The following is a 68160-nucleotide window of genomic DNA, read 5'->3' as shown; positions in this document are numbered from 1 at the left end:
CCTGGCTGGCATCCTGATGACATCTGGAACCTGGTGACTGAAAAGAGAGTTAACATATGAAGCCAAACAAATTGTTGAGCAGTCGCTTTTTTCTTTCTTTCTTTCTTTCTTTCTTTCTTTCTTTCTTTCTTTCTTCCTTCCTTCCTTCCTTCCTTCCTTCCTTCCTTCCTTCCTTTATTTCTCTTTCTTTCTTTTTTCTTCTTTCCTTTTTGCCTCTAGGGTTATCACTGGGGTTTGGTGCTGGCATTAAGAATCCACTGCTCCTGGAGGTTCCCCCCCCCCCATTTTTATTTGTTAAGGCAGAGAGAAATTGAGAGAGAAGGGGAAAATTGAGAGGGAGAAAGAAAGATAGACTCCTGGTGGTCCAGGAAGTGGTGCAGAGGATAAAGCACTGGATTCTCAAGCATGAGGTCTTGAGTTCAATCCCTGGCAGCACATGTAGCAAAGTGATGTCTGGTTCTTTCTCTCTCTCTCACCTTCTATTTTCATGAACAAATAAAATTTTTTTAAAAGATTTTATTTATTTATTTATTAATGAGAAAGATAGGAGGAAGGAGAAAGAACCAGACATCACTCTGGCACATATGCTGCTGGGGATTGAACTCAGGACCTCTTGCTTGATAGTCCAAAGCCTTATCACTGCGCCACCTCCCAGACCACATAAATAAAATCTAAAAAATAAAAAGGGGAGTCAGGTGGTAGTGCAGTGGGTTAAGTGCAGGTGGTGCCAAGCACAAGGACTGGCGTAAGGATCCCGGTCGAGTCCTCGGCTCCCCACTTGCAGGGGAGTCACTTCACAGGAGGTAAAACAGGTCTGCAGATGTCTATCTTTTTCTCCCCCTCTCTGTCTTCCCCTCTTCTCTCCATTTCTCTGTCCTATCCAACAACGACATCAATGACAACAACAACTACAACAATAAAAAACAACAAGGGCAACAAAAGGGAAAATAAATATAAAAAAATTTTTTTAAAGTTATTTAGGTTTACTTTAAAAAAAAGAAAGACAACTCCAGGTCTGCTTCAATACTTGTGAAGTGACCTTCCCGCAGATGGAGAACCAGAGTCTCAGGATCCTTGCAAGGGTCCTTGAGCTTCATACTATGTGTGCCTAACCCGGTGCGCCACCTCCTGGCCCCCTCAGTTTCCCTTTCTTTTTTTTAATTTATTTTTATTTATTTATTTCCTTTTTTGTATCCCTTGTTTTATTGTTGTAGTTATTATTGTTATTGATGTCATTGTTGTTGGATAGGACAGAGAGAAATAGAGAGGAGGGGAAGACAGAGGGGGAGAGAAAGATAGACACATGCAGACCTGCTTCACCACCTGTGATGGGACTCCCTTTCAGGTGGGGAGCTGGTAGCTCGAACCAGGATCCTTCCGCCAGTCCTTGCGCTTTGCGCCACCTGCGCTTAACCTGCTGTGCTACTGCCTGACTCCCTCACTTTCCCTTTTTTTCTCTCTCTTTTTTTTTATTGGGGAATTAATGTTTTTACATTCAACAGTAAGTACACTAGTTTGTACATGCATAACATTCCCCAGTTGCCCATATAACAATACAACCCCCACTGGGTCCTCTGACTCCTTCTTGGACCCGTATTCTCCCCACCTACCCACCCCTCACTTTCCCTTTCTATCTCTCCCTCCATTCTCAGTTTCTCTCTGGCTCTATTCAATAATTAATTAATTAACAAAGGTTCATATAGAAAAGAGAAAGATATTTACAGCACTGCTTCCTTGCTTGTGAATCTTCCCCACTGCAGATGGGGACCAGGGGCTTGAACCCAGGTCCCTGCACACAGTAACATGTATACTCAACCAGATGTGCCACTGGCTGGCCTCTTGGCAATTATCTTGATCATTACATCTATCAAGGGTCATCAGGGACTGGGTGCTGGCATACATGGTAGAGCATGTGTTACTAGGCACAAAGAGCCAGAGACAAACCCCAGGTCTTCATATAAGGGGGCAAGCTTCAGAAGTGGTGAAGCACGGCTTCAGGCATCTCTCTCTCCCTCTCTATCTCCTCCTTTCCTCTCAATTTCTCTTTGTCTCTATCCAAAATCAATTTTAAAAAAATTGAAAGGATCATGAGATGATGATTCTCTCTCTCCTAACTTTATTGAAGTATAATCGACAAACATGCTGTGTTTCAATTATCTCTTTTCTTGTGTATTATAACTTTTTTTTTTTTTTTTGCCTCCAGGGTCATCGCTGGGGCTCACTACCTGCACCACAAATCCACTGCTCCTGGAGGCCATTTTTTCCCTTTTGTTACCCTTGTTGTTTATCGGTGTTGTTGTTACTATTATTGTTGTCATTGTTGTTGGATAGGATAGAGAGAAATTGAGATGGGAAGGGAAGACAGAGAGGGGGAGAGAAAGATAGACGCCTACAGACCTGCTTCACCGCTTATAAGTGAGAAGCTGGGGGCTTGAACCGGGATCCTTATGGTGGTCCTTGCGCTTTGAGCTACGTGCGCTTAACCCGCTGCCTTACCGCCTGGACCCCACAACTCTTTTTTAAAAAAATATTTACTGATTCGAGCCGGACCACAGACCCAGTCAGTCCCTGCCCACCCCACGCCCCCACCTCCATCACGCAAAAAAAAAAAAAAAGCCGAAAATTAAAAAAAAAAATTATTTCCTTTTGTTGCCCTTGTTTTATTGTTGTAGTTGTTATTGCTATTGTTACTGATGTCGTCGTTGTTGGATAGGACAAAGAGAAATGGAGAGAGGAGGGGAAGAGAAAGATAAGACACCTGCAGACCTGTCACGTGCGCTTAACCCACTGCGCTACCGCCGGACTCCCATTTATAACTCTTGATCCCAGCCTGGTACTTGCCATTGTTAAATGAAGGAACCCTCTAAGCCAGTGAAATAGCTCACTTGAATGATGCACTGCTTTGCCATGTGCACGACCCAGGTTCAAGCCAGACCTCCACTGCATTGAAGGACACTTTGGTACTGTAGGCTCTGTCACTTTTAAAAAATATATATTTATTTATTCTCTTTTGTTGCCCTTGCTGTATTGTAGTTATTACTGTTGTTGTTGATGATGTCATTGTTACTAGATAGGACAGAGAGAAATGGAAAGAGGAGGGGAAGACAGAGAGGGGGAGAGAAAGATAGACACCAACACACCTGCTTCACTACCTGCGAAGTGACTCCCCTGCAGGTGGGGAGCCGGGGGCTCGAACTGGGATTCTTACGCTGATCCTTGTGCTTTGCACCACAGGTGCTTAACCCACTGCACTACCGCCCGACTACCATCCCCCCCCCCCCGCTTTTTTAAAAAAATATATTTTATTTATTAGAAAGATAGTTGGAGGGAGTCCGCAGAGGGTTAAGCACCTGTGGCGCAAAGCACAAGGACCGCCTTAAGGATCCCGGTTTGAGTCCCCGGCTCCCCACCTTCAGTGGCCTCGCTTCACAGGCGGTGAAGCAGGTCTGTAGGTGTCTCTCTATCTCTCCCCCTCTCTGTATTCCCCTCCTCTCTCCATTTCTCTCTATCCTATCCAATAACAAGGACTGATGTTATTATGATCAATAACAGCTACAACAGTAAAACAACAAGGGCAACAAAAGGGAATAAATAAATAAATATTTTTTAAAAATAGGAGAAGAGCGAGAAAGAAGCAGACATCACTCTGGTAAATGTGTTGCCAAGGACTGAACTCAGGACCTCATGCTTAAGAGTCCAATACCTTATCTAATATGCCACTTCCCAGACCACGGCTCTATCACTCTCATTCTCTGTCTCACCGCCTTCTCTGTCTCTATCTAAAAATAAATAATTAAATAAGTAAATAAAATAATTTGAAAAGAAACTCTTATTTAAGATAGGAGGAAAATAAGATCCAAGGAGCAATTTGCTACAGGGCAACATACAACTGGGAGAACTGGGACTAGAACTCAGGTCTCTTCAATTTAACAATATTTCATTTTATTTTACTTTATTTTATTTACCTATTTTGTATAAAGACAGAGAGAAATTGAGAGGGGAGGGGAGAAAGAGAGGGAAAGAGACAAGCGGGGTGGTGGTGCACCTGGTTTTACGCCCATGTTACAATGTTCAAGGACCTAAGTTCTAGCCCCCCGTCCCCACCTACAGGTGTGCGCTTCAACCAGGCGTGCCACCACCTGGCCCCACACTTGCATTTTAAAAGTATCTGTGTATATGTTTGTGTCTGCACCAATCATTTTGGAGGATTTATTTGAGATAGCAACCATGGTGGTGCAGTGGATAAGGCTTTGGACTCTCACGCATGAGGTCATGAGTTCAATTCCTGGCACCACATGTACCAGAGTGATGTCTGGTTCCTTCTCTCTCTCCTATCATTTCTCATGAATAAATACAATCTTAAAAGACACACAGAGAGAGCAGCCATGTCTGGCAGTATTGTAATTAAAAAATAAAAGACTTCGGGTGAGGGTTGGTATGGGTTTAAGACAAATTGTAGATTTATTACATCGAGCGGTATCGAATAATGGTATCACTTAGGGACAGCAAAATAGGCAATGGGACTAATAAGACTAGGCTGGGCCCATGAGTCCAGGAGTTAGTTACTAGACTTTGGCTACACACGTTCAGTCTCCCAGGATAGTTAACAAGATGGGTCCTGGGGAGGGGAGCAGACTCCAAGAGAATGCAAGAAAAGACATGGACTTCTGCCTGGCTGGAGCTTAAAAGTTCATCAGCCTCAGCTATATGCTAATTACATCCTAAAATTCGATTTGTGTGCTGTGTCACAACAGGTAGGACTCCTAGGCAGATCAGAACACAAGTTCAGTGTACCTTCTTCTGTACCTTTGGAAATTTCATTTTCTTATTTATTACCTAGTTTAATATCTAACACTAAGCCTTATTTTGTTTATGGATGACAATGAAAGAACCAGAACATCACTCTGAGTTTAATTATATAATATGTTATATTTTATTATATATATAGTTTATTTTAAATTTTAAATTTTTAAAAAATATTTATTTATTTATTTACTCCCTTTTGTTGCCTTTGTTGTTTTATTGTTGTAGTTATTATTGTTGTTGTTATTGATGTTGCCATTGTTGGATAGGACAGAGAGAAATGGAGAGAGGAGGGGAAGACAGAGGGGGAGAGAAAGACAGACACCTGCAGACCTGCTTCACAGCTTGTGAAGTGACTCCCCTGCAGGTGGGGATAAATTTTAAATTTTTTAATCTTTATTTATTTGTTGGATAGAGACAGTCAGAAATTGAAGGGGGGGGAAGTCGGGCGGTAGTGCAGCAGGTTAAGCGCACATGGCACAAAGCGCCAAGGACTGCCATAAAGATCCTGGTTCAAGCACCTGCCTCCCCACCTGCAGGGGAGTCATTTCACAAGTGGTGAGGCAGGTCTGCAGGTGTCTATCTTTCTCTCCTCCTGTCTTCCTATATTCCCCTCCTCTCTCCATTTCTCTCTGTCCTATCTAACAACAAAGACATCAGTAACAACAACAATAGAGGAGGGTAGATAGCATAATGGTTATGCAAACAGACTCTCATGCCTGAGGCTCCAAAGTCCCAGGCTCCATCCCCCCTCACCACCATAAGCCAGAGCTGAACAGTGCTCTGGTAAAACAACAACAACAACAACAATAATAACTACAATAACAATGAAAAACAACAAGAGCAACAAAAGGGAAAATAAATAAATGTACAACAAATTGAGAGGGAAGGGGGTAATAGAGAGGGAGAGAGACACCTGCAGCACTGCTTCACCACTTGTGAAGCTTTCCCTCTACAGGTGGGGTCTGGGGGCTCGAACCTGGGTGCTTGCGCACTGTAACATGTGCGCTCAACCAGGTGCACCACCACCTGGACCCTATTTTAAATATTTTATATATTAATGAGAAAGATAGGAGGAGAGAAAGAACCAGATATCACTCCGGTACATGTTCTACTCAGAACTGAACTCGGGACCTCATGCTTGAGAGTCCTATACTTTGTCCACTGCACTACCTCCCAGATTACTAATTTATTTATTTATTTAAAAAAAATTTTTTTACATTTATTTTATTTATTTATTCCCTTTTGTTGCCCTTGTTGTTTTATTGTTGTAGTTATTATTGTTGTTGTTGTTGTTGGATAAGACAGAGAGAAATGGAGAGAGGAGGGGAAGACAGAGAGGAGGAGAGAAAGATAGACACCTGCAGACCTGCTTCACCGCCTGTGAAGCGACTCCCCTGCAGGTGGGGAGCCGGGGTACGAACCGGGATCCTTATGCCCGTCCTTGTGCTTTGCGCCACCTGCGCGCTTAACCCGCTGCGCTACAGCCCGACTCCCCTAATTTATTTATTTTTACCAGAACACAGCTCAGCTCTGTCTTATGATGGAACAGAGAACTGAACTTGGAACTTTGGAGCCTCAGGGATGAAAGCTTTTTTCTTAAAAAAAAATTTTTTTTTAATCTTTATTTATTGGATAGAGACAGCCTGAAATCGAGAGGGAAGGGGGCAAAAGAGAAGGTGAGAGACACTGACACCTGCAACCTTGCTTCACCACGAAGCTTTCCCCATGAAGGTGGGGACCAGGGGCTTGAACCCAGGTCCTTGCACATTGCAACACATGTGAGAAAACTTTTTTCTTTTCCTCCCCCTCCTCCTTCTTTTCTTCTCCTTTTTAAATAATCATTATGCCACCTCCCTCACCTTCACCCTTACCTTCAATTAAAAAAAAAGTTTTTTTATATATTTATTTTCCCCTTTTTGTCGGCCTTGTTTTTCGTTGTTGTTGTTGTCATTGTTAGATAAGACAGAGAGAAATGGAGAGAGGAGGGAAGACAGAGAGGGGGAGAGAAAGATAGACACCTGCAGACCTGCTTCACTGCAGGTGGAGAGCCGGGGGGCTCGAACCGGGATCCTTAAGCCAGTCCTTGCGCTTTGTGCCACCTGCACTTAACTCTCTGCACTACCGCCCAACTCCCTCACTATTTAGTGAAATAAGCAAAATAAATCTGTGGTCAGAAATGGCACTATGGCTAGAGCTTTGGAAATAGAAGCATGAGGTCCTGGGTCCAATCCCTAGCATAGCATGTGCCAGAATGATTCTCTGCTTTTTCCCCCAGAGTACTGCTCAGCTCTGATTTATGGTGGGGGTAGGGTGGGATTGAGCCTGGGACATTGGAGCCTCAGGTATGAGAGTCTTTATGCATAACCATTATGTTATCTACCCTGACATTCTTTTTTTATTTATTTACTTATTTATTTATTTTCCCTTTTTTGCCCTTGTTTTAGTTATTGTTGTTGTTGTCATCGTTGTTGGATAGGACAGAGAGAAATGGAGAGAGGAGGGAAAGACAGAGAGGGGAAGAGAAAGATAGAAACCTGCAGACCTGTTTCACTTCTGTCCTATCCAACAATGATGGTATCAATAACAACAACAATAGGGGAGTCGGGCGGCCTAAGGATCCCAGTTCGAGCCCCGGCTTCCCACCTGCAGGGGAGTCACTTCACAGGTAGTGAAGCAGGTCTGCAGGTGTCTTTCTCTCCCCCTCTCTGTCTTCCCCCTCTTTCTATTTCTCTCTGTCCTATCCAACAATGATGACATCAATAATAACTACAACAATAAAACAAGGACAACAAAAGGGAATAAATATAAAAAACCAACAACAATAAAACAAGAAGGGCAACAAAAGGGAATAAATAAATAAATATTAAAAAGAAATAGAGGGTGGGGGAGACAGCATAATGGTTATGCAAACAGATTCTTATGCCTGAGGCTCCTATGTCACAGGTTCAATCCCCCACACCACCATAAGCCAGAGCTGATCAGTGCTCTGGTGTTTCTCTCTCTGTGTGTGTCTCTCTCTTCATCTCTCTAAAAAATAATAAAATAAAAATAAAAAAATAATCTAACCTTAAAAAAAAAGAAATAAATAGAGAGTGATATGAGAGAGCTCAGAACAGCACTTGGAATATGCAGTGCTATGTATTGAACTCAGACTTTATGCTTAAAAGTTTAAAGCTCTACCACTGTGCCACCTTCTAGACTGTTATGGATAATATTTTACTTTATTATTATTATTATTGGACAGAGACAGAAATTGAGAGGGGTAGGTGGGGGAGATAAAGGACGAGACAGAGAGACACCTGTAGCCCTGCTTCACCATTTGTGAAGCTCTTTCCCCTGCAGGTGGGGACCAGAAGCTTGAACCTGGGTCCTTGTGCACTGTAGTGTGTACACCACCCCCCCTTTTTCTTTTTTGCCTCGAGTTATTGTTGGGGCTCAGTGCCGCTGCTCCTGGAGGTTATTTTTCCCCTTTGTTGCCCTTGTTGTTTATCGTTGTAGTCATTCTTCTTCTTGTTGTTGCTGTCATTGTTGTTGGATAGGACAAAGAGAAATTCAGAGAAGAGAGGAAGACAGAGAAGGGGAGAGAAAGATGGACACCTGCTTCACCGCTTGTGAAGCGACCCCCCACCCGTGCAGGTGTGAGGCCAGGGGCTCTAACCTGGATCCCTGGGCCAAGTCCTTACACTTTACCCACTGCGCTACTGCACCCCCCTTTATTATTTTTTTTACTAGAGTACTGATCGGCTCTGGTTTATGGTGGTGCAGGGGACTGAACCTGGGATTTCAAAGTCTCAGGCATGAAAGTCTCTTTACATAACCATTATGCTATCTACCCCTGCCCTCTAATATTTTATTCTTTTATATTTATTTATTTATTTATACTTTTACCAAAGTGTGCTCAGCTCTAGCTTATTGTGGTGTGGGGGACTAAACTTGAAGCCCTGAAACCTCAGGCATGAAAGTCTTTCAGGTAGTGCAGTGGATTAAGCACATGGGGCACAAAGTGCAAGGACCAGCAGGGGAGTCACTTCACAGCAGTGAAGCAGGTCTGCAGGTGCCTGTCCTTCTCTCTCCCCTGTCTTCCCCTCCTCTCTCCATTTCTCTGTCCTAACAGTGACGACAATAATAATAACTACAACTACAATGAAAACAACAAGGGCAACAAAAGGGAATATAAATAAAAAAATTAAAAAAAATTTTTTAAATGTTTATTTATTTTCCCTTTTGGTTGCCCTTGTTATTTACTGTTATTGTAGTTATTATTGTTGTTGTTATTGATGTCATCATTGTTAGATAGGAAAGAGAAATGGGGAGAGGAGGAGAAGACAGAGAGGGGGAGAGAAAGATAGACACCTGCAGATCTGCTTCACCTCTTGTGAAGTGACTCCCCTGCAGGTGGGGGGCTAGGGACTCCAACCGGGATCCTTACATTTGTCCTTGCGCTTTTCCCCACGTGCGCTTAACTCACTGGACTACCGACGGACTCCTATAAAAATTTTTTAAAGTCTTTTGAATAACTATTATGCTATCTCCTCCTGCTCAGTACTGTTTTAATATTTTGTGAGGAGGTTGTAGTTCCATTATTTGAATAATTTTTTTTAAAAAAAGGAGTGTATGTGGAAATCCATGTGAAGCATTTAATACACAGTAGATTCCTCATAGCTTCTCTTTCCTCCAGGAGACCAAAGGGTTGGCAGTCAGTCCCCAGAACCTTCAGGACTCTGAAGTCTGAGTGACTGGTTGCTATCCTAGTGGACTGGCCCCTCTCCCCCATATCAGGAAGGATTCTCAAGGACATGCTTCTTCTCCTCCTAATGAAAGGCCTTTTCTTTACAAGCTATGCTGAGGGACACGCAAGGTCTCTGAAATCAATTACTAGTTTGGTCAGGTTTGACTCATGTAGATGGAACAAGTTCATGAGTCAGTGTAGGAGTGATCCAGCCCTCTTCCACCCCAACTTCTAAATCAGTTGTTGCTAGAAGAGGAAACAATAAAATAAAACCTTTAATAAAGGTCTTCTCCATGTTGCCTACATCAGAATCACTGGCAGCTCTAGTTAGAAATTATCTTGGGCCTCTCCCATATCCTTTTTATTTATTTATTTTGATTATTTATTTACTAATGAGAATGACAGGAATGAGAGAAAGAACCAGACATGACTCTGGTACATGTGCTACCAGGGATCGAACTCAGGACCTCATGCTTGAGAGTCCAATGCTTTATCCACTACATCATCTTCCAGACCACCTCTCCCATATCATTTCAATTAGCCTTTTCAAGAAGGATCCAGAGATTCAGTTGCCATCCTCTAAAGCAGGTTAATGTCAGTATTGAGATTTTAGTTGTGTAAACATATTACTTTATTTTCCCTTAGTTCAATTTACATCCCTGTCTCCATTCTACTTGGTTACAGAAAACAATGTCTTAGCTCACTTCTCCTTAGTATAGTGGTGGAGACCGGGATTTGATTCCCCAATGGGGAGAAGCAGTAAACTTAGTGGTCACAGAGGAGGCACAGTGGATAAAGCATTGGATTCTCAACCATAAGGTCCTGAGTTCAATCCCCAGCAGCACATGTACCAGAGTGATGTCTGGTTCTTTCTCTCCTATCTTTCTCATGAATAAATAAATAAATTCTTTAAAAATGTCTTATTTATTTCCAGTGTCTTATTCTGCATCTCTTCTCTTGCCTCTGCCCTTGATGTAAATGTGGAGAGTTTCTGAGCACCAGGAGAAAGGTTGGGTAACGGGGTGGGGCTGCTCAGCGAGAGTCCTCTCTGAGATAAATCTCCTGCATCCTGCCTCCATAGTTCAAATGTGCCCTCATTTCTACTTGCTACTGCTGTCCCCAGGATCCAGTAACAATAGCAATGTGCCAGTTTTCCAAACCGCACCCCACAGCCTGGGCACCCTGTGCTTATGTCAAATTCTGTCCCTCCATGGCCCCTGGGTTCAGTCATCAGCAAATATAGAAGTCACCCCTAAGTAGTGTCTAATATCTTGTCTGGTCCTCCACTACTTTCTCCCCTACTATGCAGGGTGTTGGGCAGAGAGAAATTTTCCCTGCCTTAGACCCAAACACCACATCTTTTGAAGTTAAAAGCTTAGGATTTGGTATCTTTGATATCTGACTAGAAAGCAGAGTAGTCTCTGGGCCTAGATATCAAAAGTTAGCACCCCATCGCTGGATCTGAGACCCTCAGAGAAGTGCAACTCTTTTCTTCTTCCAACAGGCCAAAGCTCCAACATTCTGTGTCAGTGCAGAGACCAGACAGTGGCTGCTCCCAGGAGGAGGAGGAGGAGGAGGAGCAGCGGAGAGCATCTTATCTTAGAGACGCTCAATCCCCACACCCAACTTACTGCTTCCTGCTCACTCACCTCCCCCAGACAGCTGGGAAAAGACACCTCGGGTGACAGAACCAGTCCGCAGGCTTCTGCTTAGAGGGGGTGGGGAGGTGCGGAGGGCGGGCTGGGGGCTGGGGGCTGGGGGGAGGCGGCTGGGAAGCAGGGGTGGAGGAGGAAAGAAACTGGTTTCTAGTTTGTGTCGGAGACAAGACACCAACGACCTCTCCCCTTGAGGACATGCAGTGAGCACCTTTGCCTCAAGACCACTAGCACTCCACCCGCCAACCCCCCAAGAGACCTTTTTCTTCACTTCTGAGGTGTGCTTGATTCACTCCACTAGAAAGACAGTGCCAGGTCTGCCAGGCACGAGCAGGGTGGTCTGTTTAGAGGCCCTCCTGAAGATACGTCAGGAATTGGGAGGGTTGTGGATAGCCTAACATTCCAAATCAAGCGATTTAACATGTATTTGGTGTCTATTCTATTTTGAGTCCAGAGACAGGATAGGAACTATCCAAGGTCGCACCCCAGAGGCTAATCAGCATGAAGTGTCCATATGTAGCTTGGGTCCTGGCGACTGAGAGAGAGGAGGCGGGGAGCGCGACGTGGAGGGGGAAAGAAAGAAAGAAAAGGAGGCATCAAAGGCCGACCCCCTTCCTGGGGTCCCACTGTGAAGTCCATCTGTGAAGAGGGGCAGTTTTCTTTGAGCTGGGCGAGTGGGGGAGGAACCTGCCTCACCACCTTTTCATACCCTCCGCCCTGGAGACACCCACCTGCTGGGGTGACGGCCGAGGCCCAAGCCCCTCACTCCTCCCCACCTGAGGATGGGGTCCAGCCCACCCACATTGCTGCGGGGACCGGCTCTTCTCCCTTTTGATCTCCACTCCAGCCCATCCCAGGTGCTGAAGGCAGATCGCCAGGCAGATCGCCCGAGCGCAGGGTGAAGCGGCGGGCTGCATGGCAGGTTCGCGCGTCTACTGCGGGGGGAGGGCGGGCGTGGTCGGGGGACCCCGCAAGGGGCCGGTGGCCCCAGCTTGGGGGCGGCCGTGAGCGCTGTGGCCTGGGCGGAGCGGCAGTGGGTGTGGGGAAGCCGCAGCCATCAGGCTCAGCGCTCGCGGGAGCCGGGGGAGGTGCGGGGGCACCACAGCGCCCGGCCCGCAGCCCGGCCGGGCGGGACCCCTGCTCCGCCTCGGCCCCCCGCCCCCCGCGACACCCGACCAGACGCCCGCCTCGCCCCGCCCCCGCCCGCAGTGCCCGGATGTGGGTGACGTGCGGCCGCCATCTTCCCGTCGCGAGCAGCTAGCGCCAGTCGGAGCCAGCGCGAGCCGCCGCTGCCACCGCCGTCCCTGCCGCTGCCAAATCCTCTGCCCGCCGCCCCCCCGCCATGTGAGTCGTCTGTTCGCGCCCACCCCGGGCTCTCCTGTCCTAGTCGCTGCCCTCGGGGACGAGCCCCATGAGCGCGCGGGGGTCCTGCCCGCGCCCCCCGCGCAGGCCGCCGGCGTCCGTGACTGCGCGCCGGCGGCGGGAGAGCCCCGCGTCCCACCCCGCGTCCCCGGCTGGCCGCGCGGGCGGTGGCCCGGAGGGAGCGGCCCCGGCGTCCTTCCGCCCCGCCCCTGTCACTGCCGCCGCCAGTCGCCCGGGGTCGACCCCACACCGAGCCTGGGAGGTCGTCCTCCATTGACAGGCGGGGAAACTGAGCCCCTGAGGAGGATGGGGCGCACCCAAGGTCACGCGGCCGGCCGGTGGCGGGTGGTCTTCCTCCGGGCGAGGGTGAGAGGGACTGACGGACGGACGGGTGGATGGGCGGAGCCCCGGGACCCTGGGTCCTAAGCGCCCCCTCCCCTCAGGTCGGCCACCGCTGCCACCGTCCCCCCTGCCGCTCCGGCTGGGGAGGGAGGCCCCCCCGCACCCCCTCCAAACCTCACCAGTAACCGAAGGCTGCAGCAGACCCAGGCCCAGGTGGATGAGGTCAGTGTGTGTGTGTGTGGCTGTCTGTCTGTCTGTCTGTCTGGCGGGGGGCGGGGGCGGGTCAGAGGCAGTGAGTGGGCAGGACTCGGGTTTGGCAGGCTGGTGTGGAGACCCATCTTGGGTTGCGGGCGATGGCGTGTCACATGAGCGTGGGGACAGAGATAAGCGTGCCCCAGCCCTGCCAGTGGACATGGTTGCTAGTCAGCCTTCAGAGCCTGGGCAGGTGTGCGGTGGTGAGGACGGGCAGAGAGATGATGGAGGCTGGACAGAGGGAGATGCTGTGACATCTGCGGCGTCTGACTGCCGGCCTGCCCCTGATGTGTACTCCTTGCATGTCCCCAGGTGTGCTAGGCATGTTCTGTGGTGCCTTGGCATGTCAGCCTGGTAACATTGGGTGCATATCCCCTATGTGGGCCCATGGTGGAGGACTGCCCTCTTTGAGGGGGGCCTTGGCACACCCTCCCCCCCGCCTCCTGGACCCCCTCCCCAGGTGGTGGACATCATGAGGGTGAACGTGGACAAGGTCCTTGAACGGGACCAGAAGCTGTCGGAGCTGGACGACCGCGCTGACGCTCTCCAGGCAGGGGCATCCCAGTTTGAAACAAGTGCAGCCAAGCTCAAGCGCAAATACTGGTGGAAAAATCTCAAGGTAAAGATGGAGGCAGGTGGGAGAGCTGGAGGGTAGCTGAGAGTGTGGTGGTCAGTCTCACTGACCTTCCTGTCCTGCCTCCAGATGATGATCATCTTGGGAGTGATTTGCGCCATCATCCTCATCATCATCATCGGTGAGTAGGGTGGGGGCGCCTAGGGTCCTTCCTCTGGAGCGCGTCCCCCTGTGAATTCTGGGATTTGAATGTTATTAACTCAGTTTTTAGTAGCCAGAGAAGCAGCTTTTATAGCTGCTAATGGCAGAAGGGTTTCATCTAGAACCCCAGCCCCTTGGTGTTTTAGCCTGCACTTTGCCTGGCTCTAGGCAACTTGTTAAAAATTGGAAAACATGAAAGCTGGTGGGTCACCACTGCTCTCCTAAGGACCCCCTTGAGCCTAAGAGCCCCGTTTGGCAACTCTGCAGTTGGGACTGGGAAGCTGGAAAGGCCCATGACTGGAGGTACAGCCAGCAACCCAACTGCCCCGTTGCTTGTGGTCTCAAGAGGCCCATTAGATTAGGGGTCTGTTGGAGAGACTTGGAACTCACCCTCCCAGCTCTGCGGTCTTTACAAATGGAGAACTTGGGACCCTGAGGGTAAGGGATGTCAGCCAGCTGGGGAGTGGGGAGAATGGGAGCAGGGCCAGTCCTGACACACTGCTTTCTCTCTCTTTCTCCCCTCTCTTCTTCCTTCTCTTTTCCTCTCTGCAGTTTACTTCAGCTCTTAAACCCCCGAGGAGCCTGCCCTGCCCAGAGAAGGGCCTCTCCCCCATCCCCAGCCGCTCCTTCACCTCTCAGCCATAACTTCCAGTCCCCCCTCCCTGGATCTGTGTGTGTGTGTGTGTGTGTGTGTGTGTGTCCCCGTGTGTGTGCCCCCGTGTGTGTGCCCCCTGTAAATAGCCAGCTGTTATTTATACATATATAATATGATATATATTTGGTCTGTTTGTAGTTTTATTACTAGAAGATTTTTCCGGTTGTCCTTAACACCCCTTCTTGAGGTTCCCATCACCTTCTTTCTCTCCCTCCTTTCCTTTCCCTCACTTTCTGCCCAGCCCTAAATCCCTTCATTTGCATCTGCTATGCAATAGCCCCACTTCCTCTCCTTCCCTTGGATTTACTCATCCTCCTTCCCACCCAGACCTTCCCCACGCTCACCCTGCTCCCCTCCCCCAGATAAAAACAAAAAACCACTGTCCAGGCCTCCTTAGGTGCGTCTTTGCATCACTGAAGGCTCTGTGGCTGGTCCCACTTGGTCCTAAGCATCCCGAGATCTGGGAGCTTCCGGCCTGTTAGTTAGCATTCATTCGCATACTGACATCCCTTTTGGTTTCCTTTTTTGTTCATCACTCTTCCTTTCAACCTGTGTGTGTTTCTTTTTTTTTCTTTTTTACTGAGGAGTTCCCTTTGGTCCTGTATCAACACTTTAATTTGCATGACGTTACCTGCAGGTGGTGAGGAGCCTGGAGTTTTGGGGAGTCAGGCTGTTCTGACACCCAGAATCACCCTCTCCTAGCCCTCTAGTCCAGTTTGCTTCCCCTTTCCCCATTTTCCAAACCTCTTGTCCCTCCTCCCCCTCCCTCCAGCTGGTGTGTAAGTGTCTTGGAGTTCGGTGTGTTTCGATGGACCAATAATTCTGCCACTTGGAGTCTTTCCCCACATTCCTGGTCCCCAGTTTTTGTGGGGGGCACTTAACTGACATTCCCATGGGATTTCCTCCCTCCCATCTGCCTGATCTGCCTCCTCCTCCTCCCACCAGGAGAGTCCAGGGGTTGGCCACAAACTGATCTCTCTGGGGAGAGGTGGCTACCACTATGTGGGGAGGTCATCACTGCCTGGGGGGGGGGAATGGGGCAGGGCAGAGAATCCCCCCCAGTTCCTGCCTGAAATCTCCTTTGGCCCCACCCCTGATAGGGTTTGGACTGAAACCCTCCTCCCCAATTTGGGGGGATTGTTTCCCCCCCTTACTGCCCAGCTCCTCTGACTGCCCCCCTGAATTCGGGGTGGGGGTACAAGTCACTGCCAATGGGACTTGCTGGAAGATGGGAATTCTTGCCCCTCTCCAGGGCTGTGGAGCCCAGAGAGAGCCGTTTCCTTAGGTAAACTGATGGAGGAAGGGCCTCATGTCTTTTTCAATGGCACAATTTTAGGGATCTGAGGGTGCAGTCCCTTAACCTGCCACTGAAGGGGATCCCCAAACTCTTGCCCCTCCCACAGTCTAGGTTTCTGTGTGGAGGGGGAGCAGGGACATTAAGCTGTGGTATGAAAGGGTAGGTAGAGATGCTGGGGGTGGGGGTGCTGTTGTTCTAGACCCCCCATATTATCCCAGTGTCCCCTGCCCCCTCTTCCCTCACCCCATGCCCCCAATTCTGTGGCGCATCCAGATTGTGAAAATGTACAATAAATGTGTAATGAGTACTACAGGTGGTGTCTGCTCTAAGATCTTTTCTTAACCAGTGGGAAGGGTATTGGATCTGCAGGAGTAATTGGAAGATTGAGAAGATAACACTGGGAAGGAACTGAGCTTTGCTGGAGGACCTGACCTTGGACAGGGCAAAATGCCATTCCCTATGTGACCAGGAGAGGGCACCCGGAATTTAAAGTAGGAAGTGTTGCTGATCCCTTTGACTAGACTTACCAGCTTTCCCTTCTCACTTGCCTGGAGTCATATGCCTGTTGTTGGATCCACCCTTGGTGTAACTTGAGGATGCTCCCGTTGTCATTTACTCCTTGGCCTTGTGTGAAACATCTTTTCCTAGTCATGCACAGCAGTGAGGTTAATAAACAACCAAATGAATAGGCTCAGGTCCTGCCAAGTTTGATGCTTGCTATCCTTGCACTGTGGTCTGACTGGTGACTTTAATTAAAAAAAAATTTTTTTTTTTAATATTTATTCCCTTTTTGTTGCCCTTGTTGTTATTGATGTTGTTGGATAGGACAGAGAGAAATGGAGAGAGGAGGGGAAGATAGGGGGAGAGAAAGACAGACACCTGCAGACCTGCTTCATGCTTGTGAAGCGACTCCCTAATTTTTTTTTTTAATTTAAAAATTATCTTTATTTATTGGATAGAGCCAGCCAGAAATTGAAGGGGGGTGGAGATGGAGAGGGAGAGAGACACCTGTAGCCCTGCTTCACCACTTGTGATGCTTTCCTCCTGCAGGTGGGGACCAGGGGCTTGAAGCCAGGACCTTACACATTGTAACGTGCACTTAACCAGGTGCGCCACCTCCTGATCCCTATTTTTTTTTTAGAGAAAGAATGAAAAAGACTATAATTCTGCTTTCAGTGCATTCGGGGGGCCTGGCTCACATCTGGGTTGTGCATGCTACCTAAGTGAGCTATTTCTCTGGCCCCTGACTGGTGACTTTAGACCCTGCATTGACATCTTTTTTTTTTAATCTTTATTTATTGGATAGACACAGAAATGGAGAAGGAAGGGGGAAACAGGGAGAGAGAGAGACACCTGCAGCCCTGCTTCACCACTCACCAAGCTTTCCCCCTGCAGGTAGGGACCAGGGGCTCATCCCCATGTCCTTGAGCACTGTAACATGTGCTCTCAACCAGCTGCACCAACACCTGGCCCCGACACCCTCTTTTATCCCCAAGTCTCTGATACCCCTGATGTGTAGTACTTAGCGTCCCAGTCCCCAGGTCCTTCAGCAACAAGTGGAGCAAGCTAGTTGAGTACTGGAGGGCTGAATGAGGATTTCAGCACTATAGGAAAGCTAGATAGTATGTTCTAACTTTGACCCCGAGAACTGCCAAGAATACTGTTGTCATTTTGCTACCCAGTCATCACTGGGGCTCTGCTTGCAGGGTGATTTTACTTTTCCTAGAAGCCATCCCCTCTTTCTCCATCTCTCTCCCTTTTCTGACAGAGACAGCCTATAGCACTCATCCATCTCTGGGGAAGCCTGCCCCCTCCTGGTCCTTGTTCATAGTAATGTGTGCCTACGCACTCTACTACCTGACCCCCCCCCCCCCCCAAGGAATGCTTTTAAAAACGTTTTCAGCAGCAGGGAGATGGCTCAAAAGGTAGAGCACAAGGGGTATGGTAGTGGCACATATTACCATGCACAAGGACCCAGGTTTGAGCCCCTGCACCTCATCTTCTGAGGGATACTCCATACATCATGAAGCAGTTCTGTAGCGGGTTAAGTGCAAATGGTGCCAAGTGCAAGGACCAGCTCAAGGATACCAGTTTGAGCCCCCAGCTCCCTACCTGCAGGGGGATCGCTTTCTCTCCCCCTCTCTGTCTCCCCCTCCTCTCTCAATTTATCTGTCCTATCCAACAATAGCAATGACAACAATAACAGCAATGACAAGGGCAACAAAATGGGAAAAATGACCTCCGGGAGCAGTGGATTCATAGAGCAGGCACCGAGCCCCAGCGATAACCCTGGAAGCAAAAAAAACCCCAAAACTACCAGGAGTGGTGGATTAGGGCAGCAATAACACTGGTGGCAATTAAAATAGAAAGAGGGACTGGGTGGTAGTGCACTGGGTTAAGCGCACATAGTAAGAAGCGCAAGGACAGCTCAAGGACCCCAGTTCAAGCCCCTGCCTCCCCTGCGGGGGGTCGCTTCACAAGCAGTGAAACAGGTCTGCAGGTGTCTATCTCTGCCTGCCTCTGTCTCCACTCAGTTTCTCTGTCCTATACAATAGTAGCAGCAGCAGCAACAACAAATGGGAAAATATCCTACAGGAGCAGTGGATTTGTAGTGCAGGCAATGAACTCTAGCTGTAACCCTACAGGAGGGAAAAAAAAAAAAAAAAAATATATATATATATATATATATATATATAGTCACAGAGTTTGTATATTAGAGGAGCTGGGTTCAATCACTAGTACCACATGCTGGAGTGATCTAGTCTCATTCATAAAACTACAAATCTCAGGGGTGGGGCAATAGTGCAGCAGGATAAGCACACATGGTGTGAAGCACAAGGACGGGTGTAAGGATCCCTGATCGAGCCTCCAGCTCCCCACCTGCAGAGGGTTCACTTCACAAGCAGTGAAGCAGGTCTGCAGGTGTCTTTCTCTCCCCCCTCTGTCTTCCCCTCCTCTCCATTTCTGTCCTATCCAAAAATGACATCAGTGACAATAATAATAACCACAACAATGATAAAACATCAACAAAAGGGAAAAAAAAAATAGCCTCCAGGAGCAGTGGATTCATGGTGCAGGCATGGAGCCCCAGCAATAACCCTGGAGGCCAAAACAAACAAACTACAAATCTCAAAATATATATATTCTGGGCTGAGGGAGATGGCATGTGGTGATATGATTATGCAAAAGACTTTCATGTCTGAGGCTCCCAAATTCAATCCCCAACCCCACCATAAACCACAGCTGAGTAGTGCTCTGGTCTTTCTTGCTTGTGTTTCTCACTCATTAAAATAAAATTTTTTTATAAATATTTATTCCCTTTTGTTGCCCTTGTTTTTTTTATTGTTGTAGTTATTATTGTCGTTGTTGGATAGGACAGAGAAATGGAGAGAGGAGGGGAAGACAGAGAAGGGGAGAGAAAGATAGACACCTGCAGACCTGCTTCACCACCTGTGAAGCGCCTCCCCTGCAGATGGAGAGCCGGGGCTAGAACAGGGTTCCTTCCACCGTTCCTTGCGTTTTGTGTTTTGCACCATGTGTGCTTAACCCGCCATGCTACCGCCAGACTTTCTAAAAATTTTATTTTTCAGATTTCTTATAGGAGCTTCTGATTCAGCAGTTCTATTTTTTTTTAACTTTTTAAAAAATATTTATTTCCTTTTTGTTGCCCTTGCTGTTTTTATTGTTGTTGTAGTCACCGTTGTTATTGCTGTCATCCTTGCTTGGATAGGACAGAGAGAAATGGAGAGAGGAGGGGAAGACAGAGAGGGAGAGAAAGATAGACACCTGCAGACCTGCTTCACCACTTGTGAAGCGACTCCCCTGCAGGTGGGGGGAGCCGGGGGCTCGAACCTGGATCCTTGCTTCGCACCACCTGTGCTTAACCCACTGTGCTACCACCAGACTCCCTGATATAGCAGTTCTATTTGCTATCTGAACTAGTCATATCTGGCTTCCTATTGATTTGTGTAACTATTACATTTATTTATTTGTTTTTAATTTCTTCATTGGGGAATTAATGTTTTACATTCAACAGTAAATACAATAGTTTGTACATGCATAACATTCCCCAGTTTCCCATTATTTATTTATTTATTTATTTTGGTAGGATAGAGAATTTGAGAGCAAAGTGCCAGATTCAATCCCCCATGCCACCATAAGCCAGAGCTGAGCAGTGCTCTGGTAAAAATAAATAAAATAAAATAAAATAGAAATTGAAAAAACAACAAGGGCAACAAAAGGGAGTAAATAAAAAAAAATAGAAATTGAGAGGGCAAGGGGAGATTGGGACAGAAACCTGCAAAAGTGTTTATGAAGCCTCCTCCTTGCAGGTGCGGACCAAAGACTTGAACCTGAAGCTTTGTGCATAGTGATGTGTATGCCTAACCTCATGAGCCACCACTGAGGCCCAGCTTAACAGTTCTAAAGAGCTCAGCTGATTGCCACACTTACATAAACACATAGTCATTATAATGTCCACCATTTTCTGAGGACTTACTAGAAATCCAGACAGAGCTCAGGGCTTCACCGCCCCCCACTTTTTTTTTTTACTGAATCCTTCACTGAAGGAGGGTTCCTTTATGCCCTAGGATCTGCCTTCTTTATAGTGCCTGAGACTTCAGTTTAAATCTTGTTCTTATTTTGTTAATCCGGACAGATTATGTAATTCCTCTAGATCTTGGTCTTGCTTGTGATAAAATGAGTAATAGAGAATGGTGACATCTGGGTGATTGGGAAGCTCCAGGCCAGGGTCACAAAATAATCAGATGGTGATTATCTTTTCCGTCATTATCACGTGGCGAGGTCTGAAGCCACTTTGATCGAATACTCGCACTTTCTAGCTCCCGAACCTGGGCCAGAGTCCCAAAGCGGAGGAGGTTCTTGTCACACTCCAACTACACGCCTTGGTCTCCACCACACGCTCTGCCACCAACGCCTCGCCCTCTCGCATCTGCGCCTGCGTATAGGTCACATTCGCTGCGCCTGCGCAGACGCGGGCGTCTTGGGTAAGAGTGTCGTCAAGGAAAATCCCCAGCTTCTAGGTAAACAAGTGGCCGCGTGAGACCTCCGGCACGTGTCTTCAACTGCTCCGAGACCTCAGCCAATAGCAAAGTTTGGAGGGCTGGACTATGGTGTGTGTCATTCTCGCAGGCAAGTCAGCGGGTGGTCTCACAGCCAATAAGAACGTTGAGAGTGGATGGGGGCGTGTGTCTCTGCCCGCAATCCAATCAACGTACTAGGGCGGTGCCTCCCGCACGTGGATCTGTCACTGTCGGTTGGAGAACTGACCAATGAAAACTTGACGGCGACCTGCAGAGCCAATGGTAGCAGTGCTGGGGCCGAGCGGCCGCACGCGGCGCGGGCATGGGTCGGCGTCCTTAGGCCAATAAGCTGGAGGGGCGTGGCTCCCCGACGGTGGGCGGGCCTGTGGGAGAGAGTCCGAGTTGTTCTTGTCCTAGTAGCCGAGACGTTGGACTCTGAGCGCGCCGAATGGTGAGTACTTGGGGTCGGGGGTGGGGGACGCCGCGGCTATCGCTCTGGGCTTTTTTGGGGGTGGTGTGTCTGTGGACGGGGGTCGGGTCTGGTAACGTATGGACAGTGGGAATGCATGGCGGTGGGAACTCTGATGGTTGAAAGGTGTAGGCTGCAAACTCGGCTGTATATATAGCTGTAGGACGAGAGTCACTGACATCAGATCCCTCCCCGCCTAGAGACTCGACAGTTTGAGGGGGGATCCTCCGAATACCTCAGAAGTTTGAGAGATACGAGACCAAGGCTTCCAGGGAGGATGGGGTCGGTAACCCCTGAGAGCAGGTCGGGAATGGTCCAGTGTGTGCTTGCTGTTTTGGTAGGTGCCTAAAGCACGTGAGAAAAGGAGGGTCTCCGAAACAGGAGGGGGGCCCAGGGAGAGCAGGTGGGAGGATCCCAAAGGGCTGATATTATTTGAGAAACGGTGATATGACTTATGTGAGTCTGAGCTAGTTATATCAAGACTCTGAATGTCGTGTGTGTGTGTGTGTGTGTGTGTGTGTGTGTGTGTGTGAGAGAGAGAGAGAGAGAGAGAGAGAGAGACAGACACACCTGGAATCCTTGCCAGTATGTGCTGCGGTTGTGCAGGTATCTATGCACGTGTCTCCCTAAGTCCCTGGAGGTGAGGAAGCACCACCCCGGTGTCGTGGTGTCTGTACAGTCAGGCCTGTGGTAAAATGAGCTGGAGTAAGGTGGAAGATCAAAGAAGTGGGGTTCCCAAGACATGCCGGTGGCTGCTAGAGTGATCTCAAGAGTATGTGAAAAACTAAGGCTATCCTGTTTCAAAGGGTATGTGAAGTACCGCCTGAGTGTTTCTCTATCCAGCTCAAGGAAGAGGAGAGAGGCTAGGGTCTATGTTCCAGGCAGTTAGAATCCTCAGGACATTCGAGACACTGAGGACCCCCAATTCTGGGTAATGGCTCAACCTCTTTTCTCGCGCATCTCCAAGAAGCTTCTCCAGTGCAGTGGGGGCTGGGCTTGGACCTAGGTGGTGTATGGCAAAACAGGCACTCTCCCAGGTGAGCTGTCTTCCTCACCCAGCTCGCCCTTCTTCCCTGAAGGCAAGAAGCCAGAATGACAGTCCATAGGCAGGGGTCAGAGCTGAACCCAGGCTTGATTTGTCAACTAGCCTAAACCTTGTGGAATAGGCATAATACTCATTTCACGGGATTGCCCTGGGGATTAAACAAAATAAAATAATGTGGGGTCGGACTGTAGCGCAGCGGGTTAAGCACACATGGCACGAAACTTGAGGAGTGACATAAGGATCCCGGTTCAAGCCCCCCGGCTCCCCACCTGCAGGGGGGTTGCTTCACAGGTGGTGAAGCAGGTCTGCAGGTGTCTGTCTTTCTCTCCCCTTCTTTGTCTTCTCCTCTTCTCTCCATTTCTCTCTGTCCTATCCGGCAACAATGACATCAATAACAACAACAATAATAATAACGACAACAATGATAAAAACAAGGGCAATAAAAATAAAATATTTTTTAAAAACAGGGAGTCGGGCGGTAGCGCAGGTCGTGCAAAGTGCAAGGACTGGCATAAGAATCCTGGTTGGAGCCCCCGACTCCCCACCTGCAGAGGAGTCACTTCACAGGCGGTGAAGCAGGTCTGCAGATGTCTGTCTTTCTCTCCCCCTCTCTGTCTTCCCCTCCTCTCTCCATTTCTTTCTGTCATATCCAACAACGACGATATCAATAACAACAATAATAACTACAACAATAAAACAAGGGCAACAAAAGGGAGTAAATAAATATTAATAAAATAAAATAATGTATGGAAAGTTTTTAGTATAATCCCTGGGACTTTTTTATGTCTATAGGGAGACAAATCACTAGTGACAAGGTGAGGGATTTATATGAATGTTCTTGTTGGGAACTATTCATTCTCACATTCTCGTTTTCCTACAAGTTTCGGTAACTCTTGGTTCTTCTGGTCTTCAGGCACCAGTCCCAAACCCTCCTTCCTTTTTTTTTTTCTTTTTTCTTCTCCCAGGATTCAGGCCCCAAGCTGGGTCGTTTGCTCTTAGCTCAGCTTCTTTATCCTAGAGTCATTCTCTTCCCTGTCGCTTCTCCTTCTTGCCTCTCTCCATAGTAAGTTGAGATTCGGCCTTCAAGCGGGCTTCTGGGAAGGAGCAAAGGTGCGAGTTCTCTCGCAGAGCCTCGGCCTCCAACTTCTCCCTCTCGTCTCTTTGGTACTGGACCCGCAGATGTGTACAGTTTGGGAAAGGAGGAAAGACAGTGCCTGGAGCTGTGGGAACAGCGGAGGGGTGGGCGGATCCTAGTGTTTTGTAGAGATCTAGGCGTAGGGCGGGGGACCCCCTCTTCCTAATCACCTCTCCAGGAATCCCTGGAGTTGGGAATGGGACAGTAGCAGTTGGGCTGGGGGAGGAGCCCAGACTGGGTGCTTACACTGGGCCACCAGCCAAGAGAACATGATGTTCCCAAGTGCGCTGGCCGCCGCCCTCCCGGCCTGGCCGCTTCCCAAACCGCTGCCTCTGCAGCCTCTCTGCCCCACATTCCCGGCCGCCTCGCTCCGCCCCCGGCCTCCGCTTTGACGTCACGGCCGCTCCCGCCCCCTCGCGTTCATTGACGGCAGCAGGGCCGGTTACTGTGGGGACCGTGAGGCTGGGCAGCCGGGGCCTAGGAAAGCAGGAGGGGGCTGCGTGGAAGAGACGATGTGGAGATGGAGTCGGGAGAGCGAAAACTGGGCGTGTCAGGGAAGAACACACCGAACGGACTGAGAACTGGGGAGGAGGCAGAAAGGATGTTTCCAGTGAAAGGTTTTCAAAATGAGCCAAGGGACAGGGTCACAGTGTGAGCTAGAGGCACATTTTCAAGGAAAGGCAAATGAGAATCGGGGCGCCTCCTTTGTTTCCCCTGTTTTTGTTTGCTTGTTGTTTTCCCTTTGGATTTTCTGGGTGTCCCAGCTTTTCCACAGAGTCCTCACTGGACTCTTCCCACCTTGGAGAGCACCATTGTTCAACAGAGCTTAGGACAAGTGACAGTGAGGGGTGTATAGCACAGCTGATTATGTCAGCATCAGCTTGAGGGTTGCCTCTTAACCTGCTGCCCATGTTTCCAGAGAATTAAGAGGAAATTACTCATCCCTGTCCTGGATGGAGGAAGGAAGAGATCTGCGAGACTACAACTCTCCTGGCCCAAACCCCACCTCCCCCATTAGCCCCCCCTTTTTAGGACACAGTGTTTTATTCCCCATGTTAAAAATCATTTTTTGGGGGGTGGGCAGGTGGTGGCGCACCTGGTTAAGTGCACACATTACAGTGTGCAAGGACCCAGGTTCAAGCCCTGGTCTCCATCTGAGGGGCAAAGGCTGCAGGTGTCTCTCTCTTACCTCTCTACCTCCTCTTCCCCTCTCAGTTTCTGTCTCTACCCAATAATGAGTTAGAATATATAGAATTAAAATTTCTCCAGCCTCTTCTTCATTGTTCTGTCCCTCCCGTTTATCCTTTTTAAAAAAATTTTTTTTGTTTAAGAAAGGATTAACCTTTTTTTAAAAAAGAATTTATTTATTTATTTATTCATGAGAAAGATAGGAAGAGAGAAAGAACCTGCCATCACTCTGGTACATGTGCTGCTGGAACTCGGGACCTCATGCTTGAGAGTCTATTGCCTTAGCCACTGCGCCTCCTCCCCGACCACTGTTTATCCTTATTAACAACAAAATGTTTATCAAACATCCTGTGTCTGATCTGTTCTGGGGACTGGAGGATATGATAAAGGGGAAGATGAAATGCTGGACTTCTCTTTTCCTAGTGGTAGAGATCTAAAGTCTTTTCAGCCCCCCTTTGTCTAGTTCCCAGTTGGCCTCTTCTCTCAATGACCCCCCTTTTTTCTGTAGACCTGTCTTCCTGCCGTCCCCCCCCCCCCCCGCAGCTCCCACTTTTGAGGCATTCCTAGCTGTGGGTGGCAGCATCTTCAGAGAAGTAGCAGTAGTCACCACCCAGGCTGCCAGGAGACCTTTTCTGTGATTGGCTACAAGAGCATGTCATTATTTCTCTTTACAGCCTATAGGCTGACTACCGATTGTTTGTAATGATCCCTCTTCCTCCTTCACACATGGATTTTCAACTTCCCGTCTCCTGTCTACAGAATTTGAAAAATATGAAGACATAGGAAGGGACTGAGTAAAATGGTTTTATTATGATGACAAGGATGGGGAAAACCTAGGAAACGTTTGGTCTAGATTCTGTCTGTCCCCTTCCTTCAAGGATCAGTTATCTCATCCAGCTCGACCCACCTCCCAAGGTTTTTCCCCCCAGTCCTTCAAGACCAATGTGTCCCATTTGGCTGGTAAGGCCGGTCAGTTCAGAAAGGAGCACTCATAAGCACCAATGGTAATCCAGGCTATTTCCCTGAGGAGGGAAAGCTTATTTCCCCGCCACCCCCTCCCACACCCACTATTCAGCTATCCTGCGCCCATTGGTTGGGCGGTGGTATCTGGGGCCCTTCAGTCTAGCTCCCGCACCCAGATCCACGTGCACCAGTGTGTGTGACACATCTCTGACCTCAGTGGAAGCCAATAGCCAATCAGGCGCCAAGACGAGATCCCCAGCCAATCGGGGGCGGGGCCTGCGGCTTCGTAGGCAGGAGGCCAGTAAGGGGCAGTGCCTGGCATTATGCAACCCGCCTCCTGGCCCCGCGGAGCTTCCACTCGTCTGCTGGCTCCACCGGCGATGGGCAAGCGGCCGGAGGGTACTCGCGCGGTCAGGTAGGCATTTCCCGGGGCCACCCTGGGGCCGGTGTCTGGCCCAGAGCCAGAACGCCGCCACTTCCAGCCTGATGTGCCGCTTTCGGTCCCTTAGCTCAGATGGCACACCAATAATCCGCCTTCCTTGAGGCAGTCCACCCCTTCCTGCCTCTGAGAACCTAGGCATTCTTCGCTATCCTACTCCAGGAGTCCAAATTTACGTCCAGCTTTGCCACTAACGCCAGTTACCTCGATCCCCCCCTCCAACTCTCAGCCGACCTACTCCCTGCGTTCTTTTTTGTCTCGTGGTCCCTGGTTTTGCCAGGATACCAAGACCCCTTCAGGCTTTCCGCGCTCTCCTTATTTCTCATTCCAATCCCTGGCCCCGCGCCGGTCGTGATGTCAGCCCCAAGCCGTTTCGGGCTGGAACATCCCGTTCCCGGCTCTAGTTCCTGCTATTGGTCACAGCCTTCCCTTTTCTCCAGACGCTTAAAAAAAAAAAAAAGAAAGAAAGAAAGAAACCACTCGAGTATTGGGGGTGTGGTTGAACGGGGAGTAAGGGAAGGGAAGAACTATGTCCTCTGAGTGTGTCTGCTTCGGATGGGGGTGAGGTGTGTGTAAGGGTGGCGAGAAAAGTAGAGGACTGAGGAGAGAGGATTCCTGGGTCTTTGACAATGGCAGGTGCTGACTGGTCCCGGTAGTTGGGACAGGGTGCATGGGCCAGAGAAGGAAACTGCCGTGTCTAATCGATGAGAACAACCGGGATCCAGACGAGAACCACCCAGGCTGGGTGGCTTTTGCTTGGAGAGCGGTGGCGGTTGAGTGTTGCCCTGGGTAGCAGAGTCAACCTCCGGGCCTCCGAGGGTCGCCTCTTCATACGGCCACTGGGCTGTCATGAAATTGGGGATGCATTCGAGGTGGGTGACCCCTGGCCGCACCCTCCGCTGTGGGAATGGGTTGTTTCCCCTGCTTCCGCCGGGAAATGGGGGGAGGGGTCGCCCCTCCCGCGCGCCTCGGTCCCTCCAGCAACCGCTGAGCTCAGCTGCTGACGTCGGTTTCCCTGGCGACCGCAGTGGCGGCGGAAGCGCGTTGTCCGGGCCGCGCAGGTCAGCGCGCATGTGCAGCGGGGGTGGCGTCGCCCCCGGATAAAATTAGCCTGGAGGCCTAAATATAGGAGGTGGCAGATTCACCCCCTGAGCTTTTGGAGTCCTTGGCAGAGTGGGGGCTGGATGGGGAATTTAGGGATGGAAAGGGATCAGGTTCTGATCCATTGTCGTAGTTTTTTTTTTTTTTTTTATTGTTGTTGCAGTTATTAATGTCGTCGTTTTAGATAGGACAGAGAAATGGAGAGAGGAGGGGAAGACAGAGAGGGGGAGAGAAAGAAAGACACCTGCAGACCTGCTTCACCGCCTGTGAAGCGACTCCCTTGCAGGTGGGGAGCCGGGGGCTCAAACCCGGATCCTTACGCCGGTCCTTGCGCTTCGCTACCGCCGACTCCCTGTCGTAGTTTTCATCCACTGCTCACCTTCCCCACATCATGCTGGCAGATGTGGGTAAAGCTTGAGATCTCTTCCTACATCAAGCCCACCCCCTAAAAGAAAGAAAAAGAAAACAAATAGAATGGAAAATGGAACAAATGGAAGTCAAGGTAATACTTGACTTCCATTAGGAAGCTTGAGTCTCATGAGCGAGAGGGCTGGCAGGGAGAGGGCAGACTGAGTGAAACCCAGCTTTCTCTTTTTGGTCTCCCTCTCCAGGTTCTGGCAGTGATCGAACTTCTCAATTTCCCAAAGCTTGGATCTCCCACCTCAATTGCTCAGTCAGGGCTCCTGGTCCACTAGAGCATCCGTGGTGACCTCTTCGCCTTCCTTGTTCTCCTTCTGTGCTCCTCATGGGCCAGAAATGAGTAGCTCCCTAGAAGGGGATGGGGGAGGGGACCCCAGACCTGGGGAATCCTTTGGTCCTGGAGGAACCCCACCCCCTGGCCCTCCACAGCATCGGCCTTGCCCAGACCCCAGTCTGGCTGATGACACTGATGCCAACAGCAATGGCTCCAGCGGCAATGAGTCCAATGGGCCAGAGTCCAGGGGTGCATCTCAGCGGAGCTCACATAGTTCCTCCTCTGGCAATGGCAAGGACTCGGCCCTGCTGGAGACAACTGAGAGCAGCAAGAGGTGTGTATAGAAGCTTGTTAGCGGGTCTAGGAGTGTGTTGGGGTAGGAGGAGACAGGGGAAACTGCTGGCCAGTTTCCCCTCATTTGGAGCCTCTTTCTTCTCTCCTAGCACAAACTCTCAAAGCCCATCCCCACCCAGCAGTTCCATTGCCTACAGCCTCCTGAGTGCCAGCTCAGAGCAGGACAACCCATCTACCAGCGGCTGCAGGTTTGTGGAATGAAGGCTGGGAGATGGTGCTGGGGGTCTGGGCCATGCTCTAGGGCTAGTAGCTCTTCTTTTAATATGTATTTCTTTTTTTAAAAAATACTTATTCCCTTTTGTTGCCCTTTTTGTTGCTTTTATTGGTGTAGTTATTGTTGTTGTTATTGTTGGATAGGACAGAGAGAAATGGAGAGAGGAGGGGAAGACAGAGAGGGGGAAAGAAAGATAGACACCTGCAGACCTGCTTCACTGCCTGGGCAAGTGACTCCCCTGCAGGTGGGGAGTTGGGGCTTGAACCAGGATCCTTAGGCCAGTCCTTGTGCTTTGCGCCACCTGCACTTAACCAGCTGCACTACTGCCCGACTCCTGGCTAGTAGCTTTTCTTTCTAACTTCTTTCTTCCCTGTGGCCCCTGCAGCAGTGAACAGTCAGCCCGGGCAAGGACCCAGAAGGAACTTATGACTGCATTGCGGGAGCTCAAGCTTCGACTGCCACCAGAACGTCGGGGCAAGGGCCGCTCTGGGACCCTGGCCACACTACAGTACGCACTGGCCTGTGTTAAGCAGGTGCAAGGTAAGTGGCGCCTCCTGGGAGGATATCCCTAAACTATTATGGTGGTAGGGTGTCGGGTCTGGGCAAGGGGCAGTCTTTTCACTGAATGTCCCACTCCTCTCACTCCACAGCCAACCAGGAATACTACCAGCAGTGGAGCCTGGAGGAGGGGGAATCTTGTGCAATGGACATGTCTACCTATACTTTGGAGGAACTGGAGCACATCACATCTGAGTACACCCTTCGCAACCAGGTCAGTTGCAGCCTGGCCAACCCTCCCTCCCTCCCTCCTGCCCTGCCTCTACCCCCACAGCTCCTGAATCTGTTCTCATCCTCACTTTTCTGCCTAGGACACCTTCTCCGTGGCTGTCTCCTTCCTGACAGGCCGCATCATCTACATTTCGGAGCAGGCAGGTATCTTACTGCGCTGCAAGCGGGATGTGTTCCGAGGTGCCCGATTCTCAGAGCTGCTGGCTCCTCAGGATGTGGGCGTCTTCTATGGTTCCACTGCCCCATCCCGTCTGCCCACCTGGGGTGCTGGGGCCGCAGCAGGTGAGATCCCAAAGTGCTTGGTAGGAGGGGTGTGTGTGAGCAGTCTCAGGGAAACACCTGCCCTGAGGGACCAGGGGACCTGAGTTTCCTTGTTGGGACCTTCTTAGCCTGGGGATGGGTGGAGGTCATGCTTACCATCCTCCTGATGTGTCCCAGGTTCAGGCCTCAAGGATTTCACCCAGGAGAAGTCTGTTTTCTGCCGTATCAGGTAGGTGGAAAAGCAGGCCCCGTCCCACCTTCCACACACACTGCTGCTTTACTCTGTTGCTGCGACTTTGAGGTGGAGGGTGGGTGGCCATCCACTAGTAGTCCGTAATGCCTTTCTCTCTCTTGTTAGAGGAGGTCCTGACCGTGACCCAGGGCCCTGGTACCAGCCATTCCGCTTAACCCCATATGTGACCAAGATCCGGGTCACAGATGGTGCCCCCGCACAGCCCTGCTGCCTGCTTATCGCAGAACGTGTCCACTCGGGTTATGAAGGTGAACAAGCCAAGGGCCCTGCCTGCTGGTCTGTGGGGAAGGGTGGCTCACCTCTAGGGTAGCAGTGAGGCAGCATGAGCTTGGGAGGAATGACTAACTCCTCGATTTTGAAGCAGGAGAAGATAAGATAAGGGATAAGGTCTGAATCCCTTTGATTTTAACTTTAATATTATTATTGAGGAAGAGAGGACAACCAGAGCAGCACTCTGGCACATACTATGCTGGGGTCAAACTCAGGACCTCATGCTTGTTAGTTCCACACTTTATCCACTGTGCCACTTCCTGGGCCGCTAAATTGTCTTTATTTTTAATTTTTTTTTTCAGTAACCTCGGTGCTTGCACTGTGAATCCACTGCTCTTGGAGGCTATTTTTCCCCTTTTGTTGCCCTTGTAGTTTATCGTTGTTATTACTATTGTTGTTATTGCTGTCGTTGTTGGATAGGACAGAGAGAAATGGAAAGAGGAGAAGACAGAGAGGGGGAGAGAAAGATAGACACCTGCAGACCTGCTTCACCACTTGTGAAGCGACCCCCCCTGCAGGTGGGGAGCTGGGGGGCTTGAATTGGGATGCTTACACCAGTCCTTGAGCTTTGTGCCATGTGTGCTTAACCTGCTGCGCTACTGCCCAGCCCCGTTTTTAATTTTTAATGCAATTTTGGAGATTAGACTCAGGGTCTCTGCACACACATTAGCACTGAGCCACCTCCCCAGCTCACTCAAATACTTTTATTGTTTTTCTTCTATTAAAAAATATTTATTTATGAGAAAGGAAGAGAGAGAACCAGAGCATAATTCTAGCATATGCGATGCTAGGGACCGAACTTAGGATCTCATGCTTGAGTCCACTGGGTTGCTTTTTTTCCCCTTGGTCCATCAAGTGAGACAATAAAGCACCATCTATCTATGATATTCTCTTTGCATCTCTCATTGTAATGCCAGGAATCAGACCCAGGGCTTCCTTCCAAAGAAGGTTCTACCTTTGAGCCACTTCTGAAGCCTCCCCTCCCCCCTTTAGTGGTGGAGGTGGATAAGAGCCCTGAGTTAGAAGAGGGCAAAGAAGAATGCTTTGGTTCTCAGTTCCATTGCTGGTATGAGGCACAAAAATAATGCAGACCAGAAGGTTCAGGGCAGAGCTATGGAAAAATTCCTAGCCAGCCTAGGCCCCTGGCAGTGTGTAAGGTGGAATGGCTGGGCCATTCTATATGAAATCCAGTGTCTACATTTTCTGTGCATAGCTCCCCGGATCCCACCTGATAAGAGGATCTTCACCACACGGCACACACCCAGCTGCCTCTTCCAGGACGTGGATGAAAGGTAAGGTCAGAACCTGGAGGAAAAGGCATCGGGCAGAGCTGAGGCCATGGACACGCTGATGCCATCTCCCATTTCAGGGCCGCCCCACTGCTGGGCTATCTCCCCCAGGACCTCTTGGGGGCCCCAGTGCTCCTGTTTCTGCATCCTGAGGACCGCCCTCTCATGCTGGCCATCCACAAGAAGAGTGAGTTATCATCTTGCTGTCTTCCTGCTATTTCCAGGGCATCTGACTAGCCATTCTTGTGGTTATCTGTCAGTGCATTGGTCTCCTGGATCTCTATTGGGTGGTCTTTCCCTTGCTAAGCTTTTCCTCTCACAGACCCTCCCCCCCACCTCATTTCTCATTCCCATTAGTCCTGCAGCTGGCTGGTCAACCTTTTGACCACTCACCTATCCGTTTCTGTGCTCGTAATGGGGAGTATGTCACCATGGACACCAGCTGGGCCGGCTTTGTGCACCCGTGGAGCCGCAAGGTAGCCTTTGTGTTGGGCCGCCACAAAGTACGCACGTAAGTGACCAGTGCCTCTAGACCTGGTGCTTGGGAGTGGACGACAAAGTGGGGGAAGACAGGTCTTGACTTACTCTTCCTTACCCTGCAGGGGACCCCTGAATGAGGATGTGTTCACTCCCCCTGCCCCCAGCCCAGCTCTGTCCCTGGACCCTGATATCCAGGAGCTGTCTGAGCAGATACACCGCCTGCTCTTACAGGTGAGAACTGAGGAGAGAGGCCTGAGGAAATGAGGAAGGGTGTGGTGGCTAGGCTGTAGGCTGCTAACATGTCCCTTTCTTTATCTTAGCCTGTGCACAGCCCCAGCCCCACGGGGCTCTGTGGAGTAGGCACTGTGACTTCCCCAGCCCCTCTCCTCAGCCCTGGATCCTCCAGTGATAGCAATGGGGGAGATACAGAAGGACCAGGGCCTCCCGCCCCGGTGAGTGTCCCTCTCCTCCTGCACCCTCTGGCTTCCCATTCTCCCATCCTGCTGGGGATCCCTATTGCCTACCCACCCATACCTTCTTGTACCTCCTCTACCCTGAGCCCCTGACTGGGTACCCCAATACTGCCCTGCTCTGTGTCACAGGTGACCTTCCAGCAAATCTGTAAGGATGTCCATCTGGTGAAGCACCAGGGGCAGCAGGTCTTTATTGAGTCCCGTACTAGGCCTCCAGCCCGGCCCCGCCTCCCTGGTGAGTAGGTGAGGGTGTGAGTAAGGAAGGAATGAGAGCTGGGAAACCCGAGTTGCTGTCTAAACCCAGAAGAGCTTTTCTCTCCTTGCTCTCAAGCTACAGGCACATTCAAGGCCAAGACCTTTGCCTGCCAGCCCCCAGCCCCAGAGCTGGACATTGCCCCTGCTCCAGTCCAGGTTTCATTAGCCTTGGCTCCAGAGGAATCTGAAAAGAAAGAGACCCCCACCTCCTCCTACCAGCAGATCAACTGCCTTGACAGCATTCTTCGGTAAGGCCATCCTGGCGCCTTCTGCCTGGGCCCTGGCTCTGCCCCAGCCCAGAGGCTGCCCTCACATTCATGGGTGCATTCCCAGGTACCTGGAGAGCTGCAACATCCCCAGCACAACCAAGCGTAAATGTGCCTCCTCCTCCTCCTGCACCACCTCCTCAGCCTCTGACGATGACAAGCAGAGGACAGGTCCAGTTCCTGTGGAGGCCAAGAAAGGTAAACACCTAGTACTTGCTCTGATCCTACTGTCCCATCTTGTTCTACCTTGTCTCCCTTCCAACCTTCATATCTCCAGAATCCTCCCTGCCTTCAATCCATCACCCTCCTCCCTGGGGTTCACTCTCCTAATCTCCTGGTGGGGGCAAGGGTGGTAACACACAGCCATCTCTTCGCACAGATCCATCGTCGGCAGTGCTGTCTGGGGAGGGGGCCACCCCTCGGAAGGAGCCAGTGGTGGGAGGCACCTTGAGCCCGCTCGCCCTGGCTAATAAGGCAGAGAGTGTGGTGTCCGTCACCAGTCAGTGTAGCTTCAGCTCCACCATCGTCCATGTGGGAGACAAGAAGCCCCCGGAGTCGGGTATGGGCATGGAGTAAGGGGGTAGACAGTGCTCAGCTCCACTTGATTGGCCAGCCAGAGCTCCCTCCCACCTACCCTTTTCCCTCTACCTCCATCCCTAACAGAGAGAAGCCCTCCCTCTCAGATCCCCCCATCCAGCCTCCTGCATTCTTACTGTCAATTTACAAAGTTGGGGATGGGAGGAGGGGTGTCTGAAGGCAAGGACTGTTGAACCCTCTGAAGGGTCCCGGAGCACTGACCTTGGAAATTGTGTGAGGGGAGGGCAAGGAATGGGCTGCTTTTCTAATGCGAGTCTTGAATGTGTCATCCAAGGAGAGTGTCCCCTGGAGTCTCTTCTCCCCATCCCCAACCCCCCATCCTCTGTCAACTTAGTACCTACCCCTTTGCATGAAGAGGGTCCAAGGCCATCCCTTCTCAGGGAAGTGGTTAAGAGATGCACTAGGGCCGCAGTTGGTCTGTGGGGCTGAGATCAGGGGTTGGCTAAGTCATCTGATGGGAGAGTGTGGTGTGGATTTGTGAACTCCCTAGGTGACTCCATAACCTTTGTCTCACTTTAACTTTCTTAGACATCATCATGATGGAAGATCTCCCTGGCCTGGCTCCAGGCCCAGCCCCCAGCCCAGCCCCCAGCCCCATCGTAGCTCCTGACCCAGCCCCAGATGCCTACCGACCGGTGGGTCTGACCAAGGCTGTGCTGTCCCTGCACACACAGAAGGAGGAGCAGGCCTTCCTCAGCCGCTTCCGTGACCTTGGCAGGCTGCGTGGACTGGATGGCTCCTCCACAGCCCCCTTGGCTCCTGGTGAGCAAGATAGCTACCTTGGACCTCCTCGTACCCTGCCTCTTGCCTGCTTCAGGACCAGACTGTCATGGGAGAGGGGGTTCTTGAGGGAGATGTCGCTGTTGCCTCCACCACCAGAACCCTGCCTAGGGCCAGGCCCCTTGTTAGCCTCTCCCCACGAGGCCCGGCTTTCAGGCTGCAGCCAGAGGAAATCTACATAGACTCTGGGCTGAACACAGGCAAGGAGGGCAGGGCCATCCGTGGGTGGGACTGGGGCTTCAAGTGCAGGTGGCAGCCCTCTAGGTGCCCGAGGGAGGCCACTTGCAGGCTGGCGCAGGACTCAGGACTGGGCTTTTCTGTGCGCCTCTTCGCTCCACTGTGAGCTAGGCAGAGCACGGCCCTGACTGGCAGGAGGAGCGCCCAGGCTGTTGGTGCCTGCAGGATTTTGGCAGAGGGACCAGAGCTGCTTGACCCTTCATCCATGGACCCACCTTGGCTCTTCCCATCTGCCTGTGTGCCTTGGTCTTCTGCACACCCCTGGCTCGACTCCTTGTAACCTTTTCTTTCCCTACTCCTTTCTGAATAAATCCCCCTGTCCCTGCCCCTGCCTCTTGTGATTCTTCCCTGAACACTTTCCTGTCCCCACCCCACCCCCGGCCCCCTCTATTTCTGTGTTGGCCAGGAAGCCAAACTCTAGGGGTCTTCAACTACCCTCTCCCTGGTTACCGTGTCAGGCCAGCTGGGGTGGCAGGGTGCTCACCTCTCGGCCGAGGCCCTTGATAACCCTGGTCTCTCCCCACAGGCTGTCACCACGGCCCCACACCCCATGGCCGTCGACACCACTGCCGATCCAAAGCTAAGCGCTCACGCCACCACCAGACCCCCCGGACTGAAGCCCCCTGCTATGTCAATCACCCCTCACCTGTGCCGCCCTCTGCCCCCTGGCCCCCACCACCAACCACTACCCCCTTCCCAGCTGTGGTCCAGCCATACCCCCTCCCAGTGTTCTCCCCCAGAGCAGGAGCCCAGACTCTTCCCCCTGCCCCCACATCAGTGTCCCCTGCAGCTTTCCCTGCCCCCTTAGTGACCCCAATGGTAGCCTTGGTGCTCCCTAACTATCTGTTCCCTACCCCAACCAGCTATCCCTATGATGTACCCCAGGTCCCTGCTGAGGGGCCTCCTACCCCTGCCTCCCATTCTCCTTCTCCATCCCTGCTCCCCTTACCCCCCAGCCCTCCCAACCGCCCAGACTCTCCACTGTTCAACTCAAGATGCAGCTCCCCACTCCAGCTGAATCTGCTGCAGCTTGAGGAGCTTCCCCGAGCTGAGGGGAGTGCTGTTATAGGGGGCCCTGGGAGCAGTGTTGGGCCCCCACCTCCCAGTGAGGAGGCTGCTGAGCCAGAGGCCAGACTGGTGAGCACCAACTCGACCCCTGCATCCTCTTAACACTGCCCCCCTGCCCTCCCCCTTGCTTCTCCCTCACTTTTGAGTTCCTCCTACCCTTCCCTGCCCAGTGTCTCAGCCTCTAGCCAACTGTATGATGGGGTGGGAGACCCCAGCTGAATGAGGCTGAAATGGGCTGCCTCATCAGTGAAGTGGGGACAGTCCTGTCTGTCTGACGGGGGTTGACATACCGATAACTTCTGAGAGCAAATCTGACACTTGGAAGGGTCCAGCGTCACATTCCTACTCCTACTTTTTGCCAGCTTTCCTCTCTCATCCTGGCCCCGCTGAGACCACTTGGGTTGGGTCTTCGCATTCCACCAGTGGGAGCAACTGAAGGGAAATTAGGGTGTTGATCCCTCAATCCCTCACTGTCCTTCCTCCAGGTGGAGGTAACTGAGTCCTCCAACCAGGATGCCCTTTCGGGCTCCAGTGACCTGTTGGAGTTGCTGCTGCAAGAGGACTCTCGGTCTGGCACCGGCTCTGCTGCCTCGGGCTCCTTGGGCTCTGGCATGGGCTCTGGGTCTGGTTCAGGCTCCCATGAAGGGGGCAGCACCTCTGCCAGTATCACACGTGAGTGTCCTCCTTCCAGCACCTCCCAGGGTAGATCAGTGACTGGGGTGTTGGGAAGTTAGGGGCCCCTTGGCTGAGTAGCCTGGGCCCATACCCGGCTTCCCAAGGCTTGTGGGTAGCCATGTGGCCTTGAGGGAGGTTCCTGGGGTGAGAGTGCTGGCCAGCCTGACTCCATTGGTCGGTCTCCCGCCCCACAGGCAGCAGTCAAAGCAGCCACACAAGCAAGTACTTTGGCAGCATCGACTCTTCTGAAGCTGAGACTGGTGCTGCCCAGGTTAGGGCTGAGCCCGGGGACCAGGTCATTAAGTATGTGCTCCAGGATCCCATCTGGCTGCTCATGGCCAATGCTGACCAGCACGTCATGATGACCTACCAGGTGCCCTCCAGGTGAGGAGTTTCAGAGGCCAACTCCAACTCCCTTTCAGAAGGTGGAAAGGTGGCTCATCCTCACCGCCCTACTAACTTGGGCTTTTCTTTGTTTTCTTTTTTTTTTGGGGGGGGTTGAGTCTACCCTGGGGCTCCCATCATGTCCCCTGCTCCTTAGAGCCCTGTCATCAGTTTCTTCTAGAATGAAGGTGGTTTTTCTGGTCTTGGAGATTCTAGAGCACTGGTTCAGGGGAGGAGCAGGAGGTAGTAGGTGGGGGGCGCTGGGGCAGAGGAAGAATGTCAGCCTTGTGGGCTCGGACCTGGCTCCTAGCCTCTGCCTTCTGAACTCTCCCCTGAGCAGGGATGTGGCCTCTGTGCTGAAGCAGGATCGGGAGAGGCTCCGTGCCATGCAGAAGCAGCAGCCTAGGTTCTCAGAGGATCAGCAGAGAGAGCTGGGGGCTGTGCACTCCTGGGTTCGAAAGGGCCAGCTTCCACGGGCCCTTGATGTGATGGTAAGAGAAATCTGAACTAGAAGGGGAAAGAGAGAAATTCAGCCCAGATTGAAGTGTTGGAGGCTAAGGGATGCTTCTGTGTCTGGGCATTGTCATTATTATAATTATTTATTATTTTTGTGGGCTAGGGCCTCACACAGTTGCAGTTTCATTGTTCTAGGCCACTTTTTCATTCAGTGGCTAACAAGAGAGAAGAGATGGTACAGTACTGGAGGGTTTTGTTTTTGCCTTCAGGGTTATCTCTGGGGCGTGGTGCTGGTACTGTGAATCCACTGCGCCTGGAAGCCATTTTTTCCTTTAAAAAAAGATTTTTTTTTTATTGGACAGGACAGAGAAATTAAAAGAAGATGAGAAGATAGGAGAAGAGAAAGGTAGACACCTACAGACTGACTTAACTGCTTGTGAAACAATCCCCCTGCAGGTGGGGTGCCGGGGGCTCGAACCAGGATCCTTATACAGGTCCTTGTGCTTCATACTACGTGCACTGAACCCGGTGTACCACTGCCTGCCTCTCTGGAGCTTTCTCTAGTGCCATATATATTACCTCCCAGTTGTAGCATTTCCCATGTGACACTGGAGTTCAAACCTGGGCTGCAAGCTTGGTGTATGGCAGGGACCCTACCTGTGAACTCTCTCTCCAGCCCAGAATCATTATTTTGAAGAATATTAATTTGGCCAGGCAGTGGAGCACCCAGCTGAGTGTACATATTGCCAAGCACAAGGACCCAGGTTCAAGCCCCGTTCCCCACCTGCAGGGGGGACACCCCACAAGTGGTGAAGCAGGTCTGCAGGTGTTTCTCCTTCTTTCCCCTTTATCTCCTCTTCCTCTTTCAATTTCTGTCATAAATAAATAGGAAAAACAGCTGCTGGGAGCAGTGGATTCGTACCAAGCTCCAGGGATAATCCTGAGGGTAAAAAAAAAAAAAAAGCCAGGTGGTAGCACACCTGGTTAAGCACACACATTACAGTGCGCAAAAGACCTGAGTTCAAGCCCCTTGTCCCCACCTTCAGGAGGAAAGCTTCACAAGTGGTGAAGCAAGGCTGCAGGTTTCTCTCTGTCTCTCTCCCTGTTTCCTCCTCCCCTCTTCATTTTTCTGTCTATCCAAAAATAAATAAAAATTAATAAAAACAACAGCCAAAAAGATGTTAATTCGTGGAGGTGGCGCAGTAGATAAAATGTTGGACCCTCAAGCACATGAGGTCCTGAGTTCAATCCCTGGCAGCACATGTACCAGAGTGATGTCTTGTTCTTTCTCTCCTCCTGTCCCTCTCATTAGTAAATAAATAAGGGGTCAGGTGGTAGCACAGAGGGTTAAGTGCACCTGGTGCGAAGCGCAAGGACCAGCATAAGGATCCCGGTTCGAGCCCCGCTTCCCACCTGTAGGGGGGCCACTTCACAAATGATGGAGCAGGTCTGCAGGTGTCTGTCCTTATTTCCCCCTCTCTGTCTTCCCTTCCTCTCTTGATTTCTCTCTGTCTTATCCAACAACAATGACATCAGTAACAACAATAATAATAACCACAACAACGATAAGACAACAAGAGGAAAAGTAAATAAATACCTAATAAACAAATACATTTTATAAAAGAATGTTAATTCAAGTTGGTTGCTGGGTTATGAAGTACTAAATCACATGAGTTTATACATATACTTTCCAAGTCTAGCCTGCTTTTTAAATTATTATTATTATTCCTTTATTGGGGGATTAATGTTTTACAGTCGACAGTAAATACAATAGTTTGTACATGCATAACATTTTTCAGTTCTCCACATAATAATACAACCCCTACTAGGTCTTCTGCCATCCTGCTCCAGGACCTGAACTCTCCACCACTCACCCCAGAGTCTTTTACTTTGGTAGCCTATGTTAGTGTACATTGCCAATGTCCTAAAGTGGAGTTCAGAGACAGGGTCAAATGCATTTTCCAACTTTGTTGGGCCCTGTGTGCATTTGTCTACACTAGGGGGGTACACTTTGGGATATACTCTTGGGCTGGAGGACAGGGAGCTAGGGTAGCATATGAGAAAGACATATTCTGCCTAACTCAATCATCCTCTTCTCTTTCAAGGCCTGTGTGGACTGTGGAAGTAGCAGCCAAGACCCCAGCCACCCCAGTGACCCACTTTTCTCAGAACTGGATGGACTGGGGCTGGAGCCCATGGAGGAGGGTGGAGGGGATGGGGGTGGTCCTGGTGGTGAGGGTGCAGGTGGAGATGAGACCCAGGTCCAAGCTGACGCTAGGGTTTCAAGCTCTCAAGACTTAGCCATGGAGGAAGAGGAACAAGGTGGGAGTTCGTCCGGTCCAGCCTTACCTGCCACAGAAAACGGCACCAGCTAAAACTACATCTGTGGGGCACCTCTGGGAGTGCAGAAGACGTTTCCTTGTCCCACCAACCCTCAGAACTCTGATGGGCTGGACCAACCAATCTGAAAACTGCCCCAGTTTTTCCCGCTGTAGGGGGCTGGACCTCTGTCACCAGCCTGGGATCTAGGGGGTACCTCTGACCACTTAAGGAACAGAGGGTGGAACTCTCCAGTCCAGCTCAGAGCAAGGTTGCTGACAAGCTGCTGAAGTCGACTCTCCAAATCCCAGCTGAGCCCAAGTCCCAGTTTCGAGGATTGGAGCTACACTTATTTATTGGGGGAACAGCCCTCTCTCCCTCCTTCAGATGGTGGAGGAGGGTTGGAGGCCCATGCAGGACCCAGCTGTCCAAACCCCTAGCTGCTCCAGGGTAGGGGAGGTTGGTGGACCATGGAGTCCCTGGTGCTGCCCCTCAGGTGGGACCCAGATGTTCTCAGCTGTACCCTCTACCGATGGCATTTGTGTTTTTTGATATTGTGTCTGTTGTTTTTTTTTAAATACAAAAAACAAACAAAAACATGACTTTGTGGAATAAAGTTTGGGGGTTGGGTTAAGGAAGAACTCTGAGGAAGTGTGACCTCTTTCCGGAAAGGATTTAGTGAGAGTGGGCAATTCTCTCTGTGTCATGCTTCTTCCCTGCACATCCTTTCTATTTGATGAGACTTGGTGAAGCTATTAAATCTCCATCAAATTCAGACGCTACCTTCATACCTAACCTTAGGATAGCTCGTTTTGTGAGAAGCAACTTGTGGCAAATGGCTTAGGTCAGGTCCAGCATCAGTCACGGATACCTGAGGGAGAGAAAGCCCACTTAAACTGGTGATAATTTGAAACACTGGAGGGTATTTGACTTCTTGGTCACCATCTGGGAGAGGGATCTTTAGCAGAGCAGTCTAGGTGGTCAGGGGTAGGGTTAGCATCCATTTGTGGTCCAGTTTGCCACCAAAGATAAGGATAAAGGAAAGGGTAGAAAGTTTGCTCTTGCTCAGAATTAGAAGAAAAGGGAAATAGTAGAGTCAAAATGATCATCTAATTACGGCGCGCACTGGCGCCTACTAACAGTTGATCTATGATTAGACACACCGACTTCCAAGCTGGCGCCGTGGCTTAGCTGGTTAAAGCGCCTGTCTAGTAAACAGGAGATCCTGGGTTCGAATCCCAGCGGTGCCTGCGGTTATATAAGATAGTATATTATTGCTCCATGAAGGGTGCATTTCCTCCTCTTAACACGGTTGGTTCCTTTGTCTCTCGCCCTTCGAAAGATTCTTCTTACTAAGTCAATTTTCTGGTTCTCTGCCCCACGCACTTTTAGAGTGGGCCCCCCTTTGCATTCAGAAACCAGTGTGAAGTGGATATCCCTTTGTTTACCTACAAGGCAATGAGTTCCTGGATTCGCATCTGAGCTCATTTTGTTGAGAATACAAGATTCCGACAGAGAGAAACAACAGAAAAGTCGCCGCACCCATCCGTCTGCAGCTGCTGGCTGCTGCGGGGGAGGCGTGGCCAGCGCGGCGAAAGGGCGGCGCTGGCGCACTGAAATCTCCAGACTGCAGTGCTGGACGGGCGAGGGGAGGGCCTGTGGATAGGCAGCTATAGTTGCGCAGGCCCGAGGCCGCACGCGGCTGTGATGGCCGAGTGGTTAAGGCGTTGGACTCGAAATCCAATGGGGTCTCCCCGCGCAGGTTCGAATCCTGCTCACAGCGTCTGTTCTTTTTTGGCAACAAAGATTACAACCTTTGGACTAGGAATTTTTTTTTTTTTTTTTTTTTTCTTCCTCGAGCTATCTTCATTTAGAACAGATCCCTCATTTATTCTGAGTCTCTCAGGGACTCAGCCTGTGGTATCAGTCTGCGAGCTCCCGCTTGCCGGCATCAGATTCCTGCCTATGCCTTCTCAGGCTGTCGTGCACCCCCGTCCCCCAACACCCCCCAAAAAAAACCCTTAAATTGCAGGTTTATATAGATTCTAATTCCACCAAACTCAACGCTATTTGACAATCATACTACATTTTCGTGAAACATTTAATTCCTATTCTCCTGTAGGATTATTATTTTTTTCACTGCAAATCAACTTTTAATGTTGACATTTTTACACATTCAGCTCATTAGGAGAGAAACACAAGTTTTAGCATTTTGTAAAATGAAATTTACTTATTTTCAGGAAGCTACAGAATGGCTGATGAATGTTTCTTGAAATGTTTGCAGTGCTAATTCCTGTTCTATAGGATTATTTTGTTTCTTTTTTCACGTCAGTGAATCCCTTCATCAGCTCCCCCCGCCCCAATTTTATTTCCTTTTCTTACTGAGAAAGATTTTTCAAATCTTTCCCACTGATAACTAAATTGTAATTGTAATCTAAATTGTAATTACAACTACGATCTAAGCCCGCTGCCACGCACTCTTCTTCTTCCCTCATTGCTGTAGCCCTTTCATCTACGGACTGTTCCCAGCAGCCTACAAGCAAACTAAAATTTACCCCAATTAGAACAAGCAGAGCCAGCTACCATTCCATTTCTCTATTCTCCTCTGTGGCAAAACAAGTTATTTTCTTACCCACTGTCTCCAATTTCATCTACTCTCCATTGGACTCCCTCTAATCAGATGATCCATTCACCCCATTCATCAAAGGCACCCCACCCTCTAAGAAATACTCTACTTGGCTGCTGAGATGGCGTAATGCTTATGCGAAAAACACCAAAGGTCTCAGGGTAAATCTCCAAAACCACCACAAGCCAAAACTGAGCAGTACTCAGATAACCAACAAAAGACAAAACAACAATAGTTAATGGATACTAGAGGGTGAACTTTTAAATTTTGGTCTTTTTTTTTTCTTAGAAATTTAAAATTTAAATTCACTAAAGTATATAATTTCTACTTTTTAAAAAGCATTTGTTTATTATGAGAAAGAGAAGGGAAACCAGTGTTTCTCTCGGACATATGTAATACTGTGGGATCAAACTCAGGACCTCATACTTGGAAGTTTAACACTCTGGCTATTGCACCACCTCCTGGACCACGTGGGTGAAAATATGAGGGCTTGTAAGTGGGAGAGTTTCGAAATATTTTCCCACATGTTGCATATTAGGGCTTGGGGAGAGAGCATGGTGGTTGTGCAAAAGACTTTCATGTCAAGGATTCTGAGATCCTAAGTTAAATCCCTAGTACCACCAAAAGTTAGAACAGAGCACTACTCCAGTTTTAAAAATGTATATTTGCTGTGTAGACAACATAGTGTTTATGCAAGACTTTATGAATGAGGCTCTGAGCTCCCAAATTCAATTCCAACACTACAGTAAGCCAGAGCTGAGTATTGCTCTGGTTCTTTCTCCATCTCTGTTTTTTTGTTTTTCAAAGGTTTCATAGTTAACCTCTAATTTCTTTCTTTTAAAAACATTTTAAAATCTTTTTTAAAACTTATTTTATAAAAAGAAAAGAAAAAAAATAAAATAAAAAAAACAATAAAAAAAAAAGAAAAAAAATTTATTTTATTTTCCCTTTTGTTGCCCTTGTTTGTTATTGTTGTTGTTTTAATTTTCATTATCTTTATTTATTGGATAGAGACAGCCAGAAATCTAGTGGGAAGGGGGAGATAGAAAGGGAGAGAGAGGGAGTCGGGCGGTAGTGCAGCGGTTAAGCGTAGGTGGCGCAAAGCACAAGGATAAGGGTCTCGGTTCAAGCCCCTGGCTCCCCACCTGCAGGGGCGTCGCTTCACAAGCGGTGAAGCAGGTCTACAGGTGTCTATCTTTCTTTCTCCCTGTCTCCCCCTCCTCTCTCCATTTCTCTCTGTCCTGTCCAACAACAAAGGCATCAATAACAACAACAATAATGACTACAACAATAAAACAACAAGGGCAAAAATAAATTATTTAATTAAAAAAAAAAAAGAAAAAAGAAAGAGAGAGACAAGAGAGACACCCCTGCAGGTGGAGACCAGGGACTTGAACCTGGATTCTTGCACATTGTAATGTGTGCGCTCAAACAGGTGCACCACCCCCCGCCCCCTCTTTTTTTTTTTTTTTTTAAGATTTTATTAAATAATGAGAAAGTTAGAGAGAAAGAACTAGACATCACTCTAGTACATATGCTGCCAGGAATTGTACTTGGGACCTCATGCTTGATAGTCCAATGCTTTATCCACTGTGCCACCTCCTGGACCACTCTCCCTGTCTCTGTGTATCTTTTTATTTTTTTCCCATTTTTTTTTCACCACCTGTGAAGCAGGTCTACAGGTGTCTATCTTTCTCTCCCCCTCTCTGTCTTCCCCTCCTCTCTCCATTTCTCTCTGTCCTTTCCAACAATGAAAGGAATAAATAAATAATTTTTTAAAGATTAAATTTTTAAAAATATTTATTTATTTATTTATTCATGAAAAAGACAGGTGGAGGAACCAGACATCACTCTGACACATGTGCTGCCGGGATTAAACTCCAGACCTCGTGGTTGACAAGCCAATGCTTTATTCATTGTGCCACCTCCCGGACCACTAAATTTTTTTTAAAAAAAGAATTAATAATAATAATAATAATGATAATAATAGATGTAAAACATTAATTCCCCAATAAAGAAATTTTAAAAAAGAAATTAAAAAAAGAAGTTGTAGAATATATACTCCATGGAATATACTACTTGGCAATTTAAAAAAATAAATAAATAAAAAATAAAACAAGTAAAACATATTTAAAAATAAGTATAAACATGATGTAAACAACAATGAATTCCAATGTTACAGTTTCCCCTTTATAGAATTACCAGTTTAACATTTCCCCCATCTTTAGGTCAATCCTATGACTCAATCTTTTTCCAGTTTTTTTTATATTTATTTTTTTAAAATTTTTATTATTTATGTATTTATTAGGTAAAAAAAGAAACTGAGAGGGAAGGGGGAGACAGAAGGAGAAAGACATCTGCAGCTCTGCCTCACCATTTGTGAAGCTTCTCCGCTGCAGTTGGGGATAAAAATAAATAAATAAATAAAAATATAATGATAATAATAATAATAATAATGGGCCAGGCAGTGGCCCACCAGGTTAAATGCACACATTATAGTGCACAAGGATGGAAGTTCAAGCCCCTAGTCCCCACCTGCAGAGGGAAAGCTTCACAAGTGGTGAAGCTGTGCTGCCAATGTCTCTCTGTCTCTCTATCTCCTTCTCCCTTCTCAACTTCTCTCTGTCTCTATCCAATGATAAAAATTAAATAAATAAATAAATAATATTAAGAATAAAATAAAAATGAGTATTATTTACTACATAGAAGAATAACTTTTGGGTGGAGGATAGCATAATGGTTATGCAAACAGACTGTCATGCCTGAGGCTCCAAAGTCCCAGGTTCAATCCCATGCACCACCATAGGCCAGAGCTGAACAGTGCTCTGTTTTTTTTTTTTTTCTAAATGACTTTCTAGTGGAGAAACCCAACAAACAACATTTTAACCTCACAAAGTTAATGTCTCAATATTACGACAAATTCCATGTGTCTTTTTATGTGGTAAACTGAGGGGCACATTATTTCTGGGGGTAATGCTTCTGATAAAAAGGCATAACCCGAACAACCAAAGAACAGTGTACAAAATAAATACTGAAAAAAAAATACTGAAAGCTTCATAACTGAAGACTGAGAATAACAAAGATACTTCCAGGTTAAATGAAACTAAATAGGCAAACAGTTAAATGCAATGTGGGATCTTCCTGGATTGGGATAAGAGTTGTGAAGAACACTGATATACTTGAGCCACTTGAATATGAGGTGGGGATTAAATGATAGTATTATATGAATTTAATATTCTGATGTTGATAGGGTTGCATATGTCCCTTCAAGTAAACCTATTCATGTCCTTCGAAGCTATACCCAGGAGTGGTGTTGCTGGACCATAAGGATTTTCCATTTTGGGGGGCCTGGTGGTAGCGCACTGGCTTAAGCGCACATAGTGCAAAGAGCAAGGATACCAGTTTGAACTCCCGGCTCAGGTCTGCAGGTGTCTATCTTTCTCTCCCCTCTCTGTTCCCCTCCTCTCCATTTCTTTCTGACCTGTCCAACAACAATGGAAAAAATGTCCACCAGGAGCAGGCACCAACCCCCAGTGCTAACCCTGGAGGCAAAAAAAAAAAAAAAGATATCTCCATTTTTATTTCAAAACAAATATTTTATCTCTAAGTTGAATTTTTTAAAAATATTTATTTTTATTTATTTATTCCCTTTTGTTGCCCTTGTTGTTTTATTGTTGTAGTTATTATTGTTGTCATTGTTGTTGGATAGGACAGAGAGAAATGGAGAGGGGAGGGGAAGACAGAGAGAGGGAGAGAAAGACAGACAGCTGCAGACCTGCTTCACCACCTGTGAAGCGACTCCCCTGCAGGTGGGGAGCCAGGGCTTGAACCAGGATCCTTATGCGGGTCCTTGTGCTTAGCGCCACCTGCGCTTAACCCGCTGCGCTACAGCCCGACTCCCTAAGTTGAATTTTTTAAAAAATGTTTTATTTTTTTCTTTATTGGGAGGAATTAATCGTTTACAGTTGACAGTAAAAATACAGTACTTTGTACATGTGTAACATTTCTCAGTTTTCCACATAACAATCTAACCCCCTCTAAGTCCTCCTCTGCCATCATGTCCCAGGACTTGAATCCTACCCCACTATGTTGAATTTTTGGAGAAATATTCTTTTTCAAAATTCACTGCTTATATTTGCCATTTTTGCTTTATAATTTCTAAAAAAAAAAACCCATATATATATATATATATATATATATATATATATATATATATGACAGTTCTTTGTATTATACTTGCAAACTTTCTGAAAGACTAAAATTTAATAAAATTTAAAGTGCTAAACACAAAACAGAGGTAAAAAAAAAAAAAGACTAATGTGAAATGTCCTCCAGTGACTAATAAAAATATTTTTATTTCTTCCTCTGGGAAAAAAAATATATATATATTTATTTTTATTTTCTCTTTTGTTGTCCTTGTTATTTTTCATTGTTGTTGTAGTTATTATTGTTATTGATGTTGTCATTGTTAGATAGGACAGAGAGAAATGGAGAGAGGAGGGGAAGACAGAGAGAGGCAGAGAAAGATAGACACCTGCAGACCTGCTTCACCGCCTGTGAAGTGACTCCCCTGCAGGTGGGGAGCCGGGGGCTCGAACCGGGATCCTTATGCCAACCTTGTGCTTTGTGCCACCTGCGCTTAACCCGCTGCGCTACCGCCTGACTCCCATATATTTATTTTTGATAGAGACAGGGAGGGAAGGGGAAGACAGAAAGGGACAAATGAAGTATAGAGACAGAGAAATGGAGAAGTGTGATGGAGACAGAAAAGGAGAGAGGAGTGGTCTGGGAGGTGGTGCAGTGGATAAAGCATTAGATTCTCAACCATGAGGTCCTGACTTCAATCCCTGGCAGCACGTGTGCCAGAGTGGTGTCTGGTTCTTTCTCTCTCTCTAAACAAATTCTTTAAAAGAGAGAGAGAGAGAGGAGAGACACCTGTAGCCCTGTTTTACCACTCTTGAAGGATCCTCCCTGTAGTGTTTCCTGTTCATGGTAATGGATGTGCTTTACCAGCTAGACTACTGTCCTGTTCCTCCAATGACTAATTAAACAGAAAGATGAGCTATTATTGTTACTAAGAGCACTGCTCAGCTCTGGTTTATGGTGGTGTAGGGGACTGAACCTGGCAACTCAGAGCCTCAAGCATGAAGGTGAGTTTAACTTTTTAAAAAAAATATTTATTTATTTATCTATTCCCTTTTGTTGCCATTATTTTATTGTTGTATTATTATTATTGTAGTCACGGCTGTCCTTGTTGTTGGATAGGACAGAGAGAAATGGAGAGAGGGGAGAAGACAGAGGGGGGAGAGAAAGACAGACACCTGCAGACCTGCTTCACCATCTGTGAAGAGTCTCCCCTGCAGGTGAGGAGGCGGGGGCTCAAACCGGGATCCTTATGCCGGTCATTGAACATTGTACCACCTGCACTTAAACCACTGCGCTACTGCCTGACTCCCGAGTTTGCATAACTGTTATGCTATCTCCTCAGCCCAATGAGTGGAGAGCGTTCTTACCAAATCTTTTCGATGACATAGGTTTCACCAACTGGCCTTGCCCTTTGTGGCTCAGTGGTTGCACTTGTTCCTCCATCCAGCCCTGTCCCTAGCTATTCTTTTTTTTTAAAATTTTTATTTAAATCTTTTTTTTCTTAACTTTATTTATTTATTCCCTTTTGTTGCCCTTGTTTTATTGTTGTAGTTATTATTGTTGTTTTTGATGTTGTCGTTGTTAGATAGGATAGAGAGAAATGGAGAGAGGAGGGGAAGATAGAGAGAAATGGAGAGAGGAGGGGAAGACAGAGAGGAGGGAGAGAAAGACAGACACCTGCAGACCTGCTTCACCGCCTGTGAAGTGACTCCCCTGCAGGTGGGGAGCTGAGGGCTCCAACCGGGATCCTTATGCCGGTCCTTGCGCTTTGCGCCACCTGCGCTTAACCTGCTGCGCTAACGCCCGACTAACAGCTGTCCTTTTTAAAAAATATTTTATTTATTAATGAGAATAATAGGAAGTGAGAAAGAACCAGACATCACTCTGCTATATGTACTGTCAGGAACTGAACTTGGGACCTCATGCCTGAGAGTCCAGTGACTTATCCACTGCACCACCTCCTGGACCACAGCTATTCTGTTTTTTTGACAGAACAAGCAGCTGCTCAAGACCTTCCTGCTAGGGGATTCACTCTGCTAGGCCCTCAATTTCCCCAAGTGTCTTGTAGCATGTTTCCTTTCCATATACCATCTAAAATACCACTTCTTAGTTTCCCTTCCCTTCCAGGTTCACTTTTCTTTATAATACCTACCACATTCTGATTAAAAAAAAAAAAAAAGCATTCTGTTCATCTGACTGTTTTCCCACTAGAAAGTTTGGCCCTAAAGGGCGGGGACTATTATCTGTTTTGTTTGAGGTTATCCAAAGGCCTTCTATCCTGATTCTTGTTTAGACTCAGGACCCTGGTCCTCCTGCTTCTCAACCCCCAACTCTCCAGAACCCACCCTCCAGGAACTTATCCAACCTGAACCCAGGGGGTTCCAGGAAGCCAGCTTTCTCTCTGTAGAACTAAGGAAGAGGAGCTGAGTCCTGGAATCTGGGCCTGGAGATGTCAGAGCTGGTAGCTCAGACACTTGACCAGCTTCCCCACCCCCTGCCTCCCTTTTTGGGACTGGATCTCCCCTCCTGCAAGCTCAGCGGTTGTGTTGAAAGAGTCAGCAAACAGGTTGGAGACCCAGATACCTGTTCTCACACCATGTACATGGACAGAACCACAGAAACACACACACACACACCGTCCATGTTGACAGAGGTGTGCCAGTCACACACATCCCCTCATCCACTGACAACACTCAACCACAGTTATGTCTGCACAGGAATGACTGGAGAAAAACACACAGTCCATGCCAATGGGTCTCAGGTTCTAGGGTCCTGAAACATATATATTTATTATGTTATTTAATTAAGATAATACAAAGTTAGGTACAAGAAGCAACAGAGCAAATCAAGAGATCACAATAACTTAAAAACTGAAAAAAAATGAACAAATGTCAGAGTCTAGAAAAAATAGTTTATTTGCAATAATTGCTTGTATATCTCTATGACACTTTCTTTCCTCAGCCTAGTTTCTGACTGTATGTATTTCAAACCTGCTTTTCTTTTACCATGCTTATTAGTGACGAGGGTCAGTGGATATATTCTTATCACATCATGTGTCCTTTGGATTGGCAAATTCACAACACAGACTGGTGAGTGCACAGGTGATAGGTATATTCCTAGAAGGTATTTCTTTCTCTTCTTCCTTCCTTCCTTTTTTTTTTTTTTTTTTTGCCTTCAGGGTTAATGTTGGGGCTCAGTGCCTGCACTGCAGATCCACTACTTCTGGAGGCCATTTTCCCCCTTTTGTTGCCCTTGTTGTGTAGGACAGAGAGAAATCAGAGAATAGGGGAAGACAGATAGACCCCTGTAGGTGGGGTGCTGGAGGGTCGAACTGGGATCCTTGAGCTTTGCACCATGTGTGCTTAACCCACTGCACTACCGTCCAGTCCTTCCCTCTCCCCAAAGTTATTTCTATGCTAGGATGGCTAGTCTAGCTTAACTCTGTGTAGAAGTGCCCCAGAATACATATCCCATGAAATAATAAATAGTTTGTCTCTTCAGCTTCCCTTCCCCATAACCATAATGAAACCCCCAACATGCCCACAGTTGCTCCAGCACCAGGAAGAAAGGATGACAGAAAGGAAGGCAGAGTAGAAAGAGACAGTGACTTTTATCATTTGCAGTTAAAATAGTTTATTTTTACAAAATAAAACAATTAATATTTATTTATTCACCTTTGTTGCCCTTGTTTTATTGTTGTAGTTATTGTTGTTGTAGATGTTGTTGTTGTTGGATAGGACAGAGAGAAATGGAGAGAGGAGGGAAAGACAGACACCTGCAGACCTGCTTCACCGCTGGAGGGGGGGGGGGTCTGGAACTGGGATCCTTATGCCAGTCCTTGAGCTTTGTGCCATGTGTACTTAACCCGCTGCGCTACTGCCAGACTCCCTATTTTTACAAAATTTATAGGAGCACATACTCATATGAAACATTGCCAGAGACCTGGATAAATGAGGATAAAATTTAAATGAAATTTAAATAAATCTTCAACATTTTGCTCCTGTATTTCAAGTGGACCCTCTACCTGTCTGCAAATCCTATTCTCTTAGCCTAGAATGTTCATTATTCTCCATAATGAACATTCCACACTTCCCCCCATCAGCCAAAGCTTGATTTAGTCTCCCAGCAAATAGAAGCAACCAGGGAAAAACTGCCCCATTCTTTCAGTACCCTCAAATGGCCATGGTTTGACTCTCCCTCTCCCTCTCTATCAGAACTCTTTCTAGGACTTGAGGTTAGAGCCTACCCACCTCCACCCTCCCCACTCTCCAGATCTTGGCTATTTCTGGCAGTATCAAACTGTGCTCCAGTGCTCTAGCAAGCCTCATCTCTTTGTTAGGCTCCTCACCTCCACACATTGTGTTGTTTTCCATTCACAGCAAAACTTGACAATCCTTGTCAACAGCCACTGTCTGTATGACTTGAAAACCTGTTCTTACTTTGGCCCACTAGATTGAGGCCACACAGAAGTAATTCTTTCTCCAGGTTATCTTCTAAGCTGCTAAACTGGATAGTTACTTCATTTTCTCCTTCAGCTTCCAGCAGCTTAGCTAGAGTTAATGACTCCCTCTTCTCTTGGTTCCTCTTCTCTTGGTTTTCTGGAAACTCCATTCATTTGGCTTTTCTGCAAACTCTCTAATACTCTAGACTCACCAACCAATTCTTCTTTTTTAAATTTATTTTTATTATCTTTATTTATTTATTGGATAGAAACAGCCAGAAATGGAGAAGGAAGGTTGAGATAGAGAGAAAGAGAGACAGATACCTACAGCACTGCTTCACCACTTGTGAAACTTTCCCCCTGGAGGAGGGGACCGGGGACTTGAACCTGGGTCCTTGGGTATTGTAACATGTACACTCAACCAGTTGCACCACCACCCAGCCTCTATTTATTTATTAATGAGAAAGGTAGGAGGAGAGAGAGAAAGAACCAGACATCACTCTGGCACATGTGCTGCCAGAGATTGAACCCAGGACCAACACCTTTATCCACTGCGCCACCTCCCAGACCATTCAGCCAATTCTTCTTAAACTGCTCTCTCTCTCTCTCTCTCTCTCTCTCAAAACCAAAGCACTGCTCACCTCTGGCTTATAGTGGTGCAGGGGATAGCACCGGGGACTTTGGAGCCTCAGGCATGAGAGTCACTTTGCATAACCATTATGCTATCTACCCCTGCAATTGCTCTCTGAAGTGCTGGGGTACCTCAGAATTCCTTACTCAGTCCCATCTCTTCTATCTTCACACACTCTCGCTAGGTGCTCTAATCTGATAGCACTGAAAAGCTACCTGGGCTAGAGAGAGAACTCATTAGGTAGGACACATGTCTTGTCATGTGTGCTGCCCAGATTTAAGCCCCAGCACCACACAGGAAGTATTGTGGCACTGGAGGAAGTCCTGTAGTTTCTTTCTTTCTTTAAAAAAAAAAAATTTTTTGTTTATTTTATTTTTAAGAGAGATGCAGAGAGAGAGAGAGAAACACCAGAGCACTGCTCAGCTCTGGCTTATGGTGGTGCGGGGGATTAAACCTGGGACTTTGGAGCCTCAGGCATGAGAGTCTTTTGCATAACCATTAGGCTATCTACCCCCGCCCTTTTATTTATTTATTTTTTTAGTATCTTTATTTATTTATTGGGTAGAGACAGTCAGAAATTGAAATCAGAAAGGGAGATAGAGAGGGAGAGAAAGAAAGGGTGGGGGTTGATAAGCCAGAGCTGGGCAGTACTCTGGTGTTTCTCTCTCTCTCTGCATCTCTCTCATAAATAAAATATTAAAGAGAGAGAGAGAGAGACCTACAGACCTGCTTCACCACTTGCAAAGCTTTCCCCCTGTGCATAGGGGCTGGGGGCTCAAACCCAAGTCCTTGGGCACTGTAACATGTGTGCTCAACCAGGTGCGCCACCACCCAGTCCCCAGTCCTGTATTTTCTATTTCTTTTCTTTTTTTTTTTTTTTTTAGATTTTACTTTTATTAATGGGAAATATAGGTGAGAGAGAAAGAGCCAGAAATGACACTGGTACATGTGCTGCCTAGGTCTGAACTCGGGACTTCATGCTTGAGAGGTTAATGACTTATCCACCGTGCCACTTCCCAGACCACTGTAGTTTCTTTCTTTCTTTCTTTTTATTTTTTAATATTTATTTTCCTCTTTGTTGCCCTTGTCTTTTAAATTGTTTTTGTAGTTATTATTATTGTTGTTATTGATGTCGTCATTGTTAGGACAGAGAGAAATGGAGAGAAGAGGGGAAGAGGGAGAGGGGGAGAGAAAGATAGACAGTCCTGCTTCACCACCTTTGAAGCATGTAGTTTCTTTTTTTAATAATTTTATTTATTTATTTATTATTATCTTTATTTATTAGATAGAGACAGCCAGAAATCAAGAGTGAAGGGAGTGTGAGAGACAGAGACACCTGCAGCCCTGCTTCACCACTCGTAAAGCTTTACCCCTGAAGGTGGGGACTGGGGGCTTGAACCTGGGCCCTTGTGCATTGTAATACATGCGCTCAACCAGTTTGCCACCACTCAGCCCCAGCATATAGTTTCTATTTCTTTCTTTCTTTTTAAAATTTTTGTCATCTTTATTTATTGGGTAGAGACAGCCAGAAATCAAGATGGAAGGGGGTGACAGATAGGAGAGAGACAGAGAGACACCTGTAACACTGAGGGCTTGAACCTGGGTCATTACACATCATAACATGTGCACTCAACCAGGTGTGCCACCATCCACCCCACTGGCCCCCCCACTTCCTATCCCAGTGAAAGAACAGTGAAATTGTATCAGATCTCAGATAAATTACATATACGAGGGCACTACCCTCATTCACCATAGAATTGAGTTCAGATTTTGGCTCAACTTCTGCAACAAATCTTGATAAGAATCATCACTTCCTAGAGTTTAGCTTCTTTAGTTCATTTCCCACGTCTACGCTCGACCGGACCTGCCAATATACGCGGATATCTTCACCCACCCTGTCCAACACTTGACGTCTTGTCACCCAATCTGGTCCCCTACGCCTACACTGAACTTCTCTGTTCCAGACTCTTGGAAACAGAGTTGGCAGTCAGCTGAGGTAAAGAACAAACACCTCATCACAGACCCCTGCAAGTGTCAACCCGGCTTTGACCTAGCACGCTATGATTGGGCCCTCCTCAATCGCTATCGAACAGGCCATGGCCGGTGCGCCGCTATGTTCCATCGCTGGGGAGCCAGAGACGACCCGAACTGCCCCTGCAGCTCCAGACAGACTATGACCCACATAGTCAACGACTGCCACCTCTCCAGATTCAAAGGAGGTCTCGAAACTTTACATCAGGCTCAACCTGATGCTGTTGACTGGCTACGGAAGAAGGGCAAACGCTAGAAGAAGAAGCTTCTTTATGTGTATAAGACCTGCTTTTGAAAGGAGCCCCTATGAGAACAGTGTTCGAGAATCTCAGGGGCCAGGAATACATATATTCCCCCATGATGCTCTCATATTTAGCCTCCAGTTTTGACCATCAAACTTCATGTCCCTATATCCTTGGCACACTTCTTTTTTATTTTATTTTATTTTAAATATTTATTCCCTTTTGTTGCCCTGGTTGTTTTATTGTTGTAGTTATTACTGTTGTTGTTATGGATGTCGTCATTGTTGGATAAGACAGAGACTCCCCTGCAGGTGGGGAGCCGGGGGCTCAAACCGGGATTCTTTTTTTTTAAATTTTATTTATTCCCTTTTGTTACCCTTGTTTTATTGTTGTAGTTATTATTATTGTTGGATAGGACAGAGAGAAATGGAGAGAGGAGGGGAAGACAGAGAGGGGAAGAGAAAGACAGACACCTGCAGACCTGCTTCACCGCTTGTGAAGCAACTCCCATGCAGGTGGGGAGCCGGGGGCTTGAACCAGGATCCTTATGCCAGTCCTTGGGCTTTGCGCCACCAGCACTTTACCTGCTGTGCTACCGCCTGACTCCCTCAAACTGGGATTCTTTTTTTTTTTTTTTTTTTGCTTTTTTAAAATTTTTATTTGTAAAAAGGAAACACCAACAAAAAACACAGACAACTCCACACAGTTCCCACCACCAGAACTCTGTACCCCATCCCCTCCCCTGATAACTTTCCTGTTCTTTAACCTTCTGGGAGTATGGACCCAGGATCATTGTGGTATGCAGAAGGTGGAAAGTCTGGCTTCTGTAATTGCTTCCACGCTGAACATGGGTGTTGACAGGTTGATCCATACTCCCAGCCTGTCTCTCTCTTTCCCTAGTGGGGCGGGGCTCTGGGGAATCGGGGCTCCAGGACACATTGGTGGGGTTGTCTACCCAGAGAAGTCTGGTTGGCATCATGTTAGCATCTGGAACCTGGTGGCTGAAAAAGGAGTTAACATATAAAGACAAAGTTTTGATTAATCATGAACCTAAAGGCTGAAATAGTTCAGATGATGAGTTGAGGGTCAAACTGGGATTCTTAAGCCAATCCTGCGCTTTGAGCGCTTAACCCACTGCGTTACTGCCCGACTCCCCTTGGCACACTTCTAGCCTCTACTTGGATATTTAAGGGGTTCTGAACTAACTTGGCTAAAGTAATAATGCGTCATCTTTTTCTCCAAATCTTTTCATGTCCTTTCCCCCGGTATTCAATATCTCAGAAAAGACCCCACCACCCATTTTTTCCCTACCCCTAAATGGCCCCAAAGGACTATGAACTGACTCTTCATCTCCCTAATGAGAGTGAGAATTCTTTCCCAGGACCTGTGGTTGATTTGTTCTCTTCACACTGGATCTTACCCACCCTGTCCCTACCCTTTCCCACTCGACAGATCTTGGGTATTTCTGGCAGCATCAAACAGTTCTCCAGTGCTCTGGTAGTCTTCACTCTCCATTGTCACTACCTCAGTATCAGTCACCATTATGTCTGGACTAGAAAACTGCTCCAGCAACCCAAATGATTTCCCCTTAGCAGCCAAAGCAAGCCAGAAGCCACAGCAAATATAAATCAGGGACTACAACTCCCTGGATGAAGAACCCTCACTGACTTCTGAATATATTTACAGGAAAATTCAAACTCTCTCCAGTTCTGTCAAATTCCTTGCTTATGGGATATCTCTTCTCATCTCTGCTGTGCTCCAAATTGTCCCTCACGGGACACTGGCCCTCTGTCTCTCACCAGTAAAGCCTGTTTCTGCTTCAGAGTCTTTGCACCTGCTGTTCCTTTTGGCTCACTGAGCTGTGCTCAAATATCACCTCCTCACAGAGGCAATCTCTGACCACCAAGAGACTGCAAAGTAACACTTCACTCTCAAGTCATTGTCACTTCCAGTGGTCCCTGTTCCCATAGCTTTACAACCATCTGGAGTTATTTTCTGTTTTCTTATTCATTTTCTGCCCAGCACCCTGCAACTATAATGTAAACTTCAGGAAGAGCCCAGACCAAATGTACCTTCAATTCCCAACCACATTCGGCACATTAAAAATACGTTGTAAAAGAAGGATGACAGAGGACCTAGTGGGGGTTGTCCTGTTATATGGGAAACTGGGGAATGTTCTGCATGTACAAACTATTGTACTTACTGTTGAATGTAAAACATTAATTCCCCACTAAAAAAATACGTTGTAAATCTTGGTTGAGTGAGTAATACAGCAACTGGCCACATAGATGTGTAGGTGCCCAGGTTATTGCACCATTGTTTTCTAGGGGTCACCGTCTCTGCTTGGAGTCCATGAAAGGGCATTCCTGACTATTGACATAATTCAGGAGCAAGAGAGAACAGAAGAGAGGAAGAGAGGCTGAGACTCACATCTTGGTCTGCATAGATGGAAACCACACTCCACCTCCTAGACAAGATACACAGCCCAGAAACCAAGACACAGACCAGAGAGACTGGGAAAGACTACACAGATCTAGGCTCAGAAAAACCACTACTTAAACAACAAGGGCAATAAAAGGGAAAAAATGGCCTCCAGGAGCAGTGGATTCGTAGTGCAGGCACTGAGTCCCAGCAATAACCCTGAAGAGAAAGAAAGAAAAGGAGAGAGCAAGAGCGAAAGAAAGAGAAAGGAAGAAAGAAAGAAAGGAGAGAGAGAGAAAGAAAGAAGGAAGGAAGGAAGGAAGGAAGGAAGGAAGGAAGGAAGGAAGGAAGGAAGGAAAGAAAGAAAGAGAAAAAGAAAAAACTGCTGGCTTCAGGTAGAAAGAAGTCAGGCAGCACCCGGAGACTGTCATGTCAGTAGGAGGGCCCCGAGGTAGGCCGAGTGCGCCGGAAAGTCAGCTAGGCAAGCAAGGGGGGGCGGGGGGGCGGCAGGGGCCATCCCCTTCACATGTGGCCGCGGCAGCTGGCTGGTGCGCCCTCCCGCAGGCCCGACGCGTGCTGCATCAAAGCGGCGCGGAAGGGGCGGGCGGGAGGTGACAGGAACCCGGAGGTGTGAGCGCGCTTCCCAAGGGATGGCCGGAGCGTGGGAGCGCAGAGGCTACAGAGACCCGGAGAGACAGAAGCGATTCCAGAGATCCAGAGATCCAGTCGCAGACGCAAAAAGGAGTGCAGCAGAGTTCGGAGGCAGCGGTGCAGAGAGAACCAAGACCCAGGACAGAAGTTCCTAAGAGATTCGGACAGACTGAATTAAGAATACAGATAGACGTGCTTCGAGGAAAGCAGAGAAGGCAGAGAGTCATAGACTTAGAAAAAGAAGACGTGCTCTGGAGAAAACAGAAAAAGAGAGAAATGCTGTGGGCGGGGGAGGGAAGGGTTTAGAGTGTGAGGGCGGGAAGACCTCGCTCCTCGCACACAGAGGGGGAACAGGACCCCCGGGGAAGGGATCAAACCGCAGGGTCCTTTCTCAGGGTCACGCCTGGAGAAGGTGCAGGGTGGGTTGGAGGGGAGGTGTCCGGAGAACAGGAAGCTAGCGGTGAAAGGGAGGCCCGAGAGAGGAAGAGAGGAAGCATGTAATAAAGGTCTCCATCCAGACTCTTGAAGTCTGCGACAGAAGAATTCATCTAAAGAACAATGCTTGGCAAAATTGTCCCAGATACTTCTCATATACACGATTAAATTTATAATCCTTTTTAGAAAGAAAAGGTACACTATGCATTGGCCGGGAATCGAACCCGGGCCTCCCGCGTGGCAGGCGAGAATTCTACCACTGAACCACCAATGCAGCCATAAAGCAAGAAGTTTGGTAAAGGTATCTGAGTTCTGAGATGATGACGCTGCAGCAAACGATGCAGAGCAGAGATTCAGCGGAGGCGCGGCCTCTGGTAACAGACGTGGGTGGGGCATTAAACTACCCTTTCTCCCTCCCGGATCCGGTCACTAAGCCATAAAGTCGCCCCATATGGCCAGGGGCGGCCCCACACCCGGGTGCTAACAGCCCTGAGCCCCGAGCCTCGCGTGCAGGTGAGAAAAACTCAACTCGAGACCAGGTTCCCAAGGAGGGGGGTGGCTGAGGCTGCTGTGGGGCACACATCTGCTCTCCCATTTGGTCCAGATAGGGGGAAGTGGATGGGTGTGCTGGGGCTCCTATTCCAAATGGGAGCTCCCTTCCCAAGGTGTCTGTCCCTCCAGCTCAGGCTTTGGTAAGGCAGACTATGAAAAATAACAACAAAACCAACCAAGGTGTTGAGGGGTACTGGGAGAGCTGGAGGAAGCTCCATTCTTTTCTCACTCTGCAGTTAGCTTCTTACTAGGTTTGTATCTCTCTCTTTCCATGTCCCCGCACTCTTATGTTTTGTTAGATCTCTGCTTTTTATCTCCCCAGGCACTTTGGCCTGAAGTCTCAGAGCTTTGACACACCATTCTTCAATGGGTTATGCTCTGGGTTTGACGAGGTTGTTGGTCCCATTTTAGAATCCCTTTAAGGAAAGTGCCTGCTTCACGATCCCCTACAGTCAGGAGAGGTCCCCTGGAGCACAGGATCTCTCCACCTTCTACCCAATGCTTCAAACCTATGCTACCTCTTCTTTGAGATCCACCCAACCCCAAAACAAGTCCAGTCATCTCTCAGGGAGACATTTTCTCCAGGACCTACTTCACTCTGCTTTATAAATAATCCTGAATTTTTATATTTATATTTATATTTTTTTTTACTAAATCCTGCAGGTACGAGCTAGACTTGTAGTGCATATCTCAGTATGAATGGTCCAGGCTTAGACCAGTGTAGATGTTGGAACAACTGAACTCAACAGACTTAGAACAATGCTCTCCATTCACCTTCAAACAGCCAACAGACCCTCAGAGAATTAAATAGATCTGCTCAGCACACTCAGATCACTCACTGTCCCACGTAATAGACACACTTTGTTTGAATGAGTTAAGATTCAGTCAGAGTACTGAAGGATGCTTTTATTTCATAATTAGTTGAGGTACAATGAAATCCCAAGAAAACAGTGAATCTAGGGGAAATTCAGAACTTTTGTCTCCAGACTACTGGAACTTTCCCAATCACCCCTTGTGTTCAGCGGGGTTCCGCCTCATTATACAGCCTTATGGTCCTTAAACCAGCCGGTGTTGCGTTCACCCATCATTTCCCTCACTCCCTGACCCTTTCCACCTTCCCTCCTCCCCCTTCCACTCCTCCCCTTTCCCCCTTTCCGGGAGCCTCGTGCCCGGGCCTAGCTGGGCAGGGTGCTAGAGCTGAAGGGGCGGGACAGGCGCACTCTCCTCACCCTGCAGCCCACTGGATATAAGGCCCAAGACAAGCAGAGATTCGGTCTATACCAGGGTCAGGAGGAGCGATGGTTACCCGGGATCGAGCGGAAAATAGGGACGGTTCGAAGGTGAGAGGCTGGAGTGGAGGTTCTTTCAGGGGACTGCTTTCCTGAGATGAAACTGACTGAAAGGGGGGAGAGCTGTCCTAGGGACCTAAGGAGCCAGAAACTGGAGTGTAAGATAACAGTGAAAGAAACAGGGTCAGAACAGGACCTCAGAAAGGCAGGTCTGGGGCTTGCTAAATGGGAGTTTGCACCTTGAGGCTAGAGGGAAGGGCTGGACTTTTTTTTTTTTTTTTTTTTTTTTAATAAAATACACTAGAGAACAGAACTGAGGAAAGAGGTTGGAAGCAAACAAAAAGTAAAATGAGAAAAGAGCTCCTTGCGGGCGTGTCTGGGGCCTCACCTATTGTAGTTTTTTTTGTTTTTTTTTTAATTTGAGAAAGGAGACATTAACAAAATCATAGGATGGGGGGGGGTACAACTCCACACAATTCCTGCCACCCAATCTCCATATCCCATCCCCTCCCCAATAGCTTTCCCATTCTCTATCCCTCTGGGAGCATGGACCCAGGGTCGTTGTGGGTTGCAGAATGTGGGAAGTCTGGCTTCTGTAATTGCTTCCCAGCTGAACATGGGCATTGACTGGTCGATCCATACTCCCAGTCTGCCTCTCTCTTTCCCTAGTAGGGTGAGTCTCTGGGGAAGCGGAGCTCCGGGACGCATTGGTGGGGTCTTCAGTCCAGGGAGCCTAGTGTAGTTTTTATGGAGAAGGCCTGGAGAGCACTGATTGGAGACCTGCTGGGAGATTTTAGAAGGGTTATAGCGAGAAGAGGAGAGGTGCTGGGCATCTCCCTTCCTACTCTCAGGGCTGCCAGCTCTGAGCCCCGTCCCAGGTGGCCCACGTGGCTGGGCGCAAAGTAAAGAGAGAGACAGACACTACACAAGACAGAGACGTAGTGAATAAAGAGGAGAGACAAAAGTGGGGAGAAGGGAGGACAAGACTCTAGGGGTGATAGAAGGGGGAGCCCAGAGGGATCTTTGTTGGGACTCTGGGCTCTCAGGTGTGTGTGTGTGTGTGTGTGTGTGTGTGTGTGTGTGTGTGTGTGTGTGGTGTAGGGGGTGAGGGGTGGAGACGCGACTGTCCCAGCTGTGGGATTCAGACGCCGGCGGGCCGCGCTGAGCCTTGGTGGGGTCGGCCCGCTCTCCCTTTCTTGCGGGTCGCAGATGCTGAAGCCGCTGGTGGAGAAGCGGCGCCGGGACCGCATTAACCGCAGCCTGGAGGAGCTGAGGCTGCTGCTGCTGGAGCGGACCCGGGACCAGGTCAGTCCTTCCACCAGAGCAGGACCCTCACGCATCTGGTCCTCCAGTCCGGGACTCTTCTCTGGGATGGGGTCTAATTATAATGCACTGGCCCCAGGTATTCTGATCTCAGTCCCGCTCTGGGAATCCCTTCCCAGACCCCTCCCCGACTCCCTTCCCACTAGAACCCGTTATCGCCCCCTCCCTCCTCCGCCTCTCGGGCCTGTCAATCTCACCGCCGGCTCTGTAAAGTCCACGCCCAAGGTCCGTCACGGTCTATCTTTGGGTCAGTGCATTCCTGCCTCAGTTTCCCCTCCTGCTCCCCCCTCAAAATCAAACAGAAATCAGCCGCAGGAGGGGTGGTGAGTTTCTCCCCGGGACGGGTGTCCCCAGGCTGCCTCCCCTGGGGCTGGACCGTCTCGTCTCAGGGTGGGCCAGGACCTCTCCAGGTCATCACCATCCCGCATCCTTCGCGCGCTCGGCGGGTCACGCACCCACGCGAGGGGGGCTGCCCCAGCTCCCGCATCTCCCTCCCTTCTTCCCCCTGCCACTTTCCCCCTCTCTCCCCACCCCTTTCTGTCTCTGTGCCCTCCCCTCCCATCTGTAGAACCTCCGGAACCCGAAGCTGGAGAAAGCAGAGATCCTGGAGTTCGCCGTGGGCTACTTGAGGGAGCGCAGCCGGGTGGAGCCCCCGGGTACAGCGCGGGGTGGGGCGGCGGCGGGAGGCGGGCCGGGGTCCCCGCGGTGGACCGCGGGCTTGGGGGAGGCCGGCTCTGGCCCCAGGCGAGGTTAATAACAGCCGCGCGTGTCTGTCTCTGTGTCTCCCTCGTTCTCTCCCGCTGTCTGTCCACCTGGCTTCCCGCCTCTGTCCGTGCGCCTCCCCGGTCGGGGTCTCCGCCCCGCCCCTTCCCTCGCCGCGGCTGGGCCCCCGCCCCGCCCGCCCGCCCGCCCGCCCGGGCTCGCGCCCGCCGCCCGCGCTACCGCGGCTCCAGGGGCTCCCCGGCCCCCAGCCCAGGACGCCGAGGTGCTCGCCAGCTGCTACCTGTCCGGCTTCCGCGAGTGTCTGTTCCGCCTGGCGGCCTTCGCGCACGACGCCAGCCCCGCCGCCCGCGCCCAGCTCCTGTCCGCGCTGCACTGCTACCTGCGCCCCAAGCCGCCCCGGCCGGAGCCCGCAGACCCCAGGCCCCCAGCCCCGCACCCGCACCCGCACCCGCACCCGCTGCTGGACCCCGCCGCCCCGCCGCCCGGCCCTGCGCTGCACCAGCGCCCCCCTGTGCACCAGGGCCCCCCCAGCCCGCGCTGCTCCTGGTCCCCGTCCCCTTGCTCCCCCCGCGCCGGGGACCCCCGCACTCCGGCGCCCCTCACCGGACTGCTGCAGCCGCCGCCTCAGAGACAAGACGGGGCGCCCAAGGCCCCGCCGCCCCCGCCGCCCGCTTTCTGGAGACCTTGGCCCTGAGCTTTGGGGGGGGGGCTGGAGGCGGGGGCTGGGCTAGAGACTCCAGCCCGAGGGCAGCAGAGGGACCCGGGCGTGGGGGAGAGCAGGTGTTGCGGAGGGCGGTGGGGCGCGCGGGTGAGATGTGGTCTATATTAGAGTATCTATATAAATATATATTCCCTCGGTTCCTGTCCCACTTTCCCTGCCCGCTTTGCCATTAGGATTGTACCTTCTCTGTCCCCCAGCCCGGTCCCAATCCTTCCCAAGTCCTTAGTGCATGGAATAAAGTGGTTATGAAATCCCCGTGTGTCCCCGAGCCAGGGGCCTGCCTTTATATCGGTGTCCACGCCCACCTTTCCTCCTTCTGTCTCCTCCCTCCCCCCCTCCCCCCCCCCCCCAGTCTGGCTTTCCGTGGCCCAAGCCCCGGGGTAAACAGGTAAGTAAAGAAGAGAGCAGAGTGGGGACTGAGGTTGGAATTGAAACCAGGTGGAAAACTCTGAGATAGGGTAACGAGGAGGAATGCTTGGGAAACTTTAGGGGGATAAAAAAAAGAAAAAGATAAAGAAAAAAAAGTCCAGGTAAAGTGGGGGGAAAATATTAAAGTAAAATCGACTCTGGTGGGATTCGAACCCACAACCTTTGAATTACTTTTTTATCACTAGAAGTCCAATGCGCTATCCATTGCGCCACAGAGCCACCTGGCGGGCGGCGACATTTCACGACTTAAGGGGACTAGCGTGGGAAAGGGTTGGGGGAGAGGGAGGGGGAGCCGGGAGTTGGGCGGGGGACGTCAGGAAAGAGGTTTGGACCACAGAGGCGATCCTGCTAGAGGGAGCAGGCTCCAAGCACTGGAACCTGTTGGCGTGGAAGCGCATGGGCAGGAGAAGCTGGCGGAGAGAGGTAGCGAGATAGAGAGACCGAGTATTAGCGAGCTAAAGAGCGAGTACAGAGTTTCGACTGACTGCTTGGGGCATGCTTCCAGTCCAGACGCACCCCCACTTCCAGATGTGACCTCATTCATCAAAATAAAAAACTTTTTTTCTGTAATTCTGTGTCTTGCTGGTGATTTTTCCCTTTCAGGCCGTTATCTGTATCGTTATCTGTTGTGCAGTGTTCCGGAGTACGATGTTTTCCAAAGGAGATCTACTAATATTAAATAACTATTTATAACCTAGCTTTTCCTACTAGTCTCTTAGGAAGGCTATGGGGAAGTATATCTCTCACTTAGGTAGCGTGGCCGAGCGGTCTAAGGCGCTGGATTTAGGCTCCAGTCTCTCCGGAGGCGTGGGTTCGAATCCCACCGCTGCCAGATGTGAGTTTTTCATCTAAGATGCATTACTTGTAATTCACCAAAGATTTTATTCTTATATTTTATGAGGGCTCCTAGTGACAGACTCATCACCTCCTTACTCTGATATTATAAGCAGAGGGCTTGCCTGCAACTCATTCCCTAGCCAAGACATAATGTGAGGTAATCTACAATCGATATGTACTGTATAATGTTTCCAAATAGCATTTTTATCAAAATGAGTACTACTTGCTGTATATTTAAGTAATTCACTGTCCTAACAACGAGCTAAAGGCTCCACTTATGAAGTCGTAAAAGCTCAGAGAACAGAATCTTAAATTGGTTTTTTTCAAATTCTCTGGGGCTATAGGGGAGTTTAATATAGAAAATTAAGATAAAGACAATAAATGGAAGTGTTGCTGCACGAGTTAAGAAAACCATAAGGTTCCACCGAGATTTGAACTCGGATCGCTGGATTCAGAGTCCAGAGTGCTAACCATTACACCATGGAACCTATTCAGTAAGTGAGCTTTCTGAAAATATTTATATGAGGGACATTCTTATTTTGCTTGTGACATTTGCAGAAGATAAAAATAAAAACCAGTTTTTAAATAGGTTGGACACCTTCATAGAGAGTCTGAAATATTAATTGAAATATGATGTAAGAGTAAAAGCCACACTACAGTTAGGAGATAGTACAAACATGATTGTTCACATGTTGTTAGTAACTTATATTGTTACATATTAAAATAAGAGTTCGGATACACTGAGTTAAATAAAATACGCTGTTAAAATTAACATCTCCAGTTTATTTTTACTATTTTTAAAATTGTGGCTGTTAGAAAACTTAAATTCACACATGTGGCTGGCGTTTGAAACTGCTCTTAAACATCTCGCTTTTCCTCTACTGTCATTAGTTCTATTGCTACTTTCTGAAAACTAAAAATCGTAACATCTTAATAACAATGTGTTTTAAAACCATGTAACTGCAACTTAATTTCTCTTTTCATTTGTTTCGTTTTTTTCCGAAGGAATGCAAATATTAATCGCTTTTCACAAAATAGATGTATCTAAGTGTTAAAACTACTATCGCCCGAACAGGGACTTGAACCCTGGACCCTCAGATTAAAAGTCTGATGCTCTACCGACTGAGCTATCCGGGCTCTTGAACTAGTTCTCCTCTTTTTCCTATAAGAGTTCTCTACGTGTGGTGAGTCAGCCTCTAAGAAATAATTGGAAGCCTGTGAAATGTACTCAGAAGATTCCCTCATTTAGCAGGTAGCAGCGGATGAAGTTTGATTGCAATTGACTAGGCTTTTTCTTCTTATGTATGTTAGAGACTCTAGGATTTTGGGACACTGGCGCGGCCGCAACGCGGGGGCAGAGACCATGTGATGCTAGAACTGGCCGCGTGGGGTCGCTGCCAGCTTCGTTTGCGGCAATATTTCTTCCCAGTCCCCATTACATCTCAGGCGCCCTGGACACTCCAATTCTTGACAGCCTTCAGAAGGCTGAGAATTAACGCCTCATGCACTTCAGCCTTTGGAATAGGTCGGTCCCCTTACGTATTGTCAATTCCTGTTCCAAAGGAGACACAGACTCGCTGTGCCAGAGGTCTGGCTTGGGAATGATCGTGTGTATGTGTGTGTGTGTGTGTGTGTGTGTGTGTGTGTGTGTGTGTGTGTGTGTGTGTGTGTGTGTGTATGTGGCGGGGGGAGGGAGCGCACTACGGTCAAATAGTTTTACTGCCTGGAATGTGCGAGGATGCCTGTGTGACTCGCTTGCATGCGGTGAATGTGGCGAACCTGTGTGTAGATTCATAAAGATGAGTCACATGCAGGAATGCCAGTGCTCTTAGCCCAGTTTTGGTTATGGGAGGGAGGGGGGAGTTTAGGGAGTGGGTGGGCAAGGACCCCCTAGGGCATCAGGTGGCCCCTGAGCTGGAGAAGGGCGGTGTCTCAATCCTACAGGCGTCACCTACCTCACCCACCACTTGTCTCCAGCTCATCCTCTGGTCCCTCCCTTCCCAATGGGCCCCAAGCTCCAGATACCCATCTGGGTGAGCCAGCCAGAGGGACCGGCTGTGCCAGAGGGAAGCAAACAACTATTAGGGCACAGGGCTGTGGGCGAGGGTAAAAAAGCCAGGATATTAGGCCGGGAGCTTGGGGGAGAGAGACTACGAGAGAGCCCCCAAGAACATCCGGGAGAAACCCTCAGCCCCCACCCAGGGCTAAGCCGAAGCCCAGCCCTGGACTTCCTGCTGCTCATCTCCAGGCCACCTGCTGCCAGGGTCCAAGTTTGGGGCTTTTCTCCTTTCCTCCCACCATGGCGGTGTACCGTGTGTGTGTGACCACTGGCCATTACTTCAAGGCTGGCACGCTGGATAGCATTTCGGTTACACTGGTGGGCACGTGTGGCGAGAGCCCCAAGCAAGTTCTGGATCATCCGGGCAGGGACTTCACCCCTGGATCGGTGAGTACAGGGAGAGGGGAGAAGCCACTGTCCAAGGAAGGTTGGCCCGGGATCCCGAAGGAGGGAAGGGTCATTCCACTAGGACTCAACAAATCTTGCAGGACTTGGGATGCTGCTCCTGATCTCCTATTCCCCAGGTTCCTGGGGATGATGAACTCTACTGTTCAATCCCCTGGCAGCTAGATTAGCTCACTTGGATAGTCTCCTGCTTTGCCATGTGCACCACCCAGGTTCCAGCCTGGCCCCCAACGGACTGCAGGATGCTTTGGTGCTGTTATCTTTTTTACTCCCTCCCTCTGCCTCTTTGTTTCGAGAGAGAGAGAGAGAGAGAGAGAGAGAGATGGATGGAGAGAAAGGAGAGAGAGAGGACTCCCTGGTTTCCTGCCTCGTTCCACAAATGAAGGTGGGTTTTTGGCAAGTTGCTTGCAGTCTTAGAGCCTAGGTTTATTCTTCTTTGGAGGAGAACCTGCCAGGCCCCCATTTGTTTACTGGTGGTCTACACAGAAGTTCTGGCTGCCAAACTGGCTAGTGAAATCCGGAACATACTCTGCTCACACACTGAGAGGAAGTGGCATGGCTGCTTATTCATGGTTGAAGGGGCCCCTTCTAATCTAAGCAGAAGCACAACAGCATGAGCTAATGGGTAGTGGCCCCCTTGATTTATATGCCAGGATGGGTTGTAAGATGCAAGGAGGGCCTGGTAGTTCCTTGCTGATCACCTGCTTGCTCTCTTGATGCCCCTCAGGTGCAGAAGTATAAGGTGCGTTGTTCAGTAGAACTGGGGGAGCTCTTGCTGCTGCGTCTGCACAAGGAGCGATATGCTTTATTCCACAAGGACTCCTGGTACTGTAGCTGCATCTGTGTCACTGCTCCTGATGGGACCTTTTATCACTTCCCCTGCTATCAGTGGATTGAGGGTTTCTGCACCATAGAGCTTCGACCAGGAACAGGTGGGCCAGAGACAGGGGTTGGTCTGTTGGGATTAGGGTTGGAAGTCTTCCAAAGGCTGGGATGTAGGAAATAGGGTTGGATTAGGGTAACTGGCACTGAGACACCCACGGTCCCCGCCCAGGTAGAAGAAATGAACCTCTAAAAAGGGTGAATCTCAGGGGCTGGATGGGGTGCATCACAGGTTTTACAGCGCTCAAGGACCATGGTTCAAGCCCCCAGGTTCCACTTGCAGGGTGGGACACTTTACAAGCAGTGCTGCAGCTCTTTCTATTCTTTTTTTTTTTTTTTGTTTTAAATTTATTTATTTATTTTCCCTTTTGTAGCCCTTGTTTTATTGTTGTAGTTATTATCATTGTTATTGATGTCATAATTGTTGGATAGGACAGAGAGAACTGGAGAGAGGAGGGGAAAACAGAGAGGGGGAGAGAAAGATAGACACCTGCAGACCTGTGAAGCGACTCCCCTGCAGGTGGGGAGGCCAGGGCTCGAACCTGGATCCTTACGCCGGTCCGCCGGTCTGCGCTCTTTGAGCCACGTGCACTTAACCCGCTGCGCTACCGTCTGAACCTCACCCCCTTTGCTCTTTCTATTCTTAAAATTTTTTTATGGGAGTCAGGTGGTAGTGCAGCGGCTTAAGCACAGGTGGCGCAAAGCACAAGGTCCGACGTAAGGATCCTGTTTCGAGCCCCCGGCTCCCCTCCTGCAGGGGAGTTGCTTCACAGCAATAATAATTGCAACAAGGGCAACAAAAGGGAATAAATAAACTAATTAATTAAAAAAAATTTAATTTAATTTTGTTTACCAGAGCACTATTCAGCTCTGGCTTATGGTGGTTCAGGGGACTGAACCTGGGACTTCGGAGCCTCAAGCACGAGTCTCTTTTCATAACCATTATGCTATTTAGCCTCCACTCCTCTCTCTATTTGTTAATTCTTTTTTCAATCTTTTTTAAAAATTTTATTTATTTATAAGAAAGATAGAAGGAGAAAGAACCAGACATCACTCTGCACATGTGCTGCCGGGGATCGAACTCTGGACCTCATGCTTGAGAGACCAAAGCCTTATCTCTGCACCACCTCCTGAACCACTTTTTCAATCTTTTGAAACTATTTTTCATTTACTTACTATTGGATAGAAACAGAAATTGAGAGGGGAGGGGGAGGTAGAGGAGGAGAGAGAGACACCTGCAGCACTGTTTCACCACTCATAAAGATTTCCCCCTGTAGGTGGAGACCAGGGACTTGAGCCTGTATCCTTGCACACTATAATGTATGCACTTAACCAGGTGTGCCACTGCTTGGCCCCCCAGGTTTCTCTCTCTCTTTCTTTCTCCCTCTCTCTTCCCCCTCCCTCTCAGTTTCTCTCTTTCTCAACCAATAAAATTATATATACATCCTCTAAAGTTCTGAAACACTGAGGTATGGGGAAGTGGTTCTGGGCAATATTTATCACTGAAGACACAGATATCATTCTTACACACAGAGAGACACACACCTATCATTAGGACATATTCATTTGTCTTTTCACAAAATATGTTTGCTCACCAGTCATTTATTAAGTGCATGTCACATTTAAAGTGCCAACTTCCAAACTAGATGCTGAGAACAGGAAAATGAACAGTGGGCCTTCTTTTTTTATTATTATTTTTAAGATTTTATTTATTTATTTATTTACTTATTAATGGGAGAGAAAGAAGGAGAACCAGAACACCACCTGGTGCATGTGCTGCTAGGCTTCAAACTCATGACCGAATGTTTGAGTGTCCAATGCTTTATCCACTGTGCCACCTCCCACAGCACTAACAGTGTGCCTTCTGCCTTCAACCCAGGAAAGGATTGAGAGACAGGAAAGGAACTAGAAATATTATTATTAAAAAAAAAATTTATTTTCGTGGTC

General features: G+C 48.7%; 4 protein-coding genes and 7 non-coding genes across 16 annotated transcripts in view; 7 read left to right on the top strand and 4 right to left on the bottom strand.

Moving 5' to 3' along the window:
- The first annotated feature begins 12415 nt into the window (after positions 1–12415).
- VAMP2 (vesicle associated membrane protein 2) lies at positions 12416–20950 on the top strand. 3 transcript variants are annotated; one of them, XM_060204373.1, is made up of 5 exons: positions 12416–12534; positions 12996–13116; positions 13607–13765; positions 13850–13901; positions 20715–20950. In XM_060204373.1, coding segments are annotated over exons 1-5 (555 nt in total). In that variant the 5' UTR covers positions 12416–12532; the 3' UTR covers positions 20936–20950. The 3 variants fall into 3 exon arrangements, with proteins under 3 accessions (XP_060060356.1, XP_060060357.1, XP_016043069.1); XM_060204374.1 differs by lacking the exon at positions 20715–20950 and adding an exon at positions 16243–16568; XM_016187583.2 differs by lacking the exon at positions 20715–20950 and adding an exon at positions 14474–16185.
- Positions 20951–21282: 332 nt separating this feature from the next.
- PER1 (period circadian regulator 1) lies at positions 21283–40010 on the top strand. 4 transcript variants are annotated; one of them, XM_060204370.1, is made up of 23 exons: positions 21283–21366; positions 27867–28283; positions 28393–28491; positions 28903–29057; positions 29168–29289; positions 29387–29588; positions 29745–29796; positions 29926–30068; positions 31304–31382; positions 31460–31566; positions 31737–31890; positions 31982–32090; positions 32180–32311; positions 32462–32567; positions 32664–32835; positions 32921–33051; positions 33233–33412; positions 33979–34212; positions 34994–35604; positions 36021–36207; positions 36405–36594; positions 36935–37085; positions 39156–40010. In XM_060204370.1, the coding sequence occupies exons 2-23, from the start codon at positions 28012–28014 to the stop codon at positions 39423–39425; spliced, it is 3858 nt and encodes a 1285-aa protein (XP_060060353.1). In that variant the 5' UTR covers positions 21283–21366; positions 27867–28011; the 3' UTR covers positions 39426–40010. The 4 variants fall into 4 exon arrangements, with proteins under 4 accessions (XP_060060353.1, XP_060060354.1, XP_060060355.1 ...); XM_060204371.1 differs by lacking the exon at positions 21283–21366 and adding an exon at positions 25417–26130; XM_016188301.2 differs by lacking the exon at positions 21283–21366 and adding an exon at positions 26167–27026.
- Positions 40011–40545: 535 nt separating this feature from the next.
- On the top strand, positions 40546–40619 carry TRNAT-AGU (transfer RNA threonine (anticodon AGU)). The gene has a single exon. It is a non-coding gene; the product is annotated as a tRNA-Thr (tRNA).
- Positions 40620–41070: 451 nt separating this feature from the next.
- On the top strand, positions 41071–41152 carry TRNAS-CGA (transfer RNA serine (anticodon CGA)). The gene has a single exon. It is a non-coding gene; the product is annotated as a tRNA-Ser (tRNA).
- Positions 41153–57196: 16044 nt separating this feature from the next.
- TRNAG-GCC (transfer RNA glycine (anticodon GCC)) lies at positions 57197–57267 on the bottom strand. Its single transcript has one exon. It is a non-coding gene; the product is annotated as a tRNA-Gly (tRNA).
- Positions 57268–58349: 1082 nt separating this feature from the next.
- HES7 (hes family bHLH transcription factor 7) lies at positions 58350–61928 on the top strand. Its single transcript, XM_060202462.1, has 4 exons — positions 58350–58885; positions 60044–60139; positions 60726–60813; positions 61111–61928. Exons 1-4 carry the CDS (start codon positions 58844–58846, stop codon positions 61572–61574), a joined length of 690 nt encoding a protein of 229 aa, XP_060058445.1. The 5' UTR covers positions 58350–58843; the 3' UTR covers positions 61575–61928.
- Positions 61929–62162: 234 nt separating this feature from the next.
- Positions 62163–62249, bottom strand: TRNAR-UCU (transfer RNA arginine (anticodon UCU)). The gene is given in 2 exon segments: positions 62163–62198; positions 62213–62249. It is a non-coding gene; the product is annotated as a tRNA-Arg (tRNA).
- A 531-nt stretch (positions 62250–62780) lies between these two features.
- TRNAL-UAG (transfer RNA leucine (anticodon UAG)) lies at positions 62781–62862 on the top strand. Its single transcript has one exon. It is a non-coding gene; the product is annotated as a tRNA-Leu (tRNA).
- Positions 62863–63283: 421 nt separating this feature from the next.
- Positions 63284–63355, bottom strand: TRNAQ-CUG (transfer RNA glutamine (anticodon CUG)). Its single transcript has one exon. It is a non-coding gene; the product is annotated as a tRNA-Gln (tRNA).
- A 576-nt stretch (positions 63356–63931) lies between these two features.
- Positions 63932–64004, bottom strand: TRNAK-UUU (transfer RNA lysine (anticodon UUU)). The gene has a single exon. It is a non-coding gene; the product is annotated as a tRNA-Lys (tRNA).
- A 773-nt stretch (positions 64005–64777) lies between these two features.
- Positions 64778–68160, top strand: part of ALOXE3 (arachidonate lipoxygenase 3) — a 41862-nt gene continuing 38479 nt past the window's right edge. Inside the window, 2 exon segments of the mRNA XM_007522395.2 lie at positions 64778–65313; positions 66059–66263. Coding sequence (XP_007522457.2) covers positions 65167–65313; positions 66059–66263 — 352 coding nt within the window. The 5' untranslated portion in view covers positions 64778–65166.

This window comes from Erinaceus europaeus, chromosome 12, assembly GCF_950295315.1.
Source record: "Erinaceus europaeus chromosome 12, mEriEur2.1, whole genome shotgun sequence".
Taxonomy (NCBI): Eukaryota; Metazoa; Chordata; class Mammalia; order Eulipotyphla; family Erinaceidae; genus Erinaceus; species Erinaceus europaeus.
The sequence above is the reverse complement of the archived record's forward strand: the minus strand, read 5'-3'. Positions and strand labels throughout refer to the sequence as shown.

Coding starts and splice junctions, on each gene's coding strand:
- VAMP2 (XM_060204373.1), top strand. Junction 13,117..13,606: donor CCCAGGCCCAGGTGGATGAG/GTCAGTGTGTGT, acceptor CCCCCTCCCCAG/GTGGTGGACATCATGAGGGT. Junction 13,902..20,714: donor CATCCTCATCATCATCATCG/GTGAGTAGGGTG, acceptor CGCACTTTCTAG/CTCCCGAACCTGGGCCAGAG.
- PER1 (XM_060204370.1), top strand. CDS start 28,012: ATGAGTAGCTCCCTAGAAGGGGATGGGGGAGGGGACCCCAGACCTGGG. Junction 35,605..36,020: donor CTGAGCCAGAGGCCAGACTG/GTGAGCACCAAC, acceptor TCCTTCCTCCAG/GTGGAGGTAACTGAGTCCTC. Junction 36,208..36,404: donor CACCTCTGCCAGTATCACAC/GTGAGTGTCCTC, acceptor CCCGCCCCACAG/GCAGCAGTCAAAGCAGCCAC.
- HES7 (XM_060202462.1), top strand. CDS start 58,844: ATGGTTACCCGGGATCGAGCGGAAAATAGGGACGGTTCGAAG. Junction 58,886..60,043: donor AAAATAGGGACGGTTCGAAG/GTGAGAGGCTGG, acceptor TGCGGGTCGCAG/ATGCTGAAGCCGCTGGTGGA. Junction 60,814..61,110: donor CAGCCGGGTGGAGCCCCCGG/GTACAGCGCGGG, acceptor CCGCGGCTCCAG/GGGCTCCCCGGCCCCCAGCC.